Source organism: Phodopus roborovskii, unplaced genomic scaffold, assembly GCF_943737965.1.
Source record: "Phodopus roborovskii unplaced genomic scaffold, PHOROB, whole genome shotgun sequence".
NCBI lineage: Eukaryota > Metazoa > Chordata > Mammalia > Rodentia > Cricetidae > Phodopus > Phodopus roborovskii.
The window spans coordinates 118,631-190,719 of NW_026125931.1; the positions used below are offsets into that span (position 1 = coordinate 118,631).

The 72,089-nt window shown below is 37.2% G+C and overlaps 1 protein-coding gene across 1 annotated transcript; it reads left to right on the top strand.

Annotated features, from left to right (window-relative positions):
- The first annotated feature begins 38,527 nt into the window (after positions 1-38,527).
- On the top strand, positions 38,528-40,022 carry Rtl4 (retrotransposon Gag like 4). The gene has a single exon (XM_051179007.1). The coding sequence runs from the start codon at positions 38,780-38,782 to the stop codon at positions 39,689-39,691; it is 912 nt and encodes a 303-aa protein (XP_051034964.1). The 5' UTR covers positions 38,528-38,779; the 3' UTR covers positions 39,692-40,022.
- Positions 40,023-72,089: the final 32,067 nt, after the last annotated feature.

The following is a 72,089-nucleotide window of genomic DNA, read 5'->3' on the forward strand; positions in this document are numbered from 1 at the left end:
AGTGTATGTGACCTGTTTTATTCTCACATCATGCTGTTTTGATGGCTGCAACATTGCCATACCTTAGTGCATCTTGTCTTGTGGTGACAGTGCTACAGGACCATAGTGCCTAGGAACACATGCATGATAGCCAAGTGCAGTGCCACCAAGCAGTTGGACAATGATAACCATTTCCACAGCCTATAAAATACATTTTGATGTCAGATATTCCAGTTGTTTTACTTCTTCTCAAGATGTCATTGCCTGTTTGGTGTGTGTGTGTGTGTTCCTGAATAAATTTTAGAATGTCTTTTGTATTCCTGTGAAGAATGTCTTTGGTATTTTGATAAAGATTATATTTAATCTATACACCATTCTAGCTATTAAGGGTATTTAAGCAGCTGTAATTTTTCAAATCAACATTTGTGCTCTCTCTCCGCCCCCCCCCTCTCCGCCAGATCTTAGGCAGCTCAGGCTAGTAAGTGCACATGGTTTATATAGTACTGAAGATTGAGCCCAAAGTTTTAGCAAACATTCTACCAATTGAGCCACATACCCAGTGCTAAGGTTTTTCATAAGAGTTTATAATTGTCATTGAACTGACATTTCACTTCTCTAGTCATATGTATTTCCTGTTCTAAGTATTAAAGGGGATGCTTTCAGGATCACTATTTCAGATGATTTGTTATTGTCATATAACAAGGCTACAGATTGTTTTATCCTACAGTTTTGTTAATTCTTTTATTAGTTCTTACCATTTGGGGCAAAGTCTTGTGTGTTTTGTATTTATGAAGTAGTCATGTAATCTGCTCATAGTGACAGTCTACTGTATGTCTGTGACATCATTTATTAACCATCTCCAGCGTTGATAGACATTAAGAATATACTTATTTTTCTCACCATCAACATCTTAACCATTATTTTACAAAAAGAAGTATTAAAAAAAAACAAGGCTCTCACACTCATATATATATACACACATATATACATATATACATATGCATACACACACACACATATATATATGTATATATATATATATATCCTTTCTGCTCCCCAGGGAGTGTGAGGCCTGAGGCCTGAGGCCTTCTGAGGGGAGTCTTCAAAGCTTGTCATATATGGAGAAGGGCCCATGTGTCTAGGGATAAATACTGATCCACTACCGAGGTCTCATAGACTGCCCAGTCTTCCCAACCAACACCACATTCAGGGAATCTAGGTCGGTCCTATACTGGTTTCCCACCTATCAGACTGGAGTTCATTAGTTCATTAGTTCTCCCTTGTTTAGGTCAGCAGTTTCTGTGGGTTTCTCCAGCCTTGTTTTGACCCCTTTGTTTATCACTCCTCCCTGTCTGCAACTTGATTCTAAGAATTCAGCTCAGTACAACCAGACTTGTTATCAGTCAGAACCAAGCAATCCCATAACACAAACTAATGAAAGAGGCTTCTCTTGGTATTGTATTCTCAAAAATAATTTAGAGGTCTTCCCAACCCAAGGAGTCACAGTTACCAATGGCTTCAGGAAAGGAGGTCAGTCTATACCACATGGTCTGAAGAACTGGAAATAAAAGTGACCAGTCCCTAAAAAGGACCCGAATTTTGTGTTAAAACCCTGATTGCTGCCTCTCTTTGCATGGGTGCTTATAGAGAAAGGGTTTAGTAAGATCAGGGGTAACTGAGGCTAGAGTAGAGGTAGGTCCCTACAGGGCCTGTGTATTTTCAGGGATCCAGTCTCCTGGGTCCTTGGGTTCCATTGAGCCTTACAGGGATGTTGAATATCAGTTTGTGGGGAGACAAGATTCTACTAAATCTTTCTTTTCTTTCTTTCTTTTTTTTTTTTTGCAGCTGAGGGTCTACATCTGAATTTGCAGGTAGTAGAAAGAGAGACACTGGGTAACTGGGTATGTCCCTGGGGTTCTGATAGGATACACCCTCAGCTGTAGCTGCTAAGAGCACTACCTGTGCATATAACTTATGTTCCCTTTTTATTTATTATTTTTTCTTAATTTACATATTGATGCCAGTTTCCTCTCCCTCCCTTCCTCCCAAGCCTCACTGACTTTCATGGGGAATGTGCTCTCAAAGTCCATTTATGCACCAGGGATATATCCTGGTTCCACTGTCAGAGATTCCTTAGACTGGCAAAGCCTTCAGGGGGTCTGAGTGAAAACAGAGATACCATAATAGAGGGAGCCATTGTAGGTTTGAAGAGAAAACTGTCTCTAGAGAAATGGCCAGAGACCTAAAAGGATAACCCAACTAACAATCTGAGCAATCGTGGGAATGCTACCTTATATAACCTTTCCTGATAATGAGTTTGATAACTAATTTATATATCATCATAGAGCCCTCATCAAGTAGCTGATGGAAACAGAAGCAGATACCCACAGCTAAACACTGAGCTGAACTCCTGGAATGTAGCTGCTGAGAGGGAGGAGTGATAAGAAAAGGGATCAAGGTTAGGCTACAGAAACCCACAGAGACACCTGACCTGAACAAGGGGAGCTCATGGACCTCCAGACTGGTAGCTGGGAAATCTTTTCATGCTTAAGAAGGTCTTTATGTGTTTTATGGCTGGGATTCCCATAGATAAAATAAGATCTTGAAGTGACAGAAAAGGCTCCTTGTGCCTAGGATTATTGTAAATCTCATGAACTATATCTTTGAAAAAGATTTGGGTATTTGAAAGAGAAATTTACTATCTACATGAAGCCTGTTCTTTTAAATTAGAACAGTGATTTTATCTGAAGTGAGTTTGATAGGGGGATGATCAGAATCCATTGAATGAAATTCTCAAAGAATTAATAAAGAATTATTTAAAGAAATGAAAATAAATAGATTCTCTCATCCCACAAGGAGGGTGGTGCCTTCCAGGAACAAAATCTGTCAAGTTATTTGGAGTAGGGACTAGGGCCTCCCTCATGCATCTAGGTTAAGGATGTATCCTTCCATGGGTAATGTGTTCCCAAAGTCCTTTTGTGCACCAGGGATATATCCTGGTTCCACTGTCAGAGGTCCCTTAGACTGCCCAGGCCTTCTAACTGAGACCCATGTTCAGGGGGTCTGAGTCAGTGGTCGAGGGAGCATGGGAAGGTGGGAGAGAAAGAGGGAGAGGGACCTGTGATTGATATGTAAAATGAGAAAAAGAAAGAAAGAAAGAAAAAAAAGAAATAGATCATGCACATTCTCAAGTAGGCTACTCCCGGAGAAAATTTTAGGAACTGATAAGCCTTTGTCTAAAGCTTATCTATAGAAGTTAGCAAGAACCCAATGCCATGGTGTCAGTAAAGTAAAGCTACTGAGTAACCTGAGTGGAGAGGTATTGCCATTGGAAAATAACTATCAACTGTCAGTAATAGTGAACACAAATGCAAAATAAAGCATCCTTAAGATCTAATACCATTATCCAGAAAATGTTGGAGGGTGTATGCCCTAAGATAGTATAAGGATTGCCATCTACTGAGTAGCTCAGCACAGCCTAATTTATGGCCCTTGGATCCCAGACCATTCTGTAAGATCCATCATCACTGTTGTTTTTAAGTTAGGATAAAGTGACGGGCATTATGATATTTTCAAACACATACACCATTACACTTTATTCTCATTCATTCTAACAACTGTGTTAATTTGACAAGTGAAATGATTGGTCTAAAGTGATAAAATGGAGGTGAACATGGATAAATGCCAAGGTTAATGGGTAAGTTAAAACAATTTACTCAAGTAGAAGATAGAGAACCTAACTTACCAGTGAGTTGATGGAAAAAGTTCTGGATTTTTAAATGTCTACTTATGTGATCAGTTGCTATTAAATTTGACATAAGCTCATGATGTGACCATAAAAAATATCCTGTAAGTTCTAATAATGATATGTAGACTAATGATATGTAGACTAATTGTGTGAAGCTTGAACTCTGGAGTCAGTGGTAGGTTGATGTCCTACATTTTCAAGCAATAATATCTTAGGCAATTATATCCTTCAGTTGTGTTTCTATTTCTTCACGTTTAACTTTTAGCATCATAGCACATATTTTCCAGTAGCATTGGATGATTCAATAAATGATACACATATGTGGTCAATACTACATCTGACATAATACTCAAAATTGGCAATAACTCCACAGCTAGATGGTAGGATAGCATACCCAACCTCCATACACACTTCATGATGAAATTTGGTGTGGCATGGGCTTGTATGGGTTTTCTGCATGCTGCCAGACCTCTTATGAGTTCATATGTGTGGCTGCTCTGCTGTGTGCGGAAGATTGTTCCTTATAGTTATCTACCACTCTTGTATCTCACAATCTTCCCACTTCCTATTCCACAATGATGCCTGATAGTATGAATATTAATTCTGACCAAAAGGAGCTTGAGGGGGGTTGAATTTATTCAGTTTACAGGTTATAATCCATCTTCAAAGGAAGTCAGAGAAGAAACTCAAGACAGGAATGGAGACAGATTCCATGGAAAAAGGTAGCTTCCTGGCTTGACTTCCATGCATAAATTAAGTTTGGGCCTCACAAATTGGTCTTGAGGGATGAAAAGAATGAAACAAATTTAGGTGGGTAGGCGGCAATGGTTGGATCGTGAAAGAGGTTGAAGATAAGGATAAATATTATCAAAACATGTAGAAAACACTGAAAGAACTAGTACTTAGAATAAAATCTGGTGCATATTGTGCCTTTATAAATGTCAGTTAATTTTAATATAGACATTCATTTAGCCTGTTTGAATAATTTGATAGTCTCTGTAATTTGCTTGCCACTGGCATTGTTAGTAATTGAAAAATAATTCATGTGTGCATGCTAAAAATTTCAAACAGCATATGAACAATCAACATATAGGTTCAAAACCCAGGACTGTTATTTAGCCCAGTATTGCCTAGGGCAAGACACTTAACTTCTCTGTTTCTTAGTTTTATTATCTGTAATATGAGTCATACCATTACTAACTTTATAGGGTTGTTGTGGGACAAGAGTACAATGAGCAAGTCACTCAAAATAGTACCCTGCTCTACGTAATTGTGTTTGTTTTCACATACCTTTTGTATTTTCCTGTGAATTCCTGTTTTATCTTCTATCCGCAGCTTTTATTGGATATGATCCAGTTTTGGGATTTGTAAAAAAAAAAAAAAAAAAAACCTGTGTTAAAAAAATTGTTAAGCCTAGCATGGCAATTCATTCCTATAACCTCAGCACTTTTTATCTGAGGCAGGGCGATTACAAATTCAAGACTACTCTGGAATACATAGTGAAATGGTGTGAGGAGTCTTTCTGAGGCTGATGTAATTTTGCTAATGTGGCAAACCCCTGTTGTATCTAATTCTTTTCATAGCATTCATTTTTTCCATGAAGAACTTTTAAATGGTATGGTTTTGCCTTTAGGGCTTCTAGAATTTGAGTCATGCTTCAGAAGACTTTCCATATGTCAAAATATGTTTATGTTTAAGTTTCTTTGATTGTTGTTATATTTACATCTATCCCCTTTGGTATATCTATGTATATTTTGTGGCATAAGAAATAAAATAGCACTCTATCTTTCTTTCCTTTACAAATGTCTTGGCAGCTGCTCTACTGCTTTTGATTGACTTTCTCATATAAGTTGAAACCCTTGTTATCCACCATTAGATTCTATTGATCTTCAGCTTCAAATAATGCATATCCCATAATCTTATGGGCTCAAAATTAATGTTGTTATTTTATTTATGATAAAAGAGAGACTCAGAGATATTGTCTTCATCTAACATAAGAGTTAAAAAATAAAAAGGCGCAGACTTTCCTGACTTCCAATAGTACCCTGCTTCTAGTCTATCTCATATATTGCTTGCCTAGAGATGTGATAACAAAATATAGCACACAGAATGACTTGAAACAAGAAAAATGTATTTCCCTATGGACATAAAGGGTAGAAATGTGAAATAAAGATATTGGCACGGTCAAGCTTTATTGTCCCTTAGCTTCTAGCTCTTCTTGACATTTTTGATGATATATATATATATATATATATATATATATATATATATATATATAGCCAATTTCTGTCTATATGTCTCTTTTTTCCTTAAGGATACACTTAACACTTTAGATGGAGGGCCGTCATAATCCACTATGATATCATCCCAACTTGATCACTTTGGCAAAGATTTTCATATTATTTTAATGCTCCTTCCAAATTTATGATGATACATATTCCTCTTCACGAGAGCAAAAAGATGACAGATAAGACATTTATGAGGTGATTGAGTCCTCGGTGTTCCCCTCTAATAGATGGATTAATGCTATTATCATTGGACATGGGGTTTAGATGGTTACTAGGAGTTATTTCTTATAAAAATGAGCTTTCTTCTTGAGTATTCTGTTGCTTCTATCCCTTCTCTTACATGTTCATTTGCCATGTGATGAAGCAAGAAGGCTGTCCTTAGAGGCAGTCATTAAATCTTTGACTTTTCAGCCTTCACAACAATGAGAAAGGAATTTATTTTCTTTATAAACTGCCTAAGCTGTAGATTTGTCATAGCAGTAAAACAAATAAAATAGACTAAGCCTTTATTTCTAAAATTGATCAAATTCAAAGATACCAGGGGCTAGGAATTCAGTGTAGCTCTGGGGACAGAGGAACACAATTGAGCCCATAATAACTTCCTATCTTATTTTGATCCCTTCATCATACTGACTAACAGGACACTATGCTGTCTAAAATGAAATTTTATTTTGGTAGTGCTGATGTCTATGGTATGCATACCTATGAGCATGAACAAGATCCATTATGTGACTTGCTGGTGGAATGCCATAACTATGCTGCATTTATTGCCAGCCAATATTCGTTCTACCTTTATAGGATCATCAAAACCAACACCTATCACACACTATGATAGTTTGACTGGAGCCATGCATTCTTGTATTCAACATGATGAATATGCCAAGCAAGTTCCAGATCGAGGGAGACTGTGGCTACTTGCTTATTTCTTTAGATGTCTGAAACATTGCATTTCTATTGTTGGCAAAATAGGTCAGTTATGTTCTGAAGTATTTCCTTTCATTTGGAATCTATTTATTTGCAAATCCCAGCAAAACAGTAATCAGTACCTGTATTTTTGATGAATGCCTGCCAAGGAACACATACTATCATAGAAATTTGGTTTACATCATATAATTCTTAACACAACCTTTCAGGTAGGCAATTTGCAACTTTGAATTAGTGTCATTGGTGAAAGGTGGGCAATAGCACCTGGTGGGCAGTGTGATCCGACAGAAGAGGGTACATGCCAGTGATAGATGTTTCATGGCATATCAGTGTGTCTTCATGTCAAGAATACAATTAGAGGCTGAGAATGCTAACAGGCTTTGAATTACATTGAATTCTAGTGCCAAACTAGAGTCTGGGTATCAAATTTGGCTTCTCAGTAAGATAAACTTGCTACATATAGTATCTTTTGAAAATTGTAAAGGATGTACTTTTCAGAGAATGGCACACCTTAGAGATGAGCTAATATTGAAATGAGATACCTCAAATAGGTTGCTGGAAAGCAACAGCCTTTCTTTTGTTAAACGTAAGATAGAAAAGTGATAGGAAAAGATAGCTCAACCAACTTGAATCTTAGTAACTACACTTTCTGAACACAGAAGTCCTAAACTATAGGTCAAGAACTTGAATCCAGCCCACAGACATTCATTTATCCTATATACAATTAAATTTATATTATACAGTGAGACCAGAGAATTTTTTGAATGAAAATCCATGTTTTTAAATGACTTTAAAAATCAATTAGATATATATCACAGCACAAATCAATTTCAACTACTTGTAAAAAGAAATATCTTTCTGATCTTCCACAATTCTTTGCAGAGTTGATTTTTTATCACCTTTTAATGTTATTTATGGCATTTAAGTATTTGATCTTTTATGAATTTTAGACTGAGAGAGTTGGATTCAGGCCAGAACCTAGTCTCTACTACAACACATCCAGGTAAAGAGGTCAGTTATGTAGAACTGACATTCTCAAGTTGATTATGATGATGGCTACCTGATATGAATAAATCAGAAATCATAGAGTATGTGCTTTGAATGGCTAAAGGAACAGTGTATCAGATTTCAAAAACCTGTTCACAATGCACATCTGACATCAGACTAGGGAAACAAGGCATATAATGAATCAGCTCACAATTTATGTTTATGTCTCCTAGAAAGCCTCCACTATTGTACTTTTAGGTAGACAGCATGTTTATATGGTTAAAACACAAAATAATAAAGAATCAAAGTAGTTCATGCTTACATAGGTTACTTGAGAAAGAAAATGGAATAATTTCTGTAAAGCTATAAAACACTTCCTATCTCAGGGAAATTGTTTGGCAGCTATTATTGGTTGCTAGGTACAAAAGAGAATTAATTCTTAGCATGAAAACATTGAGATTATGCCACTAATAAGTACCCTGAACCCTCAACGGTTCCTATCGGGGCTTATCCGAATGTTCAATGGGGTATAAATCACTATTTACACTCAGACAAGGTTCTAGAACCTCAGAGATTCTGAAGGGTCTAAAAAGTACTGTGCAACTACTGAAGTACCTAGTGACATAGGAATAGCATCTCTGTCTTATTCAAACTCTAAGATATATAGATTCTCTTTAAGAACAAGAAGAGATCTGGCTTTAAATTTCCTTCCAGTTTGAAGGATATTATCATTTTGCGAGACAGTTCTAATCACACAAATTTATGTTGAAATCACTATGTATGTGAAGATGACCTTGAACTACAGACCATCCCACTCCCATCTACCAAGTATTGGCTTTATGAGGGGCATACACCAACTGTATCTGTTTGGGGACATTGATTTTTATGTTTTAGTTTAGTCACATATGAAGAAAGAATAATAGAAGCTTTTCTTGGCTAAATTAACAAACTAAATAAAACTGTAGCATGAAGACATTATAAAATAAAACAAACTTCCATAAAAATGTGCAGTATGTGCACTAACCAGGTAAAAGCTGGACCCCCAGGGAAAAACAAACAAACAAACAAAAACAAATATCACACCAATATCCTCAGCCCTGTTATAGGATGTAAAATGCCAATTTCCCTGGATTACTGTGTAGGGCTCCAAAGCAGAGAAAAAATGGGATTTTTCCCCCTGTGAAGATCTAAGCCAGCATTAAGAAAGTGAGTAGATGGGTAGCTATGACTTTTTCCTTTTTCCAAAGTTCTTTAGGAATACTAAAATTGTAAGGAAAGATTAGAAATGGATTGACCCTGTCAGATATCTCTTTACCTCAGAATGGTCTAGACAATTTCTTATAAGTGACTGAAGAGTATAGGATAATTAGGCCATTATAATTGTGACACAGTTGATAAATGCTATGAACCGGGTGTATTACTTGGGGGTTCATGTCCTACAGATTTGTTCCCCAGTGTGGTACTGCCCATGGTTGTTAAAAACCCATAAGGGTCAGTGCCCAGTGGAAGATTATTAGGTCAGTGGAACACTGCCCTTAGAATGAACTAATTTAGTTCTTGTTGGACACTGTAAGGGTTAGGTGATATAAGAAATGTAAGACTACTCACTCTATGGTCTCTGGATTTCTTGCCATGTTTTTTTTTTTTAAGTTTACTTTTTTATCTGTAATTTGGCACATAAAATAATGAGTTTTCAGATGATCTTTGTTTTTGTTTGTTTGGGTTTTGTTTTTGTTGTTTTGTTTTTTGAGTAAGGGTTTCTCCTTTTTAGCTTTGGAGTCTGCCCTGGAACTTGCTTTGCAGACCAGGCTGGCCTTGAACTCACAGGGATCCTTCTTCCTCTGCCTCTAGAGTCCTAGGGATTAAAGACCTCTTCCACCACCACCCAGCTATATATATATGTGTGTGTGTGTACACACACACACACACACACACACACACACACACACACACACACACACATATATATATATATGTATATATTCACTTTGTTCTATTTCTCTCCATCCATTCCTACCTGCCGTAGAGGTCATCTTCATCCTGAAAAGTATCTCCTACTTTTTGTTTCCCATCACAGGGACAGAAGTGTTGGGGCATCGTCTTGCTGGGTCCTTGGAAATTGATATTGCTGGCTATATGTATAAAGGAGCATTTGTTGCACATTTGTACTTATGTTTTTCCTGTGGGTTATTCTGATGTTGAATTTATATTGAATTTTTGTTCAATTTGTTCCACAATTGCCTTCATTTTAGTATCTTCCCTTCTCTGCATACCAGCTTTATCTCTATTAACCACATACTTACTTTTACAATTCTGATGTAGGAAGCTTCTCTTACCCTCCTGATAGATGCAAGACTATATTCCCTGGCATGACTAATGTTCTACATGAGGGATTTCTCCTAAGTGTGTAGGAAGTATAGGGATTAACCACAGAACTGACAGATGTACCATGCTCACATGGGAATATGTACAAGTGGAGGGCCTATATCCATCTTTTTAAATCCTTTCTTTTCCTTTGTACATTTCACTCATCTCATCATCATCTTCATGAAATGAAGAAACACTTCCTCTTGGAAGCACAGTCTATTTTGACTTATTCTGACTCTTCCCCTTTACTGTGTCATGTGGAAAGCACACCTCATCTGGAATTTAGTCTCTCTTGTGCAGGAATTATACTCAAGTGCATCTTATCCAGAAGTTAGTCTCAAGAGCATCTCAAGAATTTCTTGCCATGGTGCTACTTCTCATGTTGTAATGAATTCAAAGGGGGTGATCTCCAGGGGCTAAACAGAAAGATTCTTCAACCTTGGTAACATCCCCCAAAACTATGAGATAAATAAGCCCCTTTCCATTATAAAATACTAAAATATTTTGTTATGGCAATAGAAAATGAACTAATATAAAATGGATCATATATTTGACCTAAGAACAAATTTATTTATTTTTTCTCCTTGAGATTTTCTCTATTTATTTGGTTATTTATCTTATTTTACATATCCATTTTAGTTCCCTCTCCATCCATCCTCCCTCCCACTCTTCCACCCTCGCAAGCCCCCAACCAACCACCCTCCCATCCCATCCCAACCCCTACTCCACAGGGAGGGAGATGCCTTTCTGGAGGGGTCATCTAAATCTGTCAATTTATTTGGAGTAGGGACTAGGGCCTCCCTCCTGCCTCTAGGTTAAGGCAGTATCCCTCCATGGGGAATGTGCTCCCAAAGTCCTTTTGTGCACCAGGGATACATCCTCATTCCACTGTCCAAGGCCCCTTAGACTGCCCAGGCCTTCTAACTGAGACCCGTGTTCAGGGGGCCTTTGTTGGTCCAATGCTGGATTCCCAGCTATCAGTCTGGGGGTCCATTAACTCTGCCTTGTTCAGGTCAGCTGTCTCTGTGTGTTTCTGTACCCCGGTCTTGTCCTCCCTCTCTGCGTTTTGATTCCAGTTTGGCTCAGTGTTTAGCTGTGGGTGTCTGCTTCTGTTTCCATCAGCTACTAGATGAGGGCTCTATAGTGGTGGATAAGTTAGTCATCAATCTCATTATCAGGGGATAACAGGGAAGGGCATTTATGTTAGCCTTTCCACTGATGCTCAAATTGTTATTGGGGTCAGTCTTGTAGGTTTCTGGACATTTTTCTAGAGTCAGTTTTCTCTTCAAACCTATAATAGTTCCCTCTTTTATGAACTCTCTCTCTCTGTCTCTCTCTCACCTGTTTTCCTCTCCCCGTTCTCTTTCTCCTAGCCCCCTCTACACTCACTGCCCCCCCCCACTCCCAATATGCTCAGGAGATCTTGTTCCTTTCCCCTTCTGTGAGGACCTTGTATGAATCTCTTAGAATCCTCCTTGTGTCCTAGTTTCTCTGATGGTGTGAATTATAGGCTGGTGATCCTTTGCTCTATGGGGGACACATTTATTTAGCCCTTAAGTACTGAAGCTTGAGTGAAATATAATTCCCAATGCTTGTCTTCCATTAGAGCTAGAAAACTCTAGAATTTCTAGCTAGAGACTAAAGAAACAGTCACCATAAATTTCTCCTGATTCATTTTCTTATGCCCAAAGATATTTCAATTATCCCACTTCAAAATTTGGCTTAAAATACCATAACAGAGCCACAATGCAAATCAGACCTGTTTGATTCCACAGGTCATGCTCTTAAGCACTATGATTCTACTACCTAAGAGGTGACTTTCTTATCGAAATGGTATCTCTTTTGTTTGGTCTCATAAGTACTTCCACATGGTTCCATCTCTTTCTACTTCCTTGTTTGATTACTAGAAACTAAAACATTTTTTGGCAAGTGGTTTTAAAACTATAACCTTCATTTTCATTGAGTTCCACATATATTGCCAAAGGATTCCTTTATTTTTATTTTTTCTTCAAGACAGAGTTTCTCTGTGTAACAGCCCTGGCTGTTCTGAATCTCTAAATGTAGATCAGTCTGGCCTTGATCTTTCAAACTCACAGAAATCCACCTTCCTTCACCTCCCCGAGTTCTGGGATTCAAGGTGTGCACCTGGGATTAAAGGCATGCACCTGGCTAAGATTCCTTAATTTTAAAAATGGTCATGATACGAATGAATGAATGAATGAATGAATGAATGAATGAAACAATATTTGAGAAAACAGAAAAAGAGTGCATGGCTAAGATTGCTTACGTTTTCTGACTTCATATTTCTCTTTCATTTAAACCAGTACAGATATTAAATTCCTGCCCAAGTTCTGGGACATTGCTTATTTATCATCTCTCTTTTGTAAAATCCCAAATGTTGCATCATAGCATTTAGCTACATCATGTCAATTTTCCCATAATTCTCTTCTTCCCAGATCCATCTTCCAAATCTGAATGCTTAGTACCTGTCGCTATAACCAGTTATTAGTTTATTTATCCAGCATCTCAGATAAGTTTACAAACTTCCCTCGTGGATTAATGATAATCTGTCATGAAAATTGCAAAAATTGCAAAAGGAGTTATGTATCAAGTAGGGAATTCCAATTTATAAATTTCCTATAAATGAAATAATATAAATTATCTCAATTCCAGTTACAACAATGCTAAGACACAACATGACATGTGTTGATGCAGTATTGCTAATAAATATACTGTTGGCAAGGTAACAAATGACAAGGTCTTTGTTAATATCTGTGGGGATCTGTGGCTTTAACAGAATTATTTCCATTTAGGCATTCTCCTTCTCTGTCTACACACAATCTGATTTATCTTTTCTACTTCAAGTTATATAAAAGTCCATAGACATAGCAAAATCCTCATTGAAAACATAAAGGTGGATTTCAGTTGTGCGAGGAGGATGCAAATAAATCTTTTGGCAGCTGCCACATGTGGGGTTGTGGCTAATGAGCTTTTTGGATCCATGCCCAGGATATGAGTCTTCCATGTACCCAGTTTTACTAAGACTGCAACCAATCCGAAACAGGCTGGGGAGCAATTTAATAAAATGCCCCCATGTGAGACGCAAGTTAAAAGCCCTAATGTCATTATGCTCGCCTAGAAACAGGCTTTCAACTGCTTTGGTTTTGTCTCTCCTAGCATACCAAGCAATGAGGCTAAATAAATAAATACGACATTAAAATATTTTTACTGTGTTTAAAATTAATATGTTTTATGTAGGATGGAGGGTTTATCATTTTGTTGAGACCTCTAATTGTACATGAAGATGGGATAAACTGTGATGGTTTAGTGTAGACACACCATGTGAATTCATCAAATTAGGGTAACATGTACTTCTTATCGTTTTATTATGAATCTCCAAATTTCGTTCCTGTAGTTTTATAAAATATACAATAAATTGCTGTAAACTATACTTATCTTAGTATTCTTTGAAGCCCTGAAACATGTTCTTTCCAACTGAACTTTATCACCAATTAATCAGCTTCCTTGTATGTTTGCCCACTTGCTTTTTCTCCTGGTCTCTGATAATCACTATATTCTCACCCACAGGATGAAACTTTTCAACTTCCCTGTGAATGAAAACATGCAGTATTTGTGTCCTCATTCCCACTGTGTTGTTTGTGTTCCCCAGTCCTATACCTTTTGTCAAAATGACAAGATTCACTTCTTGTTTTCTTGGCTCTATCCTCTATCTACCAATATACACGCCCCTTGATTCAATTATAATGCAATTATAGTTAGTGCTGCAATGTGCATGATATGTAGATGTTTATTCAACATGCTTATTTTATTCTTTTGGCTATATACTCAGAAGTAGGACAACTAGTAAAGTAGTAATTGCATTTTTGTTTGTTTCTACAGTACAGAAGACAAAGCCTGTGGCTACAAAGCTAACACACACTCTCCCACTGGCCTATACCTCCAGGTCCTCTTCTATTTTAATATTTTTTTTTGTACAATCAGTGTGACACTTTTCATTTTGGCTGAACTAGTTTTCCTTCCTCTCCACCATTACTAAACTTTATTATTTTTTGCTCTTTTGGCAGTAACCATTGGAACTGTGTAAGAGGCTATCTTATCATGTTTTTAAATCTGGATTTACTTAATGATCACTAATATACTTTAGTTTTCAAAATAGTTTGAGTTTCATAACACAACTGATCAAGAAGGACTTCCTCTGCATGTACACCCTTCACAATCTGAATCCATTATTGCAGAGGTTTATTTGCTATAATCAATAAACATACATCATCATTATCAGCCATACTTCTTATTTTCATTAAGCCTCACTCTTGGCATGGAACACTATGGGTTTTGATGAATTTGTAATGAAATATATAATTGTAATATTTAATTTTTCATAGACTAGTTTCATTGTCTTAAAAATCCTCTATGATCCATCTTTTCATGTCCTTTCCCCTGTCCTATTACCTGACAATCATCAATATTTTTATTGTTGCATCATATTTCCCCTTTCCAGATTTTATCTAGTTGGAAGCATACAATGTATATAATTTCTTTTTTGAATTAGCTTCTTTCACTACAGGTGAGTCTCCTTCATGACATTTCATGTCTTAGTAAATAATTGTTTGGAGTCCTGAATTATGTTACAATATCAGAATATATTAGCAAATCAATGTAATCATTTACTAAGTATGTGACATTATTAATAAAACTGCCAAAATACACATGTGCATGTATTTGTATATACAATCCTATAATTTCCCCAGGGACATACAAAAGAAGACAATTCTTAGCTCATATAGTAAGAGGATGTTGAGCTTTATTTAAAAAAAAAAAACAAAAAAACAAACAAACAAAAAAAAACTGGCAAGCTCTTCAAAAGGGGCTCTGTTGTGCTTTCTCATCCACAATGGAAAATTGAGTGGCTGTTGCCCCAAATCATGACCAGCATTCAGTCTTTCCAGTTGTTTTCATTCAATCCTTTAAAACAGACATTCAGGAATTTCTCAATGTTTTTTTCTTTTGCAATTCCATGAGAAATTATATATATTCTTTCTCCTTTCTTATTATATTTTTTGTAATTCTTTTAAAAATTTCTGTCTATTTTAATTTGCAGCTTGTATTTTTTGACCCAAAGTCTATTTCAAGTTGTGCTGAAGTATAATTTTAGTGTTTTCTAATAAGAAAGTATTGTAACTATTCCAATTGCTCCTTCTCATTCTTTCCATCATAGTTTCCATGCAAATGCACATAATAAGATACATGTATATGAACAATTAAGTAAAAAATTGACTTTATCATTACTTATTTCTTCTGACTAATACCATTTCCTTTTCTTTTTCTTGCCAAACATGTCCACTGATAATATATTTTGTCGTGTTCTTCTTCATTCTAGATGGATGTTTTTGTAGGGACTGCATTCTAGATTAGTGAATTTTTTTCTTCTAACACTAAATATCTTATTCAATCTCCTCTTTCTAGCATATTTTGTAAAAAATCTATTATGACTCTTACCTTTGCCTTTGTATAAGTATGAAATGCCCTTCTTATTTAAAAACATTTTATAGCTCATTTTGGAACTTAGATAATAATATTTCCTGGTATCAGAAAATTGGTTTACTTTTAGAAATTTTTTCTAACTGGTGATCTTTATGATTATTAGGTTTTTGTGTATTGTCTGACATTAATTTGGGGAAAATATTTCCAACAGTTATTATTTATGTTTCCTCTTACTCATTTTTCATTTTATGTGTAGTTCTTGCATTATCTGTTCTTCTTTCTTGTACTAATTGCTCTTTATTCTTGGTAATTTCATATAAAGATGCAATTAAACATGATCATATCCACCATAATTTTCCTCTGTTCAGTTCCCCTCAAGTCCCCTCGAACATGTCCCCTTCCCAACTTCATATCCTTAACTTACTGTTATTTTTGACAAGCCAGTGAATACAATTAGTGGTGGCAATATTTATCGGGCCATCCACTGGAACAAAGGAAATCTGTTGATCCCTTTTCTCTTTGCTTTACAATCTGGGAGTTTTCTATTGTCATATAATCAAGCTCATAGACTGCTTCCACAACCTTGCCTAGTGTATTAATTAGTCTAACAAAGATATTCTTCAATATATTTTAATGGTTTTTGTTTCTGACATAAAATAGTACACACACACACACACACACTCACACACAAACACACACACATGTATATATATGCTTAAGCAAATATATATATTTATTCCTTCTGACTTAAACTATTTATGTAGTGGTGTAGAACAATTTGAAGTTTCTATACAATATATAAAACCAGAGTAGGGTAATTTGGTATCAGCTTAAATATTTTCCATATCCTCGTTTTGGAGCATTGGAGCTTTCACTTACTAGCTATTTTCATATATTAAGTTAGTTGTTATAAACCATAACTACCTCAATGTGCTACCAAACATTAGCAATTATGTGTCCTGTTTGACTACATCACAGTACATGTTATCCATCTTATCTCACCTTCTCATAACCAGTTTTAGTCTCTAGCTAGATAAGATCAATTTATTTAGTTTAGACATTGACATGTATCTGAACATGATTTGTGTTGTTGTTGTAAATCTGTAATATTTATATTTTAACACATATTAGCATTTCTATTCCTGTTTACATGACTTATGTTCTTATTGTCATATGTCTCCTTTCCCAGTAAAGTTTTTGGTATATTAATTACAGTTTACTTTGTTTTGATTTTCAATTTTAAAAATATTCCCATCTTCTTGAGTTCTTTGTATATTTTGGAGATCAGCCTTCTGTCAAATGTGAGGATAGTGAAGATCTTTTCCCACTCTATGGGCTGCTATTTTGTCTTGTTGACTGTATACCTTGCCTTACAGAAGCTTCTCAGATTTAGGAGGTCCCATTTATTAATTGGCATTCTCAGTGTCTGTACTACTGCTGTTGTATTCAGGAAGCAGTCTCCAGTACGAATTCATTCCAGGGTACCTCCCATTTTCCCTTCTAAGAGGTTCAGTGTGGCTGGATTTATGTTGAGGTTTTTTGATCCATTTGAACTTAAGTTTTGTGCATGGCAATAGACATGGGGCTATCTGTAGTCTTCTACACAACAGCATCCTGTTATGCCAGCACCATTTGTTGAATATGCTTTCCTCTTTCCATTGTATAATTTTAGCTGTTTTGTCAAAAATCAGTTTTCCGTAGGTGTGTGGATTAATATCAGGACTTTCAATTCGATTTACCTTTACATACATAAAAAGTTTGGAGTAGGCTGGGTTTCTGTTTGTTCAGTAGCCCAGGAAGGTTAAGTGCTGATAAAAACCCATTAAATCAATTTTGATTTTATATTTTTCTCCTCAGGGAATGCCTTGTTCAGAAGAACAGAATGCTCTGCTGGATTTCATAATGGTTATATTTCCCCTCCACATATTGATAACACCAGAGTATTTTTTTTCTCTGATCATCACTGTGAGAACCTGGAGACATTGCTTGAGTGAAACTCACAAAAGGCTGTGAGCGTCCTCATACTGAATGTCCGAAAAGTTCTTAACTCATACTTGCCCACTCTGACCCTCAGATAACTTATGAACTGTAGGTCAGGCTTTATTACCTCCACATTGGCTCTGGTGGGAGCACATGAATTTCTACTCTGGGAAGTTAGTTGGCCTTCTCGCTGTCTGATTGTCTGACTCTGGGCAACTCAGATGTTTGCTCACACTGGACCTTAATGCTCTGCTATATTTGAAGAGTAGTTCTGGTTTTTCCATTTTGTTCCAGTGTGTACTTTCTTTTGGGACTGAGCAGATACTATTTTATTCTTATTTTACATATCAATAACAGTTTCCTCTCCCTCCCATCTTCCCATGCCTTCAGAAACCTACCCTCATCCCATTCCCCATCCACTCCCCAGGGATGGTGATGCCTTTCAGGGGGGATCAACAAAATCTTTCAAGTCATTTGGAGTAGGATCTAGGCCCTCTTTCCTGCCTCTAGGTTAAGGCAGTATCCCTCCATGGAGTATGTTCTCCCGAAGTCCTTTGGTGCACCAGGGATATATCCTGATTCCACTGTCAGAGGTTCCATATACTGCCCAGGCCTCCTAACTGAGACCCGCATTCAGGGGGTCTGGTAGGTCCTATGCTGGTTTCCCAGCTATCAGTCTGGAGTCCATGAGCTCCTCCTTGTTCAGGTCAGCTGTCTCTGTGGGTTTCTGCAGCCTGGTCTTGACCCCTTTGCTTATCACTCCTCCCTACCTGCAGCTGGATTCCAGGAGTTTGTTTGGCTCAGTGTTTAGGTGTGGGTGTCTGTTTCTGTTTCCATCAGCTACCAGCTGAGGACTTCATGATGGCATATAAGATAGTTATCAATCTAATTATCAGGGAAGGGCATTTAAGGTAGCCTTTCCACTGTTGCTCAGGTTGTTAGTTGCAGTCATCTTTGTAGGTCCTTAGTGCCAATTTCCTCTTCAAACCTATAACTGAGCGGCTACATTTGAGCTTGTTGCATAAGGACTATAAACCAAGAGTAAAGCTTAGAATTTTAGAAACTTATTTACCATCTTCTGGGCACTCTATCATTGCCATGAGTCACCTTAGTTTTAGGGGGGAAACAGATGTAACTCAGGATGGTCTCTAACATTCTATTTTATGACTTTCAAGTAAAACATTGCTAGGATTCCTAAGAGCTAGGACTGTTTGCTCTAGCACCATGTCCAGCACCATACTTCCTTTTTGGGCCAGCTACAATATTCTTAAACCATCATATCATTTTCACCACTACCCATCATCCCTCTACACTCACAATCCTTTGAACATTTTTGTGGTCTTTCAAACTTATGAAGATTCAACCTCATCTCTGCATCCAGTCATTTTTCAAAAGGAGAAAACCCAGTATTTATGAAGCATCTATGATTGCTACACCTTTTGTATAGTTACTATTCTTACCAAGAGTTTTATGAAAGAGCATTACTGTATTCATTATAGGAAAATGTAATTTCAAAATAGCATGAAGGAAGTGATTAGCGATTGCTAACAACTCCCATGCCCTCATGACACATCACCAGTAATTGGCTTCCTTTATATTTGAGCTCAGCATTGGTATGAGACAGGGAGGTAGAAAGGAAGTGGCAAGTTCAGAGGGTGACAGCCAGGATGCTGAAGGAAATCTCAGTCCTAGGAGCAAGCTAGAAAAATATATCACAAATGAGTCAAATGAACAAACCTTGAGAATAATTGACAAGGCTTAAACAAAAATTAAAAATTATTTCTTTAATAATTTCCTCCTAAGGCTAATTCATTAGGTTATTAAATCTAAACATACATCCTCTCTTTCTTTTGTCTACTTATCAGATGACCATGTTCAAATATTCGATTCTTTTTCATATTATTAGAAACACTCCACCAGAGGTTTCTTCTACTTTTTAATGAATTTATTCAATATCCTCTTTATGAAAACTAGAGGTATCTAATATTAAAACACAAAAAAATGGAATAAAATGAATTAGATTAGGCATGGATATTTGAGGGTATAAATCTCTTAGCTTACTACTCACTATCAAAAACAAAACAAAACAGAGGCCTCAGTATTTGAAAGTATCAACCCTTCTTCTCTGCCATGGACATGGGAGCTCAAAACTAAATCCTGTTACTTTAAAGAAATCAATAACTTTCATGAAATTACCAGTCTCCTCGGGAACACAAAACAGTGTTTCTGAAAGCAAACATGATTTGTTATTCTAATCCACATGTTTATTTGTGTAAATTAATAGGCTATCCGGAGTAACCAGAAAATTCCTTGACAACCCCTGATATATAACTTTTCTCCAGGTTTAAGAGGTGACAGTATTCTGTTAAATTGTTTACATTTCTACAGTATTCTGTTTAAATTGCTTCCGTTTCTACTAGTTCTCTAGCACCTCAACCCAGCATAATGACCCAGGCTTGCTGTTTTGTGTAACTTTCACCCTTTCCTTTGCTCAGCTTGATGAAACACTGACCATTTTCTCATTCTCAGACAAGGCATTACTAAACAAATATGTTCACAGGCAACCACAGGGTATCTTATTAGCTATCAAATACAGAGTTGGCATTTAGGACATCTGTCTTCCATGGTGGATTCCTTTGCCTTTGTCATTTTTAAAACAGAGATAATCTGTACCTTTCACATATTCATTTTATTATATGGAGATGCTAAACACGTTTCATGTGAAAGCTTCCAAATTTACTAAATCCAATTATATATACCTACTGCCTTAGTGACTATTGCTGTGAAGAGATAACATTGCCAAGGAAACTCATAAAAGAAAACATTTAATTGGGGGCTTGCTTACAGTTTTAGATGGTTATTCCATTATCATTCCAGTGGGAAATAGGTGGGCTTGACATTGGAGCAGTAGCTAAGAACTTTATGTCCTGATCTGAAGGCAGCAGGCAGAGAAACGTTGGGCCTATACAAAAAAAAAAAAAAACAAACCAGTGCCACTCCTCCACCAACAAGGCCTCATATCTTCCAACAGGGCCACACACAATTCTGCTAATTATGACCAAACATCCAAACATATGAACCTATGGGGATATTCTCTTTTAAACCACCACACTTCCCTTGTTTCTTGTTAGTCATTAACTTCTGCTTACTGTCCTATCCAAGCTAATTCAACTTATTATTAACCCTGTTTGGTGGAAAAGTCTAAAAAGTAATAGAATGGTAGACAATAGGCAGGGGGCTACAGATAGATTGCCTTAATCTGTTTTGTGTTTTTTTTTTCAGGAAATATAAGAGCTGGGGTAACTGTCAAATAATGGAGCTCACTTGAATCATGATTCTGGTGGCTAGAGAAATTGAAACATGTTACCAATGCTCTGATGAGTACTTCTTTGCCTATGTTACAACATGGCAGAAAAAAAGTAAAAGAAATGTCCCTGTACCTGAAAGACAATGTATTGTGGACCTTGTTTTGCAGCAACTTATAAAACTTATAAAACCCCATTGGCCAGACAATGGTGGCACACATCTTTCATTCCAGAACTTGGGAGCCAGAGACAGGAAGATTTTTGTGAGTTCAAGGCCAGCCTGGTATACAAAGTGAGTTCCAGGACAGGCTCCATTTTACACATTTTACACAGAAAAGCTATGAATCCTGTTGAGATACTACATAATTTGTAAGAACAGAATCATTGCTCCTGTGAACTAGAACCCCTATCCCTCTTCCACTAGTTTCACTTCTTGGTTCATCCATCTCACTGTACCACACTAGGAACCAAGCTTCCCAGGTATGAAATCTTGTTCATCAAACCACAGAAGAGAATAAGTTGGGAATTCAAGGAATTCTACAAATTTATAAGTTCTTTTGCTGTATTCCAGTGTATTTATTACCAGACAATGTCTGGTCAAGCAGTCCAAATCTAATTTGTTAAGTTTTGGAACATTGGTTTAACTTTTAGCTTTGCAATTTATTTGCTATAAAGTCTTAGGAAAGCCATTAGAGTTTCAAAGTCATTTTCTTCCTTATAAAATGATGATAAATGTGATTTTATTGGGTTGTTTTCATAACTATATGAAATTATAGATGTGAATGGAATATGTTAATCAGGTTCAAAATAAATACTCTGTAAGTGATGGTAGTAGTAGAGGTTATTATGGGCTACCTTTCATTGGCATCTATACCTAGCAAATGTTGGGTCTTCTCTACCATTATTGTATAGGTGGGCTAAGAAACTATTTTATAATTTTGAGGATAAAGTCATGGATCTTCAGCATTTTTAAGCTATTTTGTCATTATGTATATCATTGCTGCCTTTATAATGTTACTACTCATCTTGACTCTAAGTTGAATGCACACTATGATACCAGAGCTGAAAGATTTCCCAAGGTGTCAACAAATAGATGTAATGCAAGTTTTTCTTAAGTGGTTGTAATGTTAAATACATATTTCATCACTGTTTCCCCTCAGGTGAGTGCCTAATTTCCTAAATTACATACCAGAACATGGAATCAGAGTGGTGATACATTCAATAGGACCATGGCATATGGAGTCATGGTGATAATGCATGCAGTGGTGTATATTACTCAGCAAGACACAAAGCCAGAAAGTAAAGAGGGATATGTCTTTCTTTTTATAGAAACTTATTCTGCATGGACAATACTGTGGCCTCATAAAAACCTTCTTAATCCTTTCTAAGGGAAGTGTGCCCAAAGTCCCAATCTCTCTGTACTCTAACTCCACCTCATAAAGGCTCTCTCCCCTTAACATCACTATATTGAGAATAAAACCTCAAACATGACAATCTTTGAGACAAACCACAGGATAAAGTGAATGAAGCACTTAAGGAATGTTGGAAGCAGTTGCCAGTGAACTTTAACTCTGGGTAAATCTATGACAGTATGGATCTTAAAACCATTATAAGTAAACATATCAGCTTCCTCTCTACATCCTTCAGGTCCTCATCAATGGGCCTTGACTCATGCTTGTTCTTTCTTAGGCAAGATGAATTAAATACAGGGCTTTGTGCATACTGTGTACACTTCTATCACATTTGAATATGGACTCTCTAGGGCTTATAATTTTATTAGACTACAACTAGGAATAAAATTTATTTTCTTTAGAGTTAGTAAGATTCCATCAGTATTTCATGGTCTTTATCATCTTCCTGGGATAATATAAAAGAAGTGGACTTCTTGTTTTGAGATGGTAGATAAGGTAGATAATGCTCCCTTTGTTCCCCTGTTCTTGTAGAAAGTACATTTGAAGATGAAAGTGATTGCTTACATATTATATGAAACTTTGTAAACTTTAAAACATTAAGCTTCGTAAACATTAAAAATGAAAAGAGTCACTTGGACAAAAGAAAGAATGGAAGATAGAGGAACAGAATTGTTCTGTATATCCTGCCACTACCAATGACAAATGTGGTTGAGGGCACCTAGTACAGTACATCACATCTATGTTAGATCAAACCCACTTGACGGCTGGTGTGGTAATCATCCCTGAGGATACTGATTCCATATTTTGTTTCTTAGATAATGCAGGTTTACCTATAGAACTAAATGGACATTTTTCTTATATACTTTCATCTTTTTTCTTTATTCATTTAAAATTAATTGAAATCAGTAGATTTCATGAAAAATATTTTTATGTTAATTTTTATTTTAATTTTACATATCAATCCCAGTTCTCTCTCCCTCTCTCCTTCTTTAACTCTCTCCCACCCTCTCAGGCCCCCCAACCACCCTCCTCTTTCTTTCCCCCTCACTCCATATGTAGGGTGATGCCTTCCAGGAGGGGTTATCTAAATCTGTCAAGCTATTTCGAGTAGGGACTATGACTTATCTCCTGTCTCTAGGTTAAGGGAGTATCCCTCCACAGGGGATGTGCCCCCAAAGTCATTTTATGCACCAGGAATACATACTGGTTCCACTGTCCAAGGTCCCTTAGACTGCTCAGGCATTCTAGCTGAGACCCATGTTCAGGGTATCTGAGTTAGTCCCATGCTGGTTTCCCAGCTATCAGTCTGGGGGCCCATTAGCTCCTCCTTGTTCAGGTCAGCTATCTCTATGTGTTTCTGCAGCTTGCTCTTGTCTGCCCTCTCTTCATCTAGATTCCAGTTCGGCTCAGTGTTTATTTGTGGGTGTTTTCTTCTGTTTCCATCAGCTACTAGATGATGGCTACATGATGGTGGATAAGTTAGTTGTCAATCTCATTATCAGGGAAGGGCATTTATGGTAGCCTTTCCACTGTTGCTCAAGTTGTTAGTTGGGGTCAGTCTATAGGTCTCTGGACATTTCTCTAGGTTCAATTTTCTCTTCAAACCTATAATGGCTCCCTCTTTTATGGTCTCTCTCTCTCTCTTTGAATTACTTTTTTTTCAATGAAAAGATGAGATCATGTGGGTTGGAAACAAGTCACTCTGGCATAACTTTCAAGTCTCCCTGAAGATTGAATCCCTAAGGTCTATAAGCACACTATAACCAGTTTCCTTTACAGTGACACTTCCTCACAGGAGTTAGAATGACTTGACAGTCTGACAGATACTTTAAGTGTGAAGATGAATTAAAGATATATCACTCCTGATGGTTCTATTAAAAAAATGTCAGTTGAAGTAAGCAGTATTCTAAAAACATACTAAAACGCATTGGCAGATGGACAATTTTTGGTAGGTCTTTGTGAATGTGAAAACCAAGCTGAGAAGGAGTTTGGAAGTTCTCATCTGTTGCCCTGCTTTGAAATACATATTTAGAAGCTTTGATTTTTTTCTCTTTGACATTCCTCCAGTCTTCCATGATTACCTAGTTAGACTAGTTCATAAAGTACACACTCTGTCTAATGAGAGTGGTGACAGGCAAAGAGTTCTAGACAAAAATGTCTTATTAATTGTTACTTTGCCTGCAAGTCCACCAGCAGAGCTTCTTGTTTGGGGGAATGGATTACAAGTGAGACAACTCTGAGAAAGGAAACATTTCATTTACTCCTGGAAGAACAAGTAGTAGGGATTGAAGGTGAAGCACAGGATAGAACAAAGTGCAGGGAATATTAAAGAAATGTCAGAAGTTATAGTCAGGTATTATTTGCTTCAAACTCACATTTGAAATAGTTAAGACATCCATGCAACCCTCATTTAATGAGTGGCTCTGCTTCAAAATATTAACATCGGCAGTGACTGAAAGTTCTATTCTTACCAAAGAAGTGTTACATAGTTCTCAATGGCAGAAAGCTCATCTTGTAAGAATTCTAAACCTATTTCTCTGTTTTATCCATACTATTGTTAATTGTTCACAGAATTGTTCATTTCTGTCCCCATGAATTCTTTCAAGATATGTAAATATAGTTTCATTTCTCCTTACTTCCCAGTATACATTTTCTTGTCATTATGTATACCATGTTGTAAATGATATAAAAACTTTATTCCATCCCTGTAAAACTAATTAACTTTTATTTATTTCATTTATTTTAATTTTGAAATTATGATATAATTACATAATTTCTTCTATCCCTTTCTTCCCTCTAAATTCTCCTATATACCCCCTCCTTGATTTTTCAAATTTATGGCTACCTTTTCAAATGTTTTGTTGGTTTTATATATATATATATATATATATATATATATATATATATATTATTTTATTTTATACATATTATTAAATTCATAAACACAGCTTGCTCAGTTTATAGATTTGCTTGTACCTGTTATCTTTCATTTCCCTATTCTTCCTGAATAAAGGAGAATGAGAAAGGATAAATATTAGGACATGAAGAAGGATTTAAATCCAGGTAGTGAACACACGATTCATGCAAGAGTGTGTGAAGTTAATTGTTTATCTAGTTTTAACTATGTAATTGATTTTTGTGGTGGATAAATGCATAAAATATAATAAATAGTAAATATTTAGAAGCCGATGTGAAGTTTCAGAAGTTCTAATTGTATAGGCTTTGGGTCTGGCTAATCTCACTGCAAACTATTTCCTTTTTATTTAAAAATATTTCTATTTTACATACTAACTCAAGTTCCCCTTCCCTCCCATTATCCTGTCCCTCACTTTTCCCTTTCCCTTCTCACCCCAGTAAACTCCACAGAGAGGTTAAGCTCTTCATTGAGGAGTCAACAAAGTCTGCCATATCAAGTTGAGGTAGGACCAAGCCTCTCCCCACTGTATAAAGCCTGAACAAGGTATACCACCATAGGGAATGGGCACCAAAAAGTGACTTCATGTAGGTGGTGTAGTTACTGGTGCCATTGACAGCCCCCACAACATATCAAGCCCCAAAACTGTCACCCACATTTAGAGGTCCTAGTTCAATCCCATGCAGGTTCCCAGGAAGCCAGTCTATATTCTGTGAGCTCCCAGCAACTGTCTCTGTGGTTTTCCTCATCATGCTCTTGACCTTCCTTGTTCATATGATCCTTTCTTTTTCCCTTCAACTGAACTCCGGGAGTTCAGCCCAGTCTTGGCTGTGGGTCACTGCATATGTTTCCATCATCTACTGGATAAAGATTCTATGATGACAATTGGTTAGTCACTAATCTGATTAAAGGGGAAGGCCGCTTCACTCTTGGGCATATACCCAAAAGATACACACTCAAACCACAAGGACATTTGCTCAACTATGTTTATAGCAGCATTATATGTAATAGCTAGAACCTGGAAACAACATAGATACCACTCAACTAAAGAATGTACAGAGAAAATGTGGTACATTTACACAGTGGAGTACTACTCAGCAGAAAAAAAAGAACAATAGTATCTTGAAATTTGCAGGCAAATGGAAGGAAACATCCTAAGTGAGGTAGCCCCGACACAGGAAGACAAACATGGTATGAACTCACTCAGATATGGATTTAAGACATAGAGCAAAGGATTACCTGGCTACAGTGTACAACCCCAGAAAACATACGTTAAAAAAAATAAAGGAACCTAAGAGGGAAACATGAATACATATGGAGGACTCTGGGAAGGAAAATAGTGAAGATATCTAGGTAAACTGGGAGAGGGGGTAGAAGGGGGATGTGAGATCATGAGGGTACTTAAGATTCTTATTTGAACATTCTTTATAGTAAGTTTAAATTATAAACAGCAAAATATACATGAAGGTAAGTATAGTAAAAGAAACAATAGGAAAAAGGACAAAGAACTCATCATTCAAAACTACGTGTGACAACAGATATACATAAAATATTAAGGCTTAACATTTTTTTAATGACAAGTATTGACAAGGTATATTATAGTAATAATCACAAACTGCTGTTGAGAATGCAAAATGGTACAGACACTATAGGAAACACTGGGGTACATGAGCTCCCCTTTATTCAGGTCAGTTGATTCTGTGGGTTTCTCCAGCCTGGTCATGACTCCTTTGCTCATCACTCCTTCCTCTCTGCAACTGGATTCTAGGAGTTTGGATCAGTGTTTAGCTGTGGGTGTCTGTATCTGCTTCCATCAGATACAGGATAAAGGCTCTTGGACATCATATAAGGTAGTCATCAATCTTATTATAGGGTAGGAGCATTAAAGTTAGCCTCTTCACTGTTGCTTAGATTGTTAGATGGGTTCATCCTTGTAGATCTCCGGGCATTTCCCTAGTGCCAGATTTCTCCTTAAATCTATAATGGTTCCCTCTATTATGGTATCTCTTTTCTTGTTCTCCTCTATTCTTTCCCTGTCTCAAACTTCCTGTTCCCTCATGCCCACCTCTCCCTTCCTTTATCTCCCCTACTTTCTCCTAGCTTCTTCTTCCCTCCCTCCATGCTCCCAATTTGCTCAGGAGATCTTGCCCCTTTCCCCATCTGTGGGGGACCATGTATGTCTCTCTTAGGGTCCTACTTGATTCTTAGCTTTTCTGGTGGTGTGAATTGTAGGCTGGTAATCCTTTGCTCTATGTCTAAAATCCATATATGAGTGAGTACATACCGTGTTTGCCTTTTTGTGACTGGGTTACCCCTCTCAGAATGGTTTCTTCTGGTTCCATCTATTTCCCTGTGAATTTCAGTATTCCATTGTGTTTTTCCACTGAGTAGTACTGCATTGTGTAAATGTACCACATTTTCCCCATCCATTCTTCCATTGAGGGGCATCTAGGTTGTTTCCAAGTTCTTGCTATTACAAATAATGGTGCTATAACCATAGTTGAACAGATGTCCTTTTTGTATGTATGTGCATCTTTTGGGTATATGCCTAAGAGTGGAATTACTGGGCCTTGAGGTAGACTAATTCCCATTTTCCTGAGGAACTGTAGTTTCTCAAGCTAAACATTGTCTTATTTCATGAACATCTTCTATGTACTCAATTAAAAGAAATAATTTCAGTAAGCATATATATATATATATATATATATATATATATATATATATATATATATCAAAGCATCATGTTACACCTTAAATACATAGCACTCTTACTTGTCAAATGTACTTTAATGAATTTGGGAACAAAAAAAATATGTATATTCCCTGAACTCTATGCAAATTTTCCTAGTGGCTTTATTTATATTTCTCTGAAACCAAAAAACAGCCCAGAAATTACATCAGTAACATGAAATAAAATGTGCTATATACATTCACAGGAATGAAATATTGACCCATGGCACAATATGGATGAATGATTAAAAACGTTATAAATGAAAAAAAAAAAAACAGACACAAAAGGCCACATGTTGTATGGCACAACTTATATTAAATGTTGAGAAAGAGTCAGCCTATTGGAACCACAAGTAAATTAGAGGTGACTAGGAACTAATTATGGGCAAACTGAAAAATAACATGACTGAATCTGGGACTGATAAAACCCAGATGTGGTGGTGTTAAGCAGATACATATATTTGCCAAAACCCAATAACCGAGTATAGGCATGGTGAAGACCTTTAATCCAAGCACTCTGGAGGCAAAGGCAGGTGGATCTCTGTAGGTTCGAGGCCAGCCTGGTGTATATAGTGAATTCCATGCTGGTTGGGGCTACATAGTGTGATTTTGTGTCTGAAAACGAAAACAAATCATTAACTAAGCTTTTCAAACAAATTTATTTTATTTTGTAAATTATATAGCTAATAAAATAAATTTTATTCGACTTTATTTGTAGAAAGTTAAATATTTTGTGGACTATGACATTAAAAAGAAAGGAGTAGTCATGACATTCCTTGAGGCTGGGATTCAAAGTTTTCTTTTTGAGCCTATTATAAGGAAAGATCATAAGTATAGTAACAGTGTTTTCTCACCTGTGGTGGATAGTAAGCAGGGAGATGTTTACTTGCTACCTATGAAGTGTCAGTCTCTGCAATATCTGTATACAGAATGTGACATTTTGCTGGTCTTTCCAACAACAGTCTTTCCTTTACTTTCCTTTTTTGCTTTAGCAAATTTCAATATGTTTGAGGTACATTTTATTCTTGATCAGCCTAGACTAGTTTCAGACCAGAGTATTTGGCCTTTAAAAAGGATAAGTTGTATCCCCAAAACTTGCACAAATTTATGACCATTTCTAGTTTATAGATGAAGAAATTTAGGCATAGATAAAATCTAAAATGCATGTAAATACTCAGAGATGTTATTGGTGTTGATGTAATTAAACTAGAATTGAAATCCAGATATAATTCTAGAGCCAGTGCTAATTAGTATAACCTCATCTCTTAAGGATTAAAACAATAGCTATCTCTTATTAAGTGCATGTTATAAAGCAGATGTTATGTTAATTAGTGTATATGCATGATTTCTATTGTTCTGGAATGTTTATGCTTCATGAGGGCTCATTACTGTTTTCTAGTGTCCAACATAGTGTCTGGCACAAGGCAATCATTCACCAAAGATTTATTAAATAAAATGAGCAACCATCTGTGGTGGATAATAGAGGTTCCTTTTATGAATATTGAAAATGAAACTAAAGGTTGTTAATATGCATAAGAAGAATGCCAGCTTCTAAGCAACTGGTACATATGTGCATAAATCCATATCTGTCTCAATGTCAAGGAGCTAGGGAAAGGCTACATATGGAAAGGGATACCTCTAGTAATAAGGAAATAGAAATAGGATTGCTACTGGTGGTGGTCAGACACTGAGAGAATCCCACCTGTGTTTTCATATTCTCCAGAATCTTCTCATTGCTCATCTCACTGCTCAACTTTGTGGTCCAACTATACATGGAGAAGAATGCATGAGTGGTAAGTGATTCTCCCTTCTTCACTAATACTTAGTTTTAAATGCTATATCTTTAAATAACCCTTATCTTTGTTCATTTGCATTTATTTTCTTTCCAAGTCTCTAGACAATCTTGATTTAGGACCTGGGATAGTGGGAAACATTTCTAAAAGGGGAATAGACACAAGCTAAAGTACATACTCATCCAAACAAAACATTTCATCTCACTGTGCTCCAAAGGTCACTGAGTAAGTATAAGGTTTGAATATCTGCCTCTGGAACACTAACTGAAATGCCATAGTTCTTTACCTACATTATTTCTATATGATTAATTCAGGCATCTCCAGTATGATAACATTAAGATTCACTGATACATTGATGGGTTTCTGCTCATATTAGAAAAGAATAAAGATGATCTATTATATAATGAATAGATACAGTAAAAAACAACTCTTCCATTATCTAGTAATGTCTATGGCTGCTATGGATATATGTTATAAATTCAAAAAAGAATTACTGAGTATCTCTGTGTTACAAAGAAGGATATTGTGCCCTGGAGATATAAAGATGAATTTGTATTTCTCTTTTTTTAATCTCACAGTTTAATAAAAGACACAGACATTTAATAATTCATTACAAGTGATACTAGTATTTCAATGGAGAAATATGTGGGGATGTAGTATATTAAATGACTTATAGTAAGCCACCTCCTTGCTGCTCATTTGGAGACTTGGACACAATTATATTTTCTATAACAAAACATCTCCAGAAAGAAACAGGTACTGGTGAGGAGATATTTTTAGAGAGCAACATTATGGTGTCTACAAAACTATAATGCTATAAATGGTTTCTAATGTCTGCTAAATGCCAGTAATTGTAAATATCTTGGGCCTCAGTCATATGTAAATACACATGGTTCTTTCAGCAACATAGATGTTACAGATGTGATAACTAAGGCTCACAGAGGCAACTTGCTCAAGTTTTCACAGTCTGGGTTAAGTGAGATTGAGGTTTTGATTCAAAGTATCTAATTTCAAAGTTCCAGATTCTTTAAAAACCACTATTTAAAACTGCTTCCAAGAGCAAATTGTGTCAGACGTATATGCTGAAGATTCTAATTCCAAGTCTAACATCAAATCATTGTAAGTCTTTAAACATTCTTATTGTTTGATAATTCAATATATGTATATAATGTATCTTAATCATACCTAACCCTGACCCGCCATCTCCCATCAGAATCCTCCCATCACTTTCCTGGAAAGTTCATGTTCTCCTGTAACATTGGTGTTCTCCTGCAAAGTTCATGTTCTCCCAAAAAGTTTGTGTTCTCCTGAAAAGTTCATGTTTTCCTGCAAAGTTCATATTCTACAAAGTTCTTGTTCTCCTAAAATTTTCACGTTCTCCTGAAAAGTTCATGTTCCCCCTCAAACTAGGTTTCCTTCAAAGTTCATGTTATCCTGCAAAGTTCATGTTTTCCCAGTTGGGTTGAATATGGAAATCATGCCTTCCTACTTCACAGCTTATTAAAGAGATAATTGGAATAGTAGGAAGATACTTAGAACACACAAAAAAACTCTACATGTATGTAAGATGTTACCAGCTGTGGCATAATACACTGCCAGTTCTTGAGTATCATGGGGCATCTAATCTCTGTATTGCTTACCCCAAGTCAAAGCTTTGTAAAGAGAAAAAAAAAAAAAACTAACTAGTAAGGGCCTGGCATTAGACCATAGTGCAGGGACCCATAAACAAGATTCAAACCATGTGTCTGTTTCTTAAACCTCATATTCATCAACTGTAAGATTTCACTAATCAAATGGTTCTCAACTTTCCTAATGTTATAACCCTTTAATATAGTTCCTTATGCTGTGGTGACTTCCAGCCATAATTTTTTGTTGTTGTTGTTGCTACTTCTTAACTATAATTTTGCTACTGTTATGAATCATCATGTAACTATCTGAAATAAAGATATCTGATATGAGATCCCCATGAAAGAGTAATTTGACCCCAAAAGGGTCGGGACCAACAGGTTGAGAACAACTATTAATGTTAGGCTTTTACAATATTTCATGCAACCACAAAACATGATATATACTAAGTTGAGTATATTAAGCTTTCTCTACCTTTATCAGAGCAGGAGGTTGCCCAATACCACAGGGACCTACAAACACAAAAGAAGTTTGAATCTAAGTGGGCTAGGCTCTGTCAGCTCATCAGTTGCAAGTGGTGTTCAGCACTAAGTGAATTGCACTTAATGAATTAAAGATGAAAAAGACAGCAGGAAACACGAATGCAGGAGAAGAACTTTCATTTCAAATTTAAAGGGCTCATTTTATGACTACTTGCGATCAGTAGATCAAATTTTTCCATTCTTCCCCTAATTGTTTACTTGAAACAGTGTGTACTGTTTGAAATGATGTGAGCATAGGGAACAGACGAAGAAACCAAACTAAGCCTTAAAATTGGTAAACAAGACCTGAATACCTTAGCTATTAAGTCTTCTCCAGAAATAGGGACTGTAGTATGGATTCACAGTGGGTAAAGTTTGACTTGACAGGTAGATATGCAGGTGAGAATCTAGCCATTTCCTCATAGTTTATCTGTGTGTTCAGGCAAGTTATAGAATCTATGGGTTTGAAAGAGAAATATTGCCTTTATGACATCTCACTGTTTTCTTATTCTTTGAATATCTATTCTAATATCCCACTGTGGAGGAATTCTAGTTCTGCTTGTTCTCCAATGATAAAGAACTCAGAACTTCTCTCACAGAGACAGTCTTCCCATCTCTATTCCCACTCTCCCAATTTTATCTTTAAATATCCTTTTGCTCATTCCAGAGAATAAAGCAGTCTACATGAGACTCATTTGTAAAGCATTGCTCATATATCAAACTTCCCTCTTGCTCTATGACTTAGACTTAACATCACAGTATCTTGGTTACTGACTTGGAAAACAGCAAAACTGCAGCCAGGAAATGAAATAATAAACATGAATGTGGTTATTGGGAAATATAAATCTTAGTGCATGTAGATAGAGAAACCTATTAGCAAGTGTAGCTCCTTGATAGACTTAAGAAACATTATAAAGGAAAACTAGGAAACTGGGACAGAATATCCATGGTTCTTGTAACTTCATAAGAGGATAAGTTACGGGTCCAGCTGAGGGTGAAATAAGATTGAAAATTAAAGGAAAATCTGAGATATCTGATTCATGGCAATGGGCAAAGGGACATAGTGATATTAGCTGGTATGGTGTAGTTACCATATGGATATGTAGATTACCATTCTGTTATTCAAAGAGAAGGATAGAATGTTGTATTCCTTTGGAAGGGAGCTACAAAATCCCAAGAAGAGCTTAGTTGCTGCCTATGATTCTTTATATCCAAGCTATCCAAATGTCACATGCCCAGACATGACCTGCACCGGAACACTATTTAAGGAAGTCATGAAGGCTTAGAAAAAACAAACCACATGCCATACTTTAAAGTCTGCTTTGGGGACACATTTCACTTCTAAAAATGACACACAAAGTATTGATGAACATACCTAGAATCTTGGCTCTTAGGCTGACTACAGTACTCTTCAGTATGTAGATAAAGATACTTGGGTTCAGAGATAGAAAAAAAAAGTCTTCTTCAAGCTTATTCTTCTGAATGGTAGAAGAAGTAAATACAAGCTCCAAACACTATACTCCTCTGCTCGTGCTTATGAGAGGGATCAATGCCTCAATTTAGCAGCTGTGACCACAGATTTCCATAGAAGTTTTGAAGCTCAAGAGAGAATTATAGCTTTTCTGGATGACTGCATGAACTCAGATCAAAGAATAGCTTAAAAATACGATGGTGTAATGTCACACAGTTTTCTAATAAGAAATAGAGCACTGCTGGTCTGTGATAGTCAGCTTTGTGTTACTAGACCCAATCAGGTTAAGGAAAAAAAAGATTATTTCTTGGCTCACTGGTTTGGAAGTTTTGATCTGAAGTTGGCCCTGTTGCTCAGAACTTTTGGCAGGGTAGAAGCACATTTTAATATGTTATAATTTGAAAAAGCAACACATGAGAAAAAACATACCATGTGACAGAGTTCAAGCACAGGGGTTTTTATTAGAGGAAAAGATCAAAAACAAGGAAAGTGGAAGGGGGAGACTGGCCTCTGCAGACAGGAGCAGCAGGAGAGAAGAAAAAGATGCAAAGAGAGAGAGAGAGAGAGTCAGACTGAGACAGGGAGAGAGGGAATGAAAGAAAGAACGATGGGAACATAGTGAATAGACACAGGTGATGCTCTTACTGGCAAGAGCTGGCTGCATATCCTGTCAGAACTCCAAAGGCAAGCCTGTACAAATGCCTCAATAGTAAGATAGGCCAGGACATGAAAACAGAATAATAAAGAATGGACCTTGAACCCAGTATCCCCTTGAAAACTTGCATTGGTAACCTGGGCCTTAAGCCCTACATCTTAAGGGTCCCACCACCCTCTACTTGAGCCAAGCTGGAAAACAAACCCTCAACCCATGTTCTTTTGAGGGACAATCTAGATCTTATATATAGCAAGGGATTTCTTGAAATGTGGTCTCAAAAGGATTTTAGAAAGCAATTTAATGTCCAGAGAAATTATTAACTATAATTTTGAGCCAAGTGAATATAAACAAAATAGCTTACAACAATTTACTAAAACTAATGGTTTTAATAGTTGTCATAGATGAAACATGTTAATATTAAGAAAAAAATTATATCTATGAAGTTTTGTATTGCATCTGGTCCAGCCACACTAGTCTCATGCTCCAAAACATATGCATTTGAGATTGCTGCTTTCTTTCTGCTTTGGCTCTTTAAAGAGAGACCTTTCAGACTGGCAGTCTATGCAATAGCATCTTCTATGGGCAATCCAATAGAAGGTCAGTGATCTCAGGAAAAAGTAATTTCCTGACTAAAATGACTGAGTAGATTTCCTCTGAGGGGATGAGTCGTTGACACCGACAACGGTGGCATTGTATGATTTGCATGGGAGCTAATGCTTTTCATTTTACCAAGTGTTTCATCCCTGATGCATAATTAGGAAAATTAAATGTTAAGCCACCTTGAATACATAATTCTGTATAGAAGCAAGAGCACTCACACAGATATGAGATTGGTGAGGGTAGAAGCGAAGGGCAAAGACATAAAATAAAAGTTATAATCATACTCTTCCAACTTAAAAAGAAGAGTTTACTGGAGGGCCACAATCCTTTCTTATTTCAATTCTGAAATCAAAGAGGTTTTTGAGATGGAAGTCACTTTTTCATTAATTTGTTGCTAAAACCCAGTTGCTAACAAAACTTGACCTGATTTGACATGAATTTCATCTATATCCAATTCAGTATGAATATTCAGACATTTTTCCTGCTGAAATTTTAATGGCTTAATTATGGGATGTTTCCCTAGATACTGTAGGAAATGTTATATAATAAACAGTATTACTTTTTGAAAATCTGAAAAGATGAAACTTGAATTATAAAACACAGATGACACAACTATGGACCTAGAAAAATGATAGCTAACATTTATGGGGCCTCTGACATCTTCATGGAGCTGTGTAGATCTCATTTCATTTCAGTTACCCGTCAAAAACACTATGAGGTAGGTGTTTCAAGCATGTCTTTTATGAATAGATTTATTTATTGCACTATGAAAATATTTTTGTTGAATATGAGAGGCATTATGCTTTGATAACCATATATGGAACTGCTAAGACAAATGACAAACTATAATTTAAAATTCACTGTTAACTTAGGCCAGAGGCTATACATTACTGCCTGGAATGCATTCAATATGAACAATGCCATAGGAGAAATGCTGTGATCCATGGACATAAATATGAAATACACATATACATGAACACATATTTATATGCATTTTACATATATATGTATGTGTGTATGTGGAGAGAGAGAGAGAGAGAGAGAGAGAGAGAGAGAGAGAGAGAGAGAGAGAGATGCTGTGCTTACAGTATATGGGGAATGTTTTTAAAGTGTGGACAGTGATTCTCAGTGAGATTAAATAACATGTAAAGACCATATAGCATTTTGTTTTGTCAAGATTTGGGCCCAGGTCTTTCTTATGGCAGAGCCTGTTGTTTACAGCATTCTACTGCCAACTAAAAGATGGTGTCAGCTGTTTATGGACTTTATGCAAAAGTGGAATAGGGTGTCCACTGTGCCATATCACTTGTGCACCTACTTACTTTCTAATATACCTTCTTCCATTCCTTACTTCTCTGTGATACTGATACATCTTTATTCCTTGAGGCACTTTTCTTTGCACAGAAACCATCTACATCACAAATCAAGAGCAGCCCAGGTTGTAAAGTACTGATTCTTGGAATCCACCCCAGTTCCACTGAACCACGTGTTTTAGGTATTAGAACTAAGTTGATTGCTATGCATATTGAATAAAAAAATAACATCCTGTGACAAACAGATCACTAGCTCTTACTAATACCTTATTAACTTATTACTAGTTGAAAACCAGCAAGAATGGCAGTTACAGATGGGAACCTAGAAAGGGGATGTCTAGAAGGTACAACAGGACCCCAGAATACTAAGATATGGAAAGGAAATAAGGCATGGCTCTATCTTTCTCCTTTGGTGACATGTGATATGCATAGGCCTCATGAATAAACACTCATTGATCAACTGTAGTGAAATAATTGGTCTAGGGAGTAGGAATGTTCAGTGAAGCCTATAAAACCAAGTCTTATTTATTTGCTTGTTATTGATAACATCTCACTTTGTACCTCTGGCTAGCCTGTGTCTTGCTACTAACACTTATCCCTCCTGCCTTGTATTCCCAAGTACATCAAACACATGGATTACAGGTATTTTATATAATATATCCTGATCACATTTTAAAGGAAACAGGAAAACAAAAACAAACAAACCAGAGAGAAAACAAGGAAAAATACACAAGAAGCATACACACACTGAAAATGTAAAATGAGAAATCAAAATATGCAAGCAAAGTATCTGTAAGACAAAAAAAAATACCCAAACAAAGAAATATGAGACAAAACAATCTACAAAAATAGCACTGAGATAAGTTTTGTTGGCCATCTACTGCTGGGCATGTGCCCACCCTTAAGTGTGGTTAATATGCCCAGTAGGACTCCACTGAAGAAAACTAATTATATTTTTGCAAGTACATGCCAATTGGAGATAGCTTCTTGGTTAAGTTTGGAAGCTGGTATCCACTTTCCCCTCCCAGCCCTGGGACCCTGTCTGGCTTCAACTTGTGCAGGCCCTGTGGATGTTCCACAATCTCTATGATTTCATGAATTCATCAGTCCTGTTGTGTCTGGAAGACAAGGATTCCTTGGTGCCCACCATGCCCCTTGCTCTCAGAATCTTCATGTGTCCTCTTCAACAAAGCTTCCTGAACCCTGGGGGAAGAGAGGTTGATGAAGACATCCCATTTAGGAATGACATTTCAAGGTCTCTCAGTATCTGTATTTTGTCCAGTTGTGGGTCTATAGTAGTTCCCATCTACTGTGGAAAGAAGCTTCTCTGATGATGGCTGATCAAGACACGGATCTATGCATATAGCAAAATGTCATTAGGGGTCATCTTGTTGCTATGTCCCTACAGCATAACAATGGTATTTGCTTTTTCCCCCTAGGTCTATGGCCTATCCATTGAGAGATTTATAGTTTGAAATGTTCACTGATATACTTTTTTGTGCCCCCTGGGAGCCAATTGTGTATGCTACACAAGGAAGGGCTATGAAAGGAACTGAAGTAAAGAATAGTTCAAACTAACTGGCATGCCATATCTTGGGGCATTATTTTTCATTTTTATTGGTTACTTTATTCTTTTTATCAGTTCATGGAGGAGTATTGAACATTTTGATTTTCATACCTTTAAGAACATCCAGTTCTTATTTGTGAGGTTTTCAATATTACATGCTTATTTTACTTGTGATGTTCTAATTATTTCCATAGCAACAAAAATGTGACCTGAGACAAGGACATGGTAGAAAGAAACAGATTAACAATACTGCATTGAGACATCTGGCAGCAATACAGGTTTAAAGTAGTGAGTGAGAAATACAGTCAGTGATTATTCCAAATTAAACACAGTAATTCACAAACCACAATACACATTCTAATCATATTGGAAATCTTGGAAAAGTGTGAAAAGTTATTCACTAGGTTCTTGATGAGCCTTAGTATTTGTGTTCCTAAAAATCTCTCTGGTAAAATCCAATGCTCTTGTCCCCAGATCAGGTTTTGGATGATGTATCATCACTCTCAAGCAGACTATGAATAGCTGGAGGAAATGCTATTTTGGATTGCTGCCATGAAGAGCATACCAAATCTGATATTAACTAGCTGAGTGACCTTGGACAAACATTTTTGTTTCTCTGAGTCTCTGTTTTTAATCTGTGAAATTATAAATTTTGTTTGTCTGGATCATCGCCAATACTATTTTGAACTGTAATTTAAAACCCTTTGACAGTGATTATAGAAGACATTTTATAATAAATTATCAGTATGAAGTTTGATGTCTATACTTATAAAGATAGGGAAGAGAAATTACAGTGTCTATGATATATATTTTCTTAATTCAAATCCTCTCTTCTATGTGTCCCAAGGTGATATGTGTCTTCTGAATGTGTAGAACATTGATATTCTCCATGAAGAAGCAGTGAAGAGTAGAAGATAACATTTTTTGTGGCATCTCTTCAGCTCAACTCTCAACATTCTTTAGCGACATTGAACAGCTGTTTCCTGCTTGTACATGACACTGTCTTTTCTGATCCCAAACCAAACCACTTCCTGTCCCTTTGTCTTGTATACTGATACTGAATTTCTTTTCAGTTCTACATAATTCCAGGAGACACAATGGAAAAGTGCACAGAATCACCACCTACTTTAAACACGGAGACCTCCTTTTTGAGAGAAGATAATCTGATTCTGCAGCCACAAATGCAGCATCCAACTGAGGACAACCCCACATTAAGAGGGCAAGTTGTGCCTGCCCAGAGTACTCCAGTGATGTCTATACCCTACTCAGGTGACAATCTCCCTCAATTTCATGGTGAGCCAATCAGTGTCACAGGGTTTCTTGCTCAGGTCACTACCTATTTGACAGCTCTCGAGATTTCCAATCCTGCAGACAATGCCCGAGTCAAGCAATTTTTTGACTACCTGTCCCAGCAGATGCAAAATTGTGACATCGTATCGGAGTCCAACCAGAGACATCTATTGAAACAATATGAAAATTTTATTCTTGAGTTAAAGCAGTCATTTGGTGAGCCTATGAAGCAAGAAATTATCCCTCCTGTGAATGTTCAGGTTGACAGTGAAGACGGCTCTCTGCAGGATACTACTTTCCAACCTCTTGCTCAAAATCTGAGTTACAGTGAGACCAGCCAGAGCAACCAGTTCCAAAACAGACAAGCTAATTCCACCCATGATGAAGAAATCACAGATATAATGGGCAATTTACCTGATTTGATCACCCAGTGCATTCAACTGGACAAAAAGTACAAAGACAGGCCGGAACTCCTACAGACAGAAGGTCAGGTTCCAATGTTCTCTTCCCCAAACCATCTCAGCACCATGGCTCCACCACCAAAGGATGAGTTCAAGCCATTTCAAGGAGTCCAAATGCCTGTCACCCCAGCCAAGAGAGCCCGCCAGCAAGAAACTCAGTTATGTCTCTACTGTAGCCAGGCTGGTCACTTCACAAGAGAATGCCTTGCTAAACGTTCTCGAACTCCAGCAAGGAGAAAAATGCAGCTCACTAGTTAAATGAGGATAGGAAGTCACTTTGTAAACTCATATCCCTGTCACCATTGGCCTTAGTGATTTATACACTTTCACAAACTTCAAAATACAAATGAGTTGCTGTGGAATCACTTTAAAAATATGCATGACCATTTATATCTCCAGGGATTTAAACAACCAGAACTTGTTGGTTGGAAGATATCCCGTCCCCAAACTTGACCCAACAACAATGATGAAGACAATGAATAGAAACATTATAGTTATGGCCACTTCCATTAAGAATTCTGAAAATTTGCAGATAGAAGTCTCTCCAGCCTGAGTAACACAGAGAAAAATAATTCTGACAATGTATTCGGATTTACATCTCTACCATTAAATGAAAACTTGGTTGACTTTGATGGCCCAAGTCCTATAGCTTGTGTGCCTAGGACTGATCCCAAAGCTTTTCTCCACTTCTTTGCTGATTTATTTCTTAGTTTGTCTGGGTTCTTTGTTTGCAATCATAGTGGCATCATCATATCCTACCAATATTCTTGTCACTGAGAGACAGAATCTGGATTCTGTTCTACATATTAATCAGACACTAGTGCTGAAACAAGCCAATCTTCCTGGACCTGAATATCTGCCACTTTTCCACACAGCTATATGTTTTGTTGACAACTAAAGATACCTGCTTATCCAACATGCTGAACTTCTTGTCTATTGGCAAACCAGATTGTATGAATCTTTGAATTGAACACTGCTTAATTATTGACACCTTTCTTTGATGAATAGCCTCTTGGACAATTAACATACTTTAAGTCTGCCAACCCATGCTTAGTCATGTCTCCACTAATGTTCCTATTTTAGATTTGAACACATATATGGATAAGTCTAATGACTTAGGGTAATAACCAACTAAGTTATTTAAAGTCATTTGTTTAAGGAGTACTATCATAGTTATTTAACATCAACATATTATTGCTACCTGAACAGAGACAAATCTCCACTAAGAACTGACTTTTCAGCCTGCGGTAGTTATGACTCTCTGGGCCTGACTATTTAAAACCACTGCCAATTGCTACCAAGCTATATACTCTTATTGACTACCTTTGGGTGTTGTCATATTCTTGAGGACATTGGAAAGCAATGGGATGACATAGAACTTTTGCAACCAACTCATCTGAAAAATCCTGTGCGTATATATTAGCACCATCTGTGCAAAAAACTCAAAAAACTGGGGTGTTCTTTTGCTTGTCTTGTGCTCTTGGCACACATCAGCTCTATGTATAAATAGATGATGTAGATGATGCTTCTGCAAAAAAAAAAAAAATCGAATGGTGTGCTAGAAAGGCACAACTTCTTAGAAATGTTAACCTCTAAATGTTGCTTAGCATTTGCTGATAATTATCAGCATTTATTTCTTGCTTCTTGGTGCTGATGTATTTCCCCATAATGAATATCCTGAAGATCAGTTGTTGCATATTCCTGAGTAGCCATCAAGGACTCTCAGAACATGAAGTGCCATTGTACTTTGGTCTTGGTCCTGGAGAACTGTGCTTAGTATTCAATGCTGTATCCCAGATTGGGTCTCACTGCTCTCATCTTGTAACACCAAGAAATATCTCTTCATCCATCAGTGCCTCACTAACCACTGTGCCAATCCATACTTTCATTCACAAGCAGTTAGTTCTTTTGTCAAGAGCTTGCTATATACCTAAATTACTACATAAACTGCCATAATAAAGAGATCTGAATGCACACATTCTGCTTGAGTTAAGAAATCCACACTGCAGTACTGGGATTGTATGAGAAACTATCAAGTAGAGTTGTTTGAATGTTGATTGATTTTTGGATTTTCATAAATAATCCTCACATATATCTTTTAATTCTATAATAAAGAACTAGTCCAAATGACCTACAGTCATTTTTTTTCTATTTATTTTTCTCTTTTATGGGGTAGGGGTGGTGGAGAAGGAATAAATAAACACATCTTTATTTACAGGTAACATCATCTTCAGTGTAGAAATTCTTAAACAACATGCAAATGTATACACAATGCAAAATTACTAAAAATCTTATAAAGTCATGGGATACAAGAACAATATATAAAACTCAATCATATTTATGCAAATAAGCAGCAAACACTAAGGAAAGGAAAAGGTAAGAAAATCCACTTATGTAAATGAAACAGATCCAGATTTGTGATCACAATTTAAGAAAAAGAACTTTAGCCTTGTACAACAAAAGGGGCAAAGCAACAAAAGGTGCAAAGTATTGTTGAAAGTAACTAAAGAACATATTCATGCAGAGAGGCAATTCATGGTCACAGATTAGAAGATTCAAGGATTATTTTTGTAAAAATTGACTCAAGATGGTCCTAAAATCTAAATGGAAATGCAATGTATCAGAATAATGTGGTGTTTCAGTAGGATAGCCATTTGGAGTCATGAACTGATTTAATCATAGAAATTAACCTTGTGTTTGATAGTCAAATGAATTTTAATAAAAGGGTCAAATGACTCAATTAGAAAAAATATTGTTCAAATGATTGTATTAATATCATAAAGCAAAACTCTTAAGAACAGATCATTTATATCAGTGCAAGCTAAAGTGGGAAACATTTTAAGACCTTTGTTTACATAGAATCTATCTGGATTGGCCAGTAGCCTGGCACAAAGTATGTGCCAGCTACAGAGGAGGAGAATTCTTGGGAGAGCAGGCAGAGAGAAGCTGCCAGAGAGATACTATGAAGCAGCTGAAGGAGTAACATGTTAGGGTCTTCTCCAGTAAGATAAGGTTATGTGGAAATACTTAGACTAGCAGAAATGGGTTAATAATACAGAGAGAGCTAGCCAATAAGAAGAATGAGCCATCTGCCAAACAGTTTATAATTATTACAAATCTCTGTGTGTTTATTTGGGGCTAAACGGCTCTGGGACCAGGCAAGAAAGAAACTTCACCCCCAAATACCAAAAGCAGGAGACATAATAAAAGATACATTTGGCTTTATAAAATGAAGAGTATTTTCATAAACATTAAGAAAAGGAGAAGTATTGCTACACACTGAAATCTAAGTGCTTGGGAAGCTGAGACAGGTGGATAGGTAGTTTGGAACAAGCTACCTGGGACACAGTAAGACAGAACAAAATAAAGAATAGAAAGAAGGAAGGAAGGGAAGAAAGGAAGCAAGAAAAGTAGGAAGGGTGGAGGGAGCGTGGAGGAGAAAGAGAGGAAGGAATGCAGAAAGGAGGAAGGGAAGAAAAGCTACATGTGGGTAAAAAATACTTGCTAATCATGAGTTAGATAATGAACTTGCATCCAGAATATAAAGAACTTTTAGCGCTTAATAATAGGACAGTCCAATTAAAAAGTAAGCAAAGTGATAGGTAAATATCTATGCAGTACATTTTAAAAGTATTTAACATTAGTCATTAGAAAAACTAAATATATCAAAAGGAGGCATCACCATTATCAACTCATATGGCCTTTTAGTCATTTTCTTACTGACCATAATGTGTGGTCTTCGATGTCAATAGGAATATTAGAATGTAACTTGATTAGCCATCCTTCTTTACCTTAAGGTCACCTATTTTTTGCTGTAGGTCATCTTTCCAAACCTCATAACTTTATTTCCCTCTTAAACAACATACACTGCAAGAAATCTTTGGCTTTTACAGTGTCCAAGAGAAGGTACTCAGTTCAGGGCTAAGAACTTCCACTCACTTTCCACTTCCAGAGGTCTCTTGATGAATTATTCTCAATAAGTGACCTCTTTTACATGAACTCATTCAATGAAGTAGCCTAACAGAGCAAAGCTGTAGGTCTTAAGTTTGTATGTTCTTAATTTTCCTGTTCTTAGAGCATAGTTGTTCTTTACTGTCTTCGTATATAGTTATGTGTCAAACCTAAATCTTTTCTTTAGACTAAAAGGGGGATTGTAGTGAAATATCCACCCTGCCCACAAATGTTGCACTGACCACGCCAATTGGGGCATCGGGACAGGTACAGGCATGACCAAGGGAAACTAGGTCTGGGGTCCCCATTCCTAGCACTCGATCTTGCTTCCTGGTTGGAGACAGAGACCATCTGGAGGCATCCTTGGGGTGAGAACCCGCTGGTGGTCATCTGTTTCTGGTGTAAGTGATTTCTCCCCGAGTAAGCATCCATCAGCCTATTTGTTTCCCCAAGTTCTTATTTATCCTGATATCTGGTATCAGAAGTGAGATCTATAGAGGTATCATGCACTATATACTGTCACTTTCAACTGGAATGACAGATAAAATAACATAACAATTATAAAATAAATTATAATTAGTTGGACTTAATGAAACTAATTAGAATCCACAGACCAAAAAAATTATGATATATATCCCACTCAACAGTATAGTCTATTAATGTAAAAGGCTTTAAAATACCCCCCCATCTAAACAAAGATGCAGTGTTAGGGAGACAAATATGCTATGATTGATGTCATCCTGTTTGGTAGGTCCAAAATCTAAGTCTGAGGAAGAAATTAACAACAGAATGGTTTTCAACGTGTCTATACATAGAAGGAATGAAGTAAAAATAGAACACTGACCTCCTTAATCTCAGAGATGAGATACTAAACTGCATTCCATTGATAGGTCAATTCCTGAAATGGGATTATGTTACAAGGACATCCCAATTTGTATCATCAGCTACTGTGATACCTCACTTTATTCTTACTTTGTAACCTCCTAGTACTCTGCTTATAGTTGTTTTCCTATTTAAATTTTGTTTTTAGACATTTGCTGGTCATCCGACGTGAGTCTGAGTCTACTAGCTGTGTGGCACTTACCTCTCATTGTCAGTGTATAAAGTGGTGTTTGCCTTACACAAGTGTTTCCTGGGAGGATTACTAGTACTAATCCTTTGTATTATCCCAATCACCTCTGAGTACTGGGAGAAAAGCTAATACTTTCCCTATGTAAATTCGGTATCACAGTGTAAATCACCGTGCATTTGCAGAATGTCAGTCTCCCAGAACACCTTCCCTTTATTTCTTGCATCTGTCGAGAGATTTAATACAATTCCTATTATATCTAATGTTGTAACTCTCCAAACAATCTTCACGCATAACAGAAGCAGGTAGTTGCTTTTTCCACTTTACTGCATTCTAGTTCTGATTATACTCCTATGAATGAAGACATAATTAGAGGTTAACCACTGAAGATCACTGTATGAGAAGTATATCATTAACCTTACTTATGCCACCTCCATTTTGTGAAAATTACAAAATACTTGAGCAGTATCACTTCTCTTGCTTTTACTCATGATGATCTAATTACTCATCCTTTCTTGAATTCTGGGGTGTCATCCTGCAGAACGTCTATTCTATTACCACGTTAGTGATCTCTGAAGAAAAACAGTCTATGGCCATACCATCCTGAATGTATCCTATTTCATCTTGTCTCGAAAAACTGAGCATGTAGGAATATTTCACACACTTAGGATGTGTGTGGGATCTTGTGTAATATCTGATGAGAGCTTTGCATTGGTAGACACTTTACTGTCCCTTTAGGAAGATTCAGAAACTACTTGGTCAGAAGGATGAAAAACAAAGACTCAATGGCTATGAGTATGTTATCTAGCCAGCTTAGTGAGAAGCCAGTTATAGTTGTAGTCACTAATCCTATCCATTTCATAGTAACACCATAGGGGACTATGTAGACTTTGATTCATATAATGTAGTGTTTCATTCACTTGATTATAAAATCTGGCTCTGTGGCTTTTTAGGAAATGGAAAGTTAATTGTTGGTTAACACCTATTTTATGCCAGACACTGTAATGAGAACTTTGATTTGTTAATGGCTCTCAGTTAAATCTCATATTACTAAAAAAATGGAATATCCATTTCTAACATTTCATGCTCACTGAATATTGATGAGGTAGGTGTTATAAATTCAATTTAAGGATAATGAATAAAGATTTAGAGCAGCTGACTTATCTGCCCCAGTCATGTAGTTTGTAACTGAGATAAATGTGAAAGCACATCTCTTCTTTCTCTTTTCATTCTATTTTTTAACTGCTGGGATTTAGCCAAGGGTCTCACACATGCCAGGAAGCAGTCTACCACTGAGCCTCATCATGATCCCTAAAGCACATCATTCTGTTGCTACAGCTTTGTGCTATTGGAGACAGAAGGGAAATATGCTTAAGTCACGCCCCTCCTGATTAGCTTAGCTGACTTAATTACACCTCCCACAGGCTCTATACACAGCAGCCACTCTAATAACTGGTATTCACATAGCAACTGGTTGAAACTCATTTTCTAGATAGCAATCTATAAAGGAAACAGAACAAATCAGCTCCTTCTAGGACTTTGAAATTTCATTTGTGTTCCTAATGAGTTGGGGGAAAATTACTTGACACATCTAGAAATAAACTGTGTCTACGTTATCTGATTGGGTAGGCTCTCATTTGTTGAGTCAGGATTCTAACAACAGTAACTAACAAAAGGCCTTCATACTTCTATAGCTCTTTATTAAGGTTTTTTTTTAGCAACATTGTTTACAGTTATTATATAATTCCAGGAGATGAGAACAAGTTTATTGTCTTCCAATGGTGACCATATGCCACCATCACATAAAACTCAAGGTTAAAATACATTTTGATTAGTTCAGATAACAGTTAGCTATTTACACTTGATAAGTGTTCTAAGATAGCAGCCTCAGGAAATACCCAGTCCTACAAATTGACACTTGGGGTTATTCATGGGAAGACAAGCTTATTCTTTTTACATATTAACCCTATGTTTAACAACAACTACCAGGTGTGTTTTCCTTAGTTATTAATGATTCTTTCATCCAGGAATTCATTATTAAATCTACCGCTTTTCAATTTGAAATGAATGTCTAATTATACACTGAAGACCATAGGGTTACACTCTGCCATTTAAATCAAACTTACTTTTGCACAGGTTAAACTCAGCTTGCATGTAATCTAAAGGCAGTACTCTCTCAATTCAATCATTGCAGAATATGAAAGATTCTGTGTTGGTGCTGATTGCTGCTGTTTGGAAAAGTGGTCACAAAAGGACATGCACCCAGATATTTGTTCTCTGAAACCTCATTAACCATACCTCCATTTTCCATGTGCTTCTTGGCATTCTGCTCTTCCAAGATCTCATCAGAATGGCCGATTTATCTCTGTTTACAACATTCAGGGACTTTTTGGGCCAGAACTACAAGCATTTCCATATTCTTTCAACAAGCCAGTTCTTGGGGGCCTAATGGCACATGAACAGGTTTATGAGAACAATAGCAACATTTTGTGGCACATATTTTCTGTCTTAGTTACTTTCCACACTGCTCAGACAGAATTACATGACAAAAGCAATTTAAAATCCCAGTCAATCATGGGAGCTGTCATGGAAGCAGGAGCTGGAGGCATTGGACATTTCCAGCTATTAAGCAAAGGGCAAAAATGCTACTGCTAGCAGGTTTGCTTGTTTTCATTCAGTTCAGTACCTCATGGCTCTAGAAGCTGAAGAATACAGCTAAAACAGTTGTTTCAATTTAAATTAACCTAATCTGGGTAATCTTTCACAGGCTTGCCCAGAGACTGTCTTAAACTAGATAATCCCCCAGAGACATGCCTTGAGGTTTGTCTTCTAGGTTATTCTAGTTCCTGTCAGCTTTACACACTCATAATAGCAGCCACAATTTACTGACAATTTTCTTTTTATTAATTATTTATTTTTTTATTTTACATGTTGATCACAGTTCCTTCCCCACCCCTCCCTCCCTCTTACTATCTCTGCCCCCTCACATGCACCCTGACCACCCTCCCCTCCCATTCCCCCCAAAGTGCGTGTGGCTAGGAAGATTGAGTCAGGGTAGGAATAGAAGACAGGAGAGAGAGACAGAGAGAGACACAGAGAGAGAGAGACCATAAAAGAGGGAGCCATTATTGGTTTGAAGAGAAAACTGAACCTGGCAATTTTCTATATTTGCCATTTTAGTTATGATACATTTTCCTTTATTCCCACAATAACCCATTCAGATATCTGCAAATGTTATCCTTGTTATGCAGATGCCAAAACTGGGGTATATACTGGTTAAAGAAATAGACTACAGGCATCAAGGTAATAAAATCAGCAGGTCTCAAATATATTTACATTTACATACCCCTACACTATATATTATTTTCCATCTATACTAATAGTCAATGAGCTATTACCTATGATGGAAGTCCAGACTACAGTTTGCATTGTAAATAACATTTTATTGTAATCCAACTGCACTCATTCTTTTACATATTATCTAAAACTGCTTTCCTATTATTCTATGAACAGCCCAATGAACCAAAAACATTTATTAACTGATCCTCTTTATGAAAGGTCTGCTGACCCCTTGTGTTAGCTGATTTTCGGTTGCTGTGATAAAATACCATGAACAAGAGAACTTGCAGAAGTTCATTTTGGATTGGCTTACAGTTCTAGATGAAGAGAGTGCATAATAGTGGGGGCAGCATGGCAGCAGGCAGCCAGAACATAAAGCTGAGATACCATGTCTTCAACCACAAATGTACAATGGAGATGGAACTAGTACTGGCATGAGGCTTTTAACTCTCAAAGCCTGTTCACAATGGCATACTTCCACTAGCAAGGCTACAAATCCCCACAATTTCACCCGAGCAGTGCCACCAAGAGAGGACAAAGTATTCAAGTGCCTGTGGGGTATATTTCTCTTTCAAGCTAACACATTCCACTCCCTGGCCCCCATAAACACATAGCTGAGTAATATATAATGGACTTTGTCCAACTTCAAGAGTCACCATGGTCTTTCATAGTCTCAATACTACTTCAAAGTCCAATGTCTCTTCTAAGATTCAAGGCAACCAACTGTAGCTTCTTCTAACATCAAAAAGCAAATTACAAATTTCCAACATGTTCCAACAATGGAAGAGGATGTGCATTTCCTTCGTAAAATGGGGCAATGGGGGTATATAAGTAAGACAAATCTCAGTGGGGCAAGAACAAAATCCTGTAGCTCCATGTCCATTATCTAGACTTTAGCTTAAAAGATTAGATGGCTCAGACTTCAGATCCATCATCTAAAACATACCTCTCCCATGGGCTGGTTATACTCCCTGTTTAGAGCTATCCTTGGCAGAAGTCTCATAGTGCTGGCATTTGCAACATCTTGGGTTCTCTACCACAACCTAGGCTTCACTTTCACAGTTTCACACGATGGTCTCTGTTAGCCTCTTGCCCTCTCAGCAACTCTCCTGTTACTTGGGCTCAGAAGCTTTCTGAAACCATTGAGAAAGGTCAATGGAAACCTTACATTTACAATTTTCATATTCCCATCATCTTGGACAACATAAAAGTTTGATGCCAGCTTGGGATGGACCCTGGTTCCCATTAAGGCAAATTAATGGAAGGTTTTTTATATTGTTGTTTTCTAGTACCAAAATATTTCTTTAGGCATTCTGCTTTCCACAAGGTGGTTGATGTCTTGCCTTTGGGACGTGTTTCTTGTTCAAGTGAAGAGTGTTAGGCCCTTCTTTTAGTGCATGTGTTGGCTGCAACATCAAGCTTCATAGTACATGTTATTTTATCCAAAGTGTATATTTTTATTTATTTCTTTCTGATCTACTTGCTCTTTTTCATTTTATACCCACATAAGCATTAATAATAATAATAATAATAATAATAACATTCAATGCTATGCTATCTTGATATTTCTTCTACCAAAGGAATTAGTCCATTGCTTTTTAGTTTTCCTCAGGCTATCTCTTAGGACAAAAAAAAAAGGGCATCCAGATACTTTTACCAAAATATCACAAAAATGCCCTCTGGTCAGTTGTAATATTATTCCCCTCAGAAACTTCTTGAGCTGGTTCACCGCAGTCAACATAGTTCTCACCACTGCTATCTTCCCAGGTTCTACTAGGTTGGCCCATAAATATGCATTTTTAGTTTTCAACCACTTTTCTAGTCTAAAGTTCTAAGGTCTTTCATGTTCCTGAAAAACTCATATGATCAGACCACTTCTGTTTGTTTTAGTTACTTTTCTATTGAAGTAATGGGGGGAAAACATGACCAAAGCAATTTGTAGAAAGAAGGATTTAGTTTGGTTTACAGTCCCAAATGGGCAGAGTCCACAATGGTGGGAACAACATGGCAGTAGGTAGCCAGAGCAGGAACCTGAGAGTTTTCAACTGCAAACACAAAGCTGAGAGTGAACTGGCAGTGGAATCAGGATTTGCACAGTGATACATTTCCTATAGCAAGGTTGCTCTATAACCCCCTTAATGAGTGTCACTAATTGGGGACCTTGAGCCTACTAGGTACATATTGAAACAGTCACCCTAACCTATAATAATTTGTTTTAATTTTTCCTGTTCTTAAAATTTTGGTTTTCATGTTTATCACATATGATAGATTTCATTATGACAGTTATGTGCATGCACATTATTTATTTCAATTGCCTTCATTCCCATTGCTGTCTCTAGTCCCCTTCCCACCACTTACTGCCTTCTTCTTTCAAAGTATTCCTTTTTTCTCTTTTCATTTCTTTTGTTATTGTGAATCAAAGAGTTTAAATGAGGTGAGGACTTATTTCTAGGAGGATGAACAACTTATCAATAGCTACATTGCTGAACAAGTGTTTCTCCACCCCAATCATAAAAGGTGCACACTTCCATCAAAGATAACATGATATTTTGACATATGTACATATTGCAAAATGCTTATGCTAAGTTAGTTTACATGAGCATTAACTCGTATTATTGTCATTTATGTATGGTAAGAACACTTAACTCGTATTATTGTCATTTCTGTATGGTAAGAACACTTTAAATATCTATTTTCTTAGAAAAAATTAAGTACATTGTATTAATCATAGTCAACATACAGGTCTACAATGATTTAAATTATTAAAGGACACCACTTATTGATGGCTCCCACTGTTTATATTTCTATTTGTAAATGGTTCATTTCCTACATTTCTTTGCTGTGTGCTTCTCTATTAGTCCAACCTATATGACCAATTTATATAATTTAGTAGTCTATGTACAGCAGCTTATCTCAAACACTTGGTAGTCTAAACATTAGTTCTCCTGATATTTTTATCATATAATTTTTTTCTTTTATCTTGCAAGATTTGACTACAGAAAATATTGGTTATTTTTGAATAAAAATTTTGATTATTTTGAATTTTTGGATAAAATATTTCTCCTTTTTGAATTAAAAATTGTTTTGAATATTTCATATTTGAGCATTCTTTGTACATCATTCCTATTCTTTCTTCTCCCCATCTAACTGCTCTCATGTCCTTCCATTCCTTCTTAAATTTATGATTTCTTTAAATGTGTGTTCGTGTGTGTGTGGAGAGAGAGAGAGACAGACAGAGACAGAGAGAAAAAGCCTATTTAATGTTGTTTCACATTGTATATGTGTTTGGAGTTGACCACTTTGTATTGGATAATCTGTCAGGAGGCTCAACCCTGGAGAAGACTGATTTTTCCCTTTCTCCATAGGGATTAATTACCTCCAGCTCTTCATGTAGTATTGGGTGTCTTGTAAGTTTCCCCGTCCATATTCCCAAGCATATTTTATTTATGATATGATTGTATCAGACATTTGCTGTTTGCCTTCCAGGCAAACATTCTTCTTTTGGCAACAGAGTCTAATTTGTTTGTGGAGATCTAACTTCCTGCTTTCTTCAGTCTATTTCTTGGGTAGTATTCCAACTCCAGCCCTGGAAAACAGGCTTAAGTCTATCATCCAACACTTTTGCAGAGCCTCTGTGCCTTCCCTGGAAGGGGGAACTTGTATCTGGAACTTATGCATGTATGAATATTATGACTATTCCTGAGAATGCTGCAAGGTGTTCTCCTCCCTGTAGAAGGTTGAATCTGACTGCTATTATCAGTCACCTTGTGATTAAATGAAGAAACTCTATTACTTAAGACATGCTGCAGAAGCAGTCCTGAGAGATAAAGGTGAAGAAAACAAATCTTGGTGATGTCTTAATGAATTACTGAGTCAGGGACTGCCTATACATTGTTAATCATATGAGCTAATAGTATCCTCTTAGAAAGGCGTCATGTGCAGTTCTTTCTATATTTTTCAAACCAAAAGCTCCTGATACAATGATTTTTCTCAATTGAAACAGTACTATTTTTAGACGAACTACTTGTTCCAACTTAAGAAGCTATGGCAAATAGTTGTCAGTTGCCTGGTAACAGTAAGAAAGTCTCCTCATTGTCATGATGGTATTGGGAAAGGGATATCAGTCTTAAGCATCTTATCCCACATTTACTCCCACTAAAGAAGTTTATGGCTTCTGTCAGGAAAAATCTGTGTACACTCTTCTGAATCCGTGAGTTTTTATTTGACAGTGGGTGGATACAGGCTGATGATATGTAGACCAATCACCTTGTAAAAGGATTGCAAACTTAAACCCCAAGCTCCTGCCTTACCTGAAAGACAAATGTCAACTATCTTCTTGGAACTTCAAGGGAAAGTTGTGACTCAAGTTATTTTTAAAGACTTATTCAGGGGTCTGCAGAGATGGCTCAGAGGTTAAGAGCATTGACTGCTATTTCAGAGGTCCTGAGTTCAATTCCCAGCAACCACATGGTGACTCACAACCATCTATAATGATATTTGTTACCTTCTTCTGGCATGTAGGAATACACAGAGCCAGAATGTTGTAAAAAAGACTTATTTATTTTTATTTTATGACTTTTTTTTGCCTGTACGTATGTCAGTGTGCTACAGAGGTCAGGAGATGGCATTGGTTCCTCTGGATCTAGTTGATTTTTTAGTCTCCTTGTGGATGCTAGAAACCAAACCAGGGTTCACTAGAAGAACAGCAATAACCCTTAACTACTAACCCATCTCTCCAGACTATCAAATTACTTTTATCATCGATGTCTGCTTCCTTTCCAAGTACAAGGTAAAATATTAGAGAATAGGACCTAGAAGGAGGGAAATGTTGGAGCTAGATTGCCTGGATATAAAGGCTACCATAGTGCTCACCAGAATCCAACTAGTAGTTTCTTTAATCTCTCCTCTCCATGCTTCCATTATTTGTTGTATAGACTAAATAAAATAATAAACACCTCTTAAAATTGTTCCTTACATACAATAAGCACTATACAAGCATTTGTAAATGACAATAAAGGTACCACAGAGTAATTTATATTATTGTATGTATTCTTTTTTGAATTAATTTTTATTTAAATGTAAAACAATCTTATTTTTCATATCAATCCCAGTTTCCTCTCCTTACCATCCTCACATTCCCCACCAACACCCATCCCACCCCCATCTACTCCACAAGGAGGGTGATCATCAAAGTATGTTGTCACATCTCTTGGGGCAGGAATTAGGCCTTCCCCCTTGTTTTTAAGGAATGAGATCCCAAAGTTCATTCATGCACTAGGGGTAAATACTGGTTCCACTGCCAGAGGTCCCATAGACGACCCAGGCTTCCTAAATGACACCCACCTTCAGGGGGTCTTGTATGCATTCATGCTAACTGACATTCTGATTGAATGATTCTCCTACAGACATATATCCAATGTTCCTAGCACTATTTCTCAAAGAGGCTATTTTTTTTTTTCTTCAGTGTGTGTTTTTGGAATTTCGGCATAAAATCAGCTGTGTAGATTTATATCTGGGTCTTTGTTTCTGTTCCATTGAGTTATGTTACTGTTTTCCTACTAGTAGTAGCACACTGCATTTGTCACCATGGCTCTGTAGTATAACTTTAAGTTAGGTATAGTAATACCTCCAGTTTTATTCTTCTTTTTTTTTTTTTTTACATAGGATTTCTGTGGCTATCTAGGGTCATTCATGTTTCCATAAGAATTTTAGCATGATTTTCTGTTTCTCTGAAGAACAGTATTTTTTTTGTTACAATTTCATTAAATCCATAGATTGCATTTGATTTAAGATGGCCATTTTCACAATAGTAATTCTTCCAGTCTATGGGCATTGCATATTTTGTGTGATCCTCCTCCATTTGTTTCTTTAGTGTTTTACTCTAGAGATCCTTTGCGTCTTTCATTAAATTTATTCAGTGACTTTTTGAGACATTTATGGATAGAATTGTTTCTTATTTCTTTCTCAGTATGTGCGTCACTGGCACATAGAAAGGCTACAGAATTTTGCATGTTGATTTTGTTTTGATTTTTTTTAATTCTTTGAATTTTATGTGTGCATATCTATGCATTATGAGCATTTGCAGTGCTCAAGAAAGCCAAGGGAGCACATCAGATCTCCTGGGACTGGAATTACAGATGGTTTTGACTCAGGATGTGGATGCAGGGGGGAAAGGTTTCTTTTGAAGAGCAACCAGTGATCCTAATTGATCACCCATCTCACTAGTGCTGTATGTTAATTTTGTATCCTGCCACTTTGCTGAAAGTGTTTATCAGCAGGAAGAGTTTTCTTTAGGAGTCTTCTGCAGTGATTCTCAATGCTTTTAATACTGCAACACTTTAATACAGTTCCTCATGTTGTGGTGTCCCCCAGACAAAACATTATTTCATTGTTACTTAACTGTAATTTTGCTACTTATATGAATCATTATGTAATATCTGATATGCAGGATATCTGATATATGACTCTCTGAGGGGTCACAAACCACAGGGTAAGAACCACTGCTTTAGATCATATTTAAAAATAAGGATCATATCATCTAAAAATAAGAATGTTTTAATTTTTCCCTTCCTAATTCCTAATAGTTGATTTTCTCTTGTGTTAGTGTTCTAACTAAAATGTCAAGCACTATATTGAATGAGCATAGAACAAGTGGGCAGGGATGTTTCTTTCCTAATCATCATGGAAATATTTCTGGATTTTCTCCATTTTCCATGCTATTGACTATCTCCTTGTCATACAGAAACTTCAGTGTGTTCAGATATGTTTCTTCTGTTTCTACTTGCTTCAAGGGTTTTATCATGAAATTATGCTGGATTTTATCAAAAACCCTTTCTGTGTCTTTGAGGTGATCACAAGATTTCTATTTACTACTCATGGATTACTGTTGTAAGGTTGTTAGGTTCTTGTGGAGACATTGTCTTGGCTGTTACTGATTTTAATGTTACATGGGTATCTCGGCATTTGGGTTTGGAATGATCATAATTCTAGGTGCTGATATCTGATCTGGTCTTTGTTGAATAATAGGTATTCTGTTGCCCTCTGGTTTTATGAGAGTGTGGTGACTATAGTTTCAGCTGTTGATGAGACTACAGGATCGGACTTGAAGGAGAAGAGAGGAGTAAAGATTTGAAGCTGGTGTACATGGTTCACTTGCCTTTTTGATTCTCATGCAGTCTTTGTAGGTGTGTTCCTAGGGTTTGCCTGCTGCTGTTGGGGGTTAGGACAATGGGATGAGTTGTGAAGGAAGGTTATAGGAGATCTGCATGATGCACTGGAAATGGTCCATGGAGGGAGGGGAAGATGCATTAAGTGTTCTGCTACAGTGCTGGGGTGAGACTAGTAGACTGGATTTGGAAGAGGAAATGGAGAGGAGAAGATCTCCAATTAGTCTACCTGCTCCTCTCTTGTCTGATTTTGAGGGGAGTAGGGAAAGTGCTTATCCTCTGCCTTTACCTTATACTGAAGTTGATTTTGGTGGTATTTTTTTCTGTGCTGTCTATTGATTTATATTCTTGAACATAAATATCAAGTGGGTGTAAGCCTTCACCAATTCTTAGGAATCTTCCTCTGTGAGATTATTTCCCCTACTGGCACATACTATGTTCCATCTAAGGACAGCAAAGTCAATCTCTTTTCACAGGACTGCCATCTCAACCACACAGTGAATAATAACACCTCCAAAAGGCAGCATCATTTCCACAGTGGGAAACGTTTGGATCCTAATTGAGGAAGATTATAGGTTTACCTGTCAAAAGTTCTGTGAAGATTCCACCTCATGGTGGCATACTTTTTACCAAGAAAAACACAGGTTCTTGAGTCTCCTTGTGACTCTGTCGGTAATCCCTCAATAAGAATTAAGGGAGGATGATAGTCACTGAGTAAGGATAGGGTAATAGAGGCCAAGTGGATTATACAATACTAGAGAAATCCATCCTAGAGAGTCAGGAAGATCAAAATATTCAAAAAGCATATAAGCCAAAGCATATAACTATAGCTTTATCATCCCATCAGAATCACTTCTGAAACACAAGATCTGAAATGAAGAATTGCAAGACAACCACTCATTATTAAGTGTAAAGCATGAGAGCCTTCATGGTATTCCTTGGGAATGCACTGGGTGCATGCCACAGAACCAGCCTTACCTACATACAGTGGGTATCTGTGCTCACGGAAACTTCTAGCAAAATTCTTCTCAGCCTCATCCAGTGATGTTTCTTGAACTAATTTCTCTAAAGCCATTTTTATTAATATTCCCTTTTGCTTCTCATGTCAATGTTATAAACTGGAGCAGGAGGCCCCAAAATATCAGCATGTGACAAGTGCTTTCTTTGATTCTTCTGAAAGTTCTTAGTCTTATTTAATTGTTTTGCTTAAAAATCATTGATAGATAACTCATAGACTCCCACTACGTTTTGTAATAAGAGAAAATAAAATAGCAGTCAAGGAAGAATTTTGTCACAGAATACTTGTCTTGTTTTCCCCCAATTCTAAAAGCATCCTTAAGTCAAAATTTAATGAGCTCTAAGTAAATACAAATCTTTTAGGTAATTACCCATATTAAACTTGGTCATACATTAAGCCCATGCAACTAAGAGGGCAGATGTCACACAAAGGAACACAGAGATACTTTAATTATACACGTGTCTATTATCATAATTATAATAATCTTTTCAATGGATGATGCATGCATATGTAAAATTGCATTACTATACGATTAGATACTATGTGAGGTCTATCTCAGTAATGTTAGGCTTCGTTTTGTTTTGGTTTGTTTTTTGCTAAAAGTGCTGAATGTTAAACTCAGGACCATGTACATGCTAGGCAAGCACTCTACCTTTGTGTTAGTTAATTCTCCATCCCAATAACATTTTTAAAGTGTTTACTTTATATCATACAAATGTAAATTAAATACACAATTAAAGTAAAAGAATGTTGAAAAGGAAATGCAATTCCTACTGTGTGACTATGATAGTGGACAGGTAAAAAGGCATACAAAGAGCAGGCAGGATCTGGGGGAAGTAAATTTTCTTAGGTTTTACTATTTGCCTCGAGTGCTCAGGAACCTAACCTTTAATCAGGATCTCAGAGTTTGTGCTGATTACTGTTGAACTGGCAAGGGTTTTATCCTGTCCCACAGACACATCTCACTGGTAGAAATGCCTATTACATTTATCCTCCTGAGGACAGTGTTAAATAAATCAGTGAAAGTAGCCATGTCCAGGCATGCTACAAGTCCCTGTACAGTGGTGTTTTATAAATATAAACAATTACATTTCCAAACCACAGTGAATTATTCCCAGGCTACATCTCAGTCCCTCATTCCAATTCAAAGTTGAATGAGGAAAATGGTTTCCAGCTGTAGAATGCAATTTTAATTCTTTTTTTTTCTGTGAAAATTGAAAGTCTGTACTGTTGCACATCCTGTGGATGTGGATTTAAGTACCATTTTAGAAACTTAAAAGTGTTGGGACAAAAATTTTGAAAGTACCACCCTCGTTGACAATTCTTTTCTTCACATAAAGCTATATACATTATGTAACTGTACAGGTGGAGATTTTGGTAGTTACTAATCATTTACACAATGGGCATGGGTTAATTTTAGATATCCCCATGGCTGGTACACATGTTACATATGTCAGTGTCTGTTTTTGATAAATAGCCGTGATTATCATTCAGATGTATTGGGATGCAGTCAAAGGAAAGTAAGTGTAAGGTAAGGTGAAGCTTGACATCAGTGCCACAGTCTCCATTTAAGATGTTGCAGTTCAAGCAATTAATATGTCTTGAGAGTTGCTTTGTATGCGGCAGTCAAAGAGTGGATGCAAAAATTGGTAAGATATAGCCATTGCTTTTAAAAGGCTCTATAATATGACAGGGAATACAAGTTACCTGATGAAAATGAGAACAACAATAACCCCCTTTAACTCAATATTTACTATTTTCATAGCACTGTGCTTCTTTTGTGGAAATTGTCTCATTAATCTGTTTAGACCTTATATCTTATGTATTATTGTGACTATTTGGCAAATGCAGAAACAGAGGGTCAATATTTTTGGCTATACTGCTAGGATTCGCATGAAGATTTCCTTGACTCAAAATTTTAACTTTAATAATTAAGGACAGGCCCCCAGGCTCAGCAGGAGGTCAACATAAAACAAGCTCAGTGATATTTTGAGGAAGTTTTTTTTTTTTTTGTCCTATATTGCTTTATTTGGGCTCTTTTTTCGTTTTATCTTATTGATTTTTTTGTATATTTTGTATTCTCATTTTTGTTTTTAATGGTGTGTGTGTGTGTGTGTGTGTGTGTGTGTGTGTGTGTGTGTGTGTGTTTCTCACTATTTTTCTTTGTTGGGTTTGGCCTGTTTTCTAAATAGAAAAAAGGGGCAGAATGGAGTGACAGGTGGAGAGCATCTAGAAGGAGATGAGGAAGAGAAACTGTGATCAGAATATATTGTATGAAATTATTGGTTTAATTTTTAAAAAAGCAAAATAAAATTTTGCTTTATATCACTATGCTATGATTTTGGTATAAAGCATCCCCAAAGGGCTCATTTGTTAAAAAAAAAGACTTATTTCCCAATGCAACAGTGCTCAGAGTGGAAATTTTAGGAAGTGATTGGATCATAAGGACTCTGGTCCCTGCAGTGAATTAATCAAATGGTAGATTCATTATTTGATGACATTATTAAAAAATAGTGAAAATAAAAAGGGAATATATTACTTCATTTTCTGTATCCATGTCTCTCTCCCGCACTCTCTATTCCCTTCTTTCTCCATGTCCTTGCCAGCTATTTTAAGCTGAATAGCTTTGCTTGACTATACTCTGCTAACATGTTCTGCCTTGCATCTCCAGAACAAAGGAGACAACTGATCAACAGAAACCACTGAATCCTTGAGAGGAATCAATCTTTCTTTCTTGCATCTTAAATGTTTCTCTCAGGTATTTTTTTATTCTGACAGAAATAATTGAATCATGAAACAGCTAAGTAAGGGGAATCAGGATACGGCATGAATGTAAAATATGTAAGAGATATCCAAAAAAAGTTCATTTTTCAAACTAAATGGACATGAATACAAGGAAAATCAATTAAAGATCCTAAAAACTACAGTGTTCCAGATGGCTGTGGTAAGGAAGCTGGCACAGGGCTCTGACACTCAACACAGAGAACAAAGCTAGCTAGAGTCCCTGACTTCATATTTCAAATGTTCTCTATTCGTCTTCTCTTAACCAGTTAGTAGACAAAGATTCTTTAAAAACCATTCAATGTCAGAGGTACTGAAAAACCAAACTTGAAACACTTTCATTTTTATGTCTGTCTATTCTTAGATAAATTTCTTAACAACTGTAAACAATGCATGGTACATGGCAAGTGCAGAAATTGAGGGATATATATGACATGATACTGTACCTTGGTTATTGTCTAAGACTGGGGACAATATATTTTTTATACTATTATCCAGATACCAAATGACACTGAGCTCCAGTAATATATTTAGCTTGTGTGTGGTACTTATAAAGAAAAAAAAAATGACTCTGCTTTGTCCAATAAACAGTATCTGCCACTATCTATTTAACTCTGATGTTATAGTATAAAATTAACAATACACAAATGAAAATTAAGTCCATTTGACCAATATCATTTTAGTTATAAAAAACAAAGAATTGAATTTGAGGTTTCATCCAGAGTTTCCCAACTTTTGCACTAAGACCTAATGTTGGCTGCACATTGAAATCATCAGGAGAACCTAAAAAATGCTGATGCCTCTATCACACCACTAGAGGTTTCACATAATTGCTATAGAAAAAAAGCTTAGATTGGTACTTTTAAGATCCCCAGCTGATTTTAGTGTGCTCATAATATTAAGAACCACTACTTTAAAAGCAAACAAACTTATTTTTAGCATGAAAACAGGCAAGAATGCAGATATGGATAGGTGTCCTGGGAATGTAGGGAAAATTAAAAATTTGCAAAAAGACCTGACTAAATATAGTGGCCTAGAGGAGATGCTCATAGTTTCAAAAAGAAAGAAAAATACAGTCGAGGGAGCACAAGGGTGTTATGACTGCTACTGCCGCAGTGGCCACCACCACTACGACTACTCTTCATATTCCAAGTGTTTATTTAGTGTATACAGCAACATACATGATCCTCAAAAAATCTCTGGAATAAGGACCAATTTCATTATTTAATAGAAGACAAAGGTGAGATTCATAGACATTAAGTATTTTATTTAACATTTTATTCTTTGTTTCTTCACATCACGCACCTCTATCCCACTCTTCTCCCCATCCCTTTGCATCTGCCCTCTGCCCTCGCAACCTCCCCCAACATAAAACACAATAAAATTTAAAATAAAAGCAAAAAGGAAAGGAACAAATGAATCACACAGTAAACCCTTTGGTCCATACATCTTTACTTGCAAGTGTTTCTTGCAATGAGTCATTCATTGGTGTGCTTCAAGCTATCAAAACTGGACCCTCACTGGAACTCCTCTTGGATACCCTGTTGTTGTCTTGTGTTGTGAAGACCCTTTGGATCTGCAGGAATTCATGTGCTCCAGCAGATCATAGATGGGCTGGATGTTGGGGTGGGCCAACACTTAGGCCTGGTGCTGGGCTTCTGTAGTAGGTGGGTTGGTCAGCCTGCCAGTTCTCCCTCTTCCTTATTATCAAAGTGAGCTGTCCAGCACCACCGAGACTTGCTCACCCTATGTGATAAGTAGCAAGGCATTGGGCTATTTCTTCTGATTTCACACCCTTGTGGGCTGGCTCAACTACACCTATAACACCAGGGCCAGCTCTACTATGCTGTGCATATGAAGTGTAAGACTAGCTCTCCCAAGTGCTGAAGCTCATGAGGAGCAGGATCAGCTCTCTTGCCTGCTACAGGTGACAAAGGGCAAGGAGAGTGGGGCAGGGCATCTTTCCCTTGCTCTACCATCACATGACTTATGAGGGATTGGGGCCATCTCTCACAACCTTAGGGCAGGCTCAGCTGTGACCCTGCCAACAGGGTCAGTAATACTGTGCTGCCCAGGAAAGATAAGGACCTGCTGCTCTCCTGAGTGTTGCAGCAAGTGAGGTGCCAGGACAGTTCACTGCTCTTCAAAAGCAATTTTCTTTTGATAAGGAGCCAAAGTGCTAGCAAACACACACACACACACACACACACACACACACACACACAGAGAGAGAGAGAGAGAGAGAGAGAGATAAAGAGAGAGAGATAAAGAGAGAGATAAAAAATGTAAATAAGTAAATCATGTGAACAATAAATACTTAATATAATACCAGACACATTACTTTTAGTAACAGGAAAGAGGGCAAGAGCATAACACAAAGAAGGAATACATGGGTAGAGTTAAGTTTTGGTAATGTAATTTTTCTTACTAGGTGGTAGTTTCATCAGTGTTTATGATATTTGGCTTATATACATTTAAATATGGTTATGAGTGAATCATGCTAGTATAACATGAGGGTGTAAATAATCCAAGTGTTTGCAGCAGTACATGTGAAAAGAGAAAAGGTAGAAAGAATAGAGGAGAGAGATAAGGAATACAGAAAAAGAAGAGAGGAGAGAGATAAGGAATACATAGAAGGGTCTAGAGAATTTTCCGAGTTTATGGGTAGTTTTTAACTTCCAATCCTGTCTATTCATATTGGGCCCAATGGCTCTCTAGCAAGCTTACTTGTGCTACACAATCAATGCAGCAATAGTAGCATAGGGACTCACTTGGGCTTCATGTTCTTGTGAGGATCATTGTGCCTTGAAGAATTGGCATTAACTAGGCATCTGTAACCATGGGGACAGAACAGCAATAGCAGTAGGTGATGGACTGCTCTGATTTATGTGCACTTCCTATTTCCCACTGGCTTTATCTAGATCAGGTCCAGGAAATGTGGATAACAGCATGTTGCTACCAGATATCCAATTACTGTCTTTCTGCATGTTAGTTTGCCATAAATGATTAGAATGATCTGATTCCTTGGGACAAAAGAGATATGCTGTGGTGGATCATGACAAATTAACACAGGCCCCCTACCCTACCTGCTAATGAGATTCCTATTTCTCTTCATTATTTCTCTTTTATCCTGACAGCAGAGCTAAAATATAGAACCATGAAACAAAAACTAAAAGAAGCTGTAGTTTCTCCCAGCTACAGTTTTTCTTTTATTTGTTTTTAATCACACTTCAAATTTTAATTGAAAATTTCATGTGTTAATATGTCTTTTAATGAAATACACCCCAAGCCTTTATCCTTCCAACTCCTCCTGTACTTCATACTCCACATTTCCTTCCACCTTTATCTACTTTTTCCTAAATTTAGTACTGCTGTTGTATTCATGTGTGTATGCAAACATGGGCAGGCATCAGGGGTCATATATGAAGAAAAGTGACACTTTTCTCTGGTAGACAACAATTGCCAATGGCATCCCAGCTAGAGGCCTGCTGTGAAAGAGTTTTCTGGATATGGCAGGGCTGTTGCACACATGGGTTCAAATAACTGTGACTACACGCACGAGACCATCTCAAGTTTAAGCTTGCCCAAATTCCAACATGGAAGGAAGACTTCACAGATTCTTAGCTCTACCTCAGGAGCTATTGACAAGATATGGCTTGAAATAAAGAAAGAATACAATCGAGATAATACCTGGAAGTATTAGGAGGGTTTAGAGGTATAGGAACTGTGGAGGATATCATATGATAATGGAAGTCTGATGATGATCAAACTATATTTTATAAATATGTGATATATTGTAATGAAACCAATTGTTTAGTAAAATTGGAAATGGTAATAAAGTGGAATTTTAAAAAACAGACCAGAGGGGGAAACAATCAAGAATATTTTTGAAATCATGAAATTGAAATTACAAATTAACCTTCAAATATGATTGTTTAGTGGAATATAGCAGACTTGAATTCATGTGTACAAAAAACTGTAATACCTAAAACAGGCCACATTTGACGTGAACAGCTATATTATTTTCCATTTGACTTAATGCCTGTAACAAACATAAAGTGAAGACAGCTGCCTTCATATTGTCTGGCACCAGTCCAGAAACAGCTGGAGTAACTGAGAGGAAGTCTCTCCCAGTCTCAGACAGGACTCACAAACTACAGATCTCTCTGAAATGCAAGCCTGGCCACTGTGCTTTCATGACAGCCATCTACATCCTGGATTGTCACATTCCTGCTTAGCCCTACCACATGACCGTCTAAGTGTTTTATTATAACTTCAGTTGTTTATCTCCTTCTCTGTGTATGAAGCTGTTTTTCTTTTTCCTTTTCATCTCCTGTGATTTAGGATCTCCCCTGCTTCTCTGCCTCCTTCCCTCCTTCCCTCTCTTTCCCTCTCTGACCTCTTCCATCCTCTCCTTTTCTCTTATTCAAAATAGCATTAAAACAAACCCAGTCCTGTAGAACTTGGGAATTTGAAGAAACCAGCCTAGAATTTACCTTTACTGAAATTCCAAGGGGTATGATTTTGCAAAAGGTACATGAGCACACACACACACACACACACACACACACACACACATATATATATATATATATATATATATATATATATATATATATATATTCTCTGGGTCAGGATCACACTGTATATGGAGAGTACTGGCTTTCTTGAGTTTCCAATGCTTTTCCTATCACCAGTCCCCCAGATTATAGCTCTCAAGTCTGTTCCTGGCCAAACATGGTCATTGAACAGATGGCCTTGAGATAGAGACATCCAGTGAGCCAGAACAAAGGCAAAATTAATTCCCTCTAGGAGATCATGGCAGAGAAAACTGTCTTTATAGCAGGGTTAGAGCAGGTCATCCAGCTTAACTGGTGAAAGAAATTGGCAGATACAGAATACAGGTGGCCTCGCTTTCTCTGAAGAGCAAGTGAGTGCCAGGTGTAAACCCAACTTAGGTTAAAAACCCATAGGCATACATATCTCTCACATAGACAGCCAAGAAAGTGGAAGGGAAGCAGTTTTGTGCTTAAGGGATGTAGAAGGCATGAATAAAAGAAGCACTCATTCACCTCAGCAATTCTGAGAATAAACTTTATATTAAGAACCACTGCTCACTGGGGGTTAAGAAACAGATAGTCGTCTCTTCAGAAAAGGAAAATGAGGCTCAAGGATGTCAGTGAACTTCCTGTGGTAACATCAAATGGGTAACTAAACAAATTATCAGACGTGGTCTGGGGCTGAGGAAAAGGCTTAGTTGGTAAAGGGTTTACTACACAAGCATGAGGATCTGAGTTCAGATTCCCCATCAGCCACATGCTTCAGAGTTCACCTATCATCCCAGCATTGGGAGATGGAGATAGGAGGATCACTGGAGTTTTCTGACCAGCCAGTTCTTGCTAAATCAGTGAGCTCCAATTATGTCAAGTGACCTTCTATCATTAAAACAGGGGAGGAGATTAATTGGGGAAGACAATGTAAACCTGTGCTGTCCATGTGCATTTGCATTTATACACACCAGTGCATGCCCATAAAAGTATACACACACACACACACACACACACACACACACACACACACACACATGAACTTCTCCCACCCCCAAATTGCCTAGTTTAGTATTACTATAAAATAAGGCAGAGAACAATGTACCATTACCATCAAGGCCATGGCATGCAGGAATGAGATGCAGGGTGTAGGGTACCAACTTTGCAGAGGCTTTATTCTTCGGGGCAGCCCAGGACTCACACAAGGCTAAGAGTGACTGTGTCAGAAAGCTGCAACCTCACTGACCTCATCCTAGCCATTTGGGTTTGCCAATTTGTACAAAACAAGAGAGAATGGCCTATGTTTGAAATAAACTTTATGCTTGAATGGGTGCTTTTCAGCTGGTTTCCTTATCATTTTACCTGACTAAGCATGGAAGACAGAAATTAAATAATTATATCACTCTTAAAGGTTAATTGTTTTTCAAAAAAACCTCAACTTATTAGGGACTTAATATAGTAAAAATGTTAATTTCTCACTTGCAATATAGCCCAACTAAGTGTCTAATAGGCAACTTCTCCTATGATGACTCCTAGACTAAACTTTCTTCTACCATTTTCTAGAGGTTCCTGTCTTCTAAATATAATCAAAAGGTGAGTAAATGGGAATAGACGGAGGAACCAAAGGAGAGATTTTAAAGGAATGATCTGAAAAGTAAACATATTTCTATCCACATCTAAGTTACCAAATTTCAGCTAGTTATATGGTCCTAGCTAGCCACAGTGCAGTCTATAGGAAGATATACACATTGGTTACAGATAGTAATTTAAAAATTAGTTGGTTTTTAGTTCACATCCTAGCATGGGTTGGGGAAATCTCACAAGTCACAACCTCTAAATAGCTGCAGACAATTAAGGTCTGTTCAAAGAGGGATAATTCATCTTCTTCAAGAGCAATTGTCTAATAGGTTATACAATCCCATGTGGGCAGCCCTAAATGAATATGTTCATATGGGCAACATTAAGTGGACTCAGTCCATCTTTTATGTGTTTACATCTGTATCTATAGCTATAGATATGAAGTCATAATTTGGAGAGGGATTGGGGTGGGGAAAATGGAAGGAGTTGCACAAGGAAAAGTGGGATGGAAATGATGTAAATACAGTATTCATATGTGAAATTATCAAAGAAGTAAAACATTAAAGATATTAATCACAATCATAATTATGTGTGTATACATATATATTCCTAAATATAACCTGCTCAGTCTGAAAAAGTCATATGCATGTTTTCAGAGATGACCATTTATTATTGGATAATCAATTGTTGTGCTCTTCTCTGGGGAAGACCATTTCTCCCATTCTCAGCATTCTTATTGCCTATAGTTCTTTGTGTATAATTGCAGCCTCATGGGTTTTCATCCATCCACTTTAGCATGTTGATTAGTGTCATCCTTTCCAGTTCACGTTTAAACAATCATGCTGGTGAGACTTTATGGGTGTAGTTTCTGAAATTACTAGGAAAGACAATCTCACATCCAACTTCCTCATCCTCTAGCCCTTACAATGGTTCTGCCATCTACTAGACAATATTCCCTAGCCTTAGGTATGGGATATATATTGTGGATTTATCGACTGTGACTGGGCTCTATAATTCTGCATTTGTCGTTTTCTGTAATGCTCTCCATATGCTGGAAGGAGAAGGTTCCTTGATGAGTGGTAAGGACTACACTTACCTATGGGTATAAGAACAAGTATTTAGAATGTGGTTAAGAATTATGCTGGTCTAATAAAGTAGTAGTTGTACATTCTCCTGCAAGATACTTGACTTCACTATCCCCAGGGAATTTTCTAAGTTTTCATGTAAATACATTTGAAAAAATGTGAAAGAGGTCATTAATAGGCTAGAGGGACAGCTCAGCCATTAAAGGCTAGGCTCTCAATAAAAAAAAAAAAAACATATATATGAAAGCCATGAATGTGAAAGGTAGAGAGAAGAAATGTATGTGAGGGTTTGAGGGGAGGAAAGTGAAAAGATGTGATATAATTTTATTATAATGTCAAGAATAAATAAGAAGTAATAATCAGTTCATTGCAATTATGCAACACAGGTGACTGTCATGCCAGTACAAGTGTTTTGTAAGAAGCAAATTTCTTCTGAAACTAAATGATGCAGTAACCACAGAAAGATAATAATATAAAGCATGGTTTTTGGTTTTGGTTTTTTGGTTTTTAAGGAAAACTATAACCATAACTATCTGTCTTCAACTCCTTGAAAAACCACAGAAGGATAATGTATAAAATCTAGGAATGACAGAGACATCTCACTACCTGGTCAGTCACTTGAAGTTTTTCTATAATGTTCCATCTTAAGTCTATAGGACATAGTGTGTCTTTCAGACTCCTCAGCTCAGCCAAAAATTTTAAATTGTCCATCTGTATTGGCAGTTTGTTAGTCACTTTTCTCTGTGTCCTGCAGACTGTCTGGCAGACAATTCTATAAAGCAAGAACTTGTAGCAATGTGCGTCTTATATCAGCAGTCACTTTCCTGTGGGTCCTGCATGTCCAGTTTATACAGCATAAAGTCAAACAGTCCAGACAAGAGCGGTATCTTGCCTAAATAGCAAGTCTTGCCATATTGAAAACAAATTCCATAACTTGTTTCTTCAAGGTCCATCTTCCTCTCTGATACAGTTGGTGTTGCCAGGAGCAGCTGTGCCTAACTGTTAAGAAAAACCCTAAACCATTTTAAATGCTATAGGTTTAACCAGATCGAACCAGTCTGAACCAGATCGAACGGGTATATTCATACGGGATCGAACCGGATTAAACCGGTCTGAACTGGAGCGACCTGTTTAAACTGGATCAAACCAGATTGAACCGGATCAGGATGGTTTGAACCGGATCAAACTGGTTTAAACCGCATCGAACCGGTCTCAATGGGATCAAACGGGATCAAACCGGTTTAAACCAGATAGAACCGGATCGAACCGGTTCAAACCAGATCGAAACCGGATCGAGCCAGATAGAACCGGATCAAGCCGGATCGAACCGGATCAAACCGGTTTAAACTGGATCGAACTGGATCAAAACAGTTTAAACTGGATCAAACCGATTTAAACCGGATCGAAGCTGTCTGAACCGGATCGAACCGGTTTAAACCGGATCGAACTGGTTTAAACCAGATCGAACCTGTTTGAAATTACGGGTGGTCCTGCATGGATAGGTAGGTCTCGTGTGTTCAGAGCCACTCCAGGAAGTTCCCCGAATGTGTCTGGCTTGTTGGCTCCACCCTCTGTCCCAGTGCTCAACCAGAATGATGGGAGAGTGGGAAGGGTAGGGGGAGGGCAGGCTCTTGGTGGCGGTGGGTGGGGTTGTATCAGGGCTCCAAGAGCATTCCCGATAGGACAGGACATAGGGGCTGGGGAATCCGGGGCCAACCCAGGGAATTCCCGGGGAAGGGTGTAGGGGAGAGTCTACCCGAATTGGTCCCAGACTCACCTCTAGCCAAGACTGGTAATGGAGGACAAAGGCTGGGCTGATACTCATGATTTTCCTGCCCGGATAGGTGTATCTAGCTGGGACCTGGCACTCTCCAGCTGAAGCCTCTTTAGCAGAGGCCCTGAGATGGGGGTCAAGGATCCTGTCGGCAGGAAATCAAAGCATGTTTTTTTTTTTTAAAATTATTATGGTTTGGTTTCTATAGGGTTTGAGTGTGTCCCATGAACTTTCATGTACTGTAAGGTTGGTTGCCAGGGTGACATTGTTAAGAGGTGATAAAGCATCTAAAGAGATATGGATTGAACTAAGGCTTGATAAGAAGCAAGAGAAATAGTCTTCCTTGGGGATGAAAATCCTAATTGTCTATCTAATACCAGGTAATCATCTCTGAAATTAATATAAACAATACTAACTGGGCTGAATATATATAACACTAAATGGACTAAATATAACATTTAAAGAAAATGAGGCCACAAATTAAGAGGTAACAAGAACAAGAAGGGTACACAAGAAGAATTAGAGGGAGAAAAGGGAGGTGGGAATGAATGTTCCTTTTGAAAATAAAAAATTAACTAAAAGAAAAAAAAGAAATGTGACTTGGGGCCAAGTGTCATCAGAGGTAAAGCATCACCCTCAAAAGATATTAATCCTGGACTTATGTAGTGATTTACTTCTTATGGAACCAAGCTGTTGTAATAAAGGGGTAGGCTCAACACCGCAATCCCAGATCCCCGAATCTTTACCTAACTTTTGTACACAGCTGCTTACCTGTCTATTTCCCTGCTAAGTTTTGTGGTTTCTTAATCAAAAGCAAGAAGAGAACTGCCATTGTTTCAGAAGTACTCAGTATTTACATTTTGTTATATAAAATAAACACACATACATGCACATGCACACACACGGATGAATTCACACATGAACAGTAAGGCTAAGGATAAAGTTTACTTAACAGAGCACTTGCCTTACCTATTTGAAGTTCTGTGTTTTCTTCTTAGTACTGCATTAAACTGGCAATGTTATGTATTCTTTGATCACACCACTTGGGAAGCAAAAGCTGGAGAATCATAAACAACGAGTTCAAGTCCAGCTTGGGTCATAAGACCTTATAGCAAAATAAATAAAAGACTAATAACATAGGGATAGATATAGATAGTAAAAACAAAAAATTACCATTGGGAAGCAAATAAATACATCCACTTGTTTATCTTTGTTTTGTATGTATGAATGTTTTGCCTGGGTGTAGCTGGAATTTTCTTTGGACTGCCAACCAGATCCCAAATAAAGACACAGAGACTTATTATTACATATTATGAATGCCCAACCCAGCCTTAGTGTATGCTTGTCCCACTAGCTCTTTTAACTTAACATGTTTCTATTCGTGTATGTTTAGCCTTGGGACTTTTTACCTTTCTTATATTCTGTATATCCTACTTTCCTTGTTTCTTGGCTAATGTGAGTAATATGTAGTAAGCATGAGTTAAGTATCTTGAGGAGGTGAGTTTACTTATTTCAGGGCTTTGGGTGAAACAGGGAGTCCTGGGTCATATACTAGGTCTATTTTTTCATTTCTTTAGAAAATTTCAAAATATTTTCTTTGAATTTGTACATTGATATCAACTTAACTTCATGTCTTCATTTATCTTCGTTAATTTATAATAGCCATGCTCACAGAAAAAAATGGGATAAATCATAGTTTGTTTTTTCATTTTCTTAACTGCGAGTCATATTGAGGGCCTTTAAATATATGAGTTAGCAATTTTATGTGTTTATATTTATTGTTATTATTGAGAGGTGTGTGTGCATGCTTGCGCGCGCGCGCGCGTGCGCGCGCGTGTGTGTGTGTGTGTGTGTGTGTGTGTGTGTGTGTGTGTGAGAGAGAGAGAGGAGAGACAGCATGTGGTCAGTGTTTGGGGGGAACATCTGCCACAGCCACTGATGTCCAGAGATCACAAGATATTTTTCAGGAACCAATTTTCTCCTTCCATCTTATTGAGGCAAGATGGTTCTACTTTTTCAAAGTGTTCTTCAGCTAACCAGTCTGTAATATTCCAGGCAATTCTCCTGTTTGTCTCCCATCTCACTATAGGAGTCCTAGAATTACAGATTTATGTCACTAAAGTTGGCATTTTACATGAATTCTGGGATATAAACTCAAGATGCGAGGCTGGTGCCACAAGTGCTTTTGCCTACTAATCCCTTTTTGCCAGCCACATCTTTATGTCTATTTTTGAGAGGTGCCTTTTGTCCATTATAAATTTTTGTATTATTGATTTCAGTGGGCTCTTTTCAAATTATGAATACTAGCCACTTACCAATTTTATGGCTTTGCAAATATTTTTCTGTTGTGTTAGTACGCAATTTCATTTTGTTAATTATTTCCTTTACTGTATATAATCTGTACAAATTGATGTAATCCCCATTGATTTATTTCTACTTTGGTGGCCCGAGAGTTTTTGTTTGTTTTTCTACTGAAATAGATTTTTTCATGCAATATATTCTGATTATGATTTTTCCTCACTCGACTCCTACCAGTCCTCCCCACCTCCTTGCCCATCTAGATCCAGCCCCTTTCTGTCTCTTATTTGTAAACAAACAGGCATTTAGGGAATAATATTAACGAAAAGAAATAAAAAAAAAAAAACAAATCACAATATGACAAAACAAACCAAAAAAGAGCCAAATGAAAAGCACAAGGAAAACATAAAAGCAAAGACCCCTCAATCACATACACAGCAACCCCATAAAAACTGGAAACCCAAAGCCATAATATGTAGCAAAGGACATGGAAGGAAAAAACAACCCTGACAGCATTCATTATGAGATAAAGACAATATTGAATTTTCTAATTTGTTTTCTGTTGGTCATTTCTACTGTTGGCTATGGGACCTACCCCCAAGAGTGGTATGTTTCCCCAGTGAGACTTCCTTAGAGAAAACTAATTATTCATTTGCAGGTACTTGTCAGTTGGAGATAGCTTCTGGATTAGGGATGGGTGTGTGTTTCAGCTCTGTGATCCCATCTGGTGCAGATCCATACAAGCCCTATGTAGGCTGCTACACTGTGAGTTCATCTGTGTGCCATCCCTATTGTGCCTAGAAGTCCTTGATTCCTTGATGTCCTACATCCTTTCTGATGCTTCCATTATTCTATCCTCCTCTACTAAACAGTTCGCTGAACCCTGCGGGGAGAAATTTGATGGAGACATCTCTTGGCTGGGTGTTCCATGATCTGTGTATTGTCTAGCTGTGACTCTTTGTATTTGTTTCCATCTGGTGCAGAAGGAATTTTTCTGAAGTGTTCTGTGATATTTTGATTGCATTCTAACAATAAAGTTTGTTTAGAATTGTAGAGCAGATCTAGCCACTAGTTTACCAAAATTAGAGGTTTTGGAGAACTGAGGAAGTAGTAAGTCAGAGAGAGGATCACAACCCGTTTGGATTGAGGAACAGGATAGGGAGAAGGTGGGTGGTGGCTTCTCTGCTTCTCTGATCACCCAGGTTCTTCAACCAGTATCTGATTCCTGATTTTTTTATTGATAAGGAATACATATAAACACATCAACTCGCATGCAAACCATGGCCCAAAAGCATGAGATGGCTGCTCACCACTGATTTGCAGCTGCTGCCAGTTGCTACAGCCACCAGAGTTGGCTGGCTTTTCCTCCCTTGCTCTAAGCCTTTTGAGAAAATCTAGGATTTTCCTATTGCAGCCTATCTACAACATTCTGGAGCTGCTGTCCAAACTCCACAGGCCCCCAAAACCTCAGGTGCCTGAGCTCCAAATTGCCAGAGTTACTTGACAAGCCAACTCTGCCTCCAGTCAGCTTATACCACATGTGCTTCTTCTGCACGTTCCCATGTCAGCTTTTCAGAGGCTGGCTCCTTGGCTCCTTCTCCCCGTGGGTTGTGAGCTTCCCCTATACCCTCTCCTAGGGATGTTGCCACAGAAGCATAGCCACCTCAACACCTGTCTGGCTTCTGTTGTTGCAACCACCACATACTCTCATCTCACAGCTACACAAGAGTAGCTGCAGCTGCCCTCAGCCACGCTGTGCACTGTGTTCTCTGCCCAACTGTGCTACACAATGACAGCTAGCCTCACACTTCACTGTCATCAGCAGCAGATTTGTTAAGACATCTGGGGATTCTTAACTGGGGGAATTATTTTTAAAGAGTTTGTTTTCCGTGTAAAAATGGTAAATATTATGAGGCAGGGAATTGGGTCTCTGTATGATTCCACAATGTATGGTTTGAAAATGGAACAATTAAATGAAGGGATAATCACCTTAGCTAGGATTGACATAATGTCAATTATCATTTTGCTAAGATAAAATCCTTAGAAAGAT

What these genes read in the sequence shown, in the direction of transcription:
- Rtl4 (XM_051179007.1), top strand. Translation starts at nt 38,780, where the DNA reads ATGGAAAAGTGCACAGAATCACCACCTACTTTAAACACGGAGACCTCC.